The following is a 71645-nucleotide window of genomic DNA, read 5'->3' on the forward strand; positions in this document are numbered from 1 at the left end:
GGGATAAAGAAGTCCAGGGCTGTCATCTTTTGGGAACTGTTGTGCTGTGAACCGACGAGCAGTTTAGCTGTATAAGCATTGTGGTCTCAATCAAAACACCTAGTTAGGTTGTTGCTCCAAGGACTCTGTGCCTCTTAAATGTAGGGAACTATGCCTTCCACCTTGGCTTCTTACTAGGGAAAACAAAACTGTTTCAGGATTGCAAAGTAGTCCCCAGAACTTGGAAGAACACCCAAGGGATTGGAATCTGACACACAGTGAAGGCAAATATTGCTTTATTTGTAGGAACTATGACCAGAGGCCAGATGGTTGAGTGCTGTATGATCCTTGGAATGGTAGAAAGCATGGTGCATTGAAGCTTCTCAAAGGGACTCTGGTATAATGCCAAGTCAAAACAAAGCACCTGTCCTCTGTACTACAGCAGGGCAACAAATTCCCTGCAGAGTTTGGGTGTGGCCAGTGCTAAATGATTTAGCACATAAGCACTTCAGGCTCTTGCTGATGGCAGACCTCACCGAGTGTGTTCCCTGTTCAGGATGGCGACTGTTCGTCAGCCATAAGAACAGGTGCCAAAAGACACAGTGCTATCTTGATGATTACAACCTTTGGCTTCTGTATAAACAACCCAAGCTCATCCTTTCTCTTTGACCCCTCTGTCCTAAATCCCAAGGAGTCATCCCTTGGACAAGGCAACACAACCAGCTTACTCTTCATTTAGGATTATTGCTCTTGTTCCCTTAGAAGGAGGTGTCCCCTGCCTTACATGTCCTGTGCAAATGGAGCGAGTCATCTACCAATCCGGTTAAGGACTCCCGACATCACTTTATTCTCTTTCTGTTGCATCAGTCCCATTTGGATTTAGAGAATCACCCAGGCCCTGAGTCCTTGCATCTTCTCTTCCTTTCGGGCATCCAGAGACTTTCCAGGAAGGAAGAACTGGCCAACCAGATAGAAAACTCATTCAACACCCCCTCCCCACCCACACACAACACTTTTCTTTTTCTGTTCTTTACACTGAAAGGTCCAGAAATCGTCTATAGAAGGAATCCATCATACGCTTCAGGCAAAAAAAAAAAAAAGGAGTAATTCCAACCATATATACTCTACCCAGTCGCATTAGAACAGTGTTTTGTTTTTGTTTGGTTGCTTGTTTGTGTTTTAATCTTGGTTTATCACCTGAAGATACAGACTTCCTGGGCACCACCCCCCAGTTTGACACAGGTGTGGAATGCGGCCCGGGAACTTGCATTTCCTAATAAAGGTTCAGGGGATGCAGGTGCACCTGCAGTTCCTTGGAGTACACTGAAAACCCACTGCCTTCCATCACCCAAAAGTGGTGCCATATACTCTCCTTCCTAGCCTTCTTCCTGATACAACAGTCTAAATGTTTGTAAGAAACCCTTTTTCCACGCCTCACAAGGCACTTGTCCTTGACCTGTACCTAATGACAGAATATGGAAAACACAGGCTCAAGGAGGAAGTAGAGCTGACAGAAATCATAGGATGTGTCTACATTAGGAGACATGAGCATGAGAAAAAGAATTCTGTATGTAGGAGGAATTCTGGATATAGACTAAACCAAACTATTGCAAAGTTAAGACCCTGGAATTTCTTTATAACAATCAGATATTGAATGGTAAATCATTCTTTTGCTAGTGCTTGCTCGTAAGACAAACTTTTCCAATTACAGAGTTATGCAATGTCACGAAGTGACAGCTCAAACACTGAGTCTGAACACCTGTGGTACTTTTTAGGCCAATCAGAGGACTTCATCCTAGAGGAATAGGCACAAACCATGGTTAAGCTGCTTGGTTTAATTTTTTTTTTAGCACTTGGAAAAAAAAAAAGAAATGTACAGTAGTTTGAACACTTAGTCTTTGCAAACCTCCCTTGAGGTCAAAGAGTTCATTTGTACGTACAAAATTAGTTTACAAATTTTTTTTTGGCAATTTCATCTTAGTAACCCGTTTTATCCTATTGCCATTGTCCCAACCATTGAAAAAAGTTTACAATAATTTACATAGAAATAGTTTCAAAGTGCTTAAGAATAGTGATTGTTCTCTGGGGGGCGGGGGGTTGGTATTTACAAGTGACCTATACACCATATGTACAGGTGGTGTACACTATAACACAGTTTCATTGCTGGAATATGGCTTTCTAGGGAAAGTGCATATTTGGCCAGAGGTGGCAATACTGTCTTAGAAATTCATAGATTACAGATACGTGGTAACCATATCCAACGCTGAAGTCGAAAGCGGGCAAGAACATTTACAGAAGTAATACAAAAACGGTCAAGTACACAAGCTTGATCCACGCAGTGATTTCCTGGCCTCCTTCCAGATGGGAGGAAGAAAACAGACTTTAGCTGCTGGCTCGGTTACCGTTCCGAAGTTGGGGGTATTACTGGGTTAGACCTCAGAGGTCAAGCCTTGGGTCAGAGGTCAAGCTAGGTCATCGTCTGTGCTTACGACTGATATCTGTGAAAAAGAGAAAGAAGGAAGGAGTTTTAGTGACACTCATCAGTGGTGGCCCTGGTCTCTGCAGTGAACCTTGCTTTCGAGTTGGTCATTCAAAGACCCAAAATGCTCAGAAGGGGTGTCGGATCCAAGAGTTGTATCTTTTAAGCACTTAAGCTGCAATCAATCATACAGGTGAAACATCTCTAATGCAAAAAAAAAAAAAAAAATCTGAAATCCCAGATAGGGAAACTTTGGGAGCAGGATGCTGGAAGTAGAATATCTCCCATCTAACTCCACGTGATGGCTCACCATCCAAGTACAGGTGCACCAACAAGATTAGGCGAGATTCTCCCCAGGCTGTGGGTCTAAGGTCCATAGAAAAGAGAAGTGAATTTCATGGTAGACCTAGGTCCTATCTCTCGGGTCCAACTTGTGTCGACGTTAGTAGAGAAAAAAACAAAAAACTGGTATGCCCAATTCTGACTAATGTGTCTTGGAGAAAAACAGGAAAACACAAAACTAATGTCCCAGGTTTCAGAGAGCATTTGAGAGGTGAGGGCTCAGCCCTTGTCTGGTTCAGTCCATTTCCTAGTGAAGACCAAGTAGGAAAGCACTTACTGGTTCCGGCTGAGTAAACCTTAACACATAGCATGAAGTACAACTCCCCTATATATGATATGCTAATTCAATTAAAATTGAATTAGGCTACCAAAGGCAACAGATTTGACAATTCAAAGGGAAGCTTTCTTGCTTCATGTTGAAATTAACGTGTCGTTTCAACAGCTAAAACATATGTCTGATAATATAGTAAGGCCCAAGCCAGGTTTATTTATTAAGATGTATCTACTTGAAAGAGTGAAAATGGATTCATGGAAGAGTGAGGGAAATAGAGAGATATTCCATCTGCTGGTTCATTCTCCCAAATGGCCTCAATAGGCAGGGTTGGGGCAGGCCCAAGCCAGGTTCCAGGAATTCTGTCCAGGTCCCTCACGTGGAATCCAAACACTTAGGCCTTCGTCTGCTGCTTTCCCAGGCTCATTAACAGGTTGCAGCATCAGAAACCAGGTGGCTGGGACTCAAATGAGTTTTCCCATTAGGTGATGCTGGTGTCCCAGGCAGCAGCTTAACCCACTGTACCCCAGCACACCAGTCTTGACTTGACCTAATTGTCCATCTGTGCGGGGTGCATGCTTATCCGTGAACTGACCTGTGTTCTGATAGACTACACTGTCGACAATTGAGGTAGCAGATAAAGGATGTGGTAACTGCAAGATCCTATGAGCTCTTTTAGGCTCCGCTAGCCACAGCTCGAGTGAGTGATCTCCCATCTTCCCGGTCCCACTTGATGCCAAAGTGTGCAAAAAGAGAAAGGGCCCTTACCGCTGGGTACGTGTGTCCAACCGAAGCGCTGTGTCTACCGATGTCTATGGAGAGGTCCTCTTCCGTGGTCTTCAAGTACACAGGATTGTCAAAGTTCATGCTCTTCATGTTTTTGTGTTGCCAGTTCCGCCACATCAGGTAGCCACCCACGGCAGCCATTACCAAGAGCACTGCAGGAAAGTGAGAGGGGACCATGTGAGGTCTAGTGTCCGAGCATCCAGAGAAGCACACTGTTGAGGAAGCTGTGAGAGCTGACGTCAGTGTTTCCTGTTTCTAGGACATTGCGTTATAACCAGGGCGGCAGGTTGAACTGCTGTCAGCTGCGTGGTGATGTTATTCTATGCATGGTGCTGAGCTACACATTGACCTAGGCAAGCACAGAGTCCTGGGCCCCACTCCGTGGCTGAATGTGAGAGTTAGCTCCTGGTGGTGCAGCGTTAAGTAACTCCAACTGCACAGGCTAAAATAATAGCCTTAGAGGTCCTTCCTCCTGTGTTGGAAATTTGGTATTGGAGCCCAACTATCTGAGCCATCGCCCACTGTCATGTGCGCCAGGAGGTTTAGCAGGAAAAGGGATCAGAAGCAGAGCCAAGACTTGAACTAGGCACTCCGACATGGGAATGCAAGCATCCCAAACACTGCATCCGACAGCCACCATAGCATCACCTTAAAGGGAAATGGAACAAGACTCTGGTTAAAGAGACTTATGCTGAAAGGGGCTAAACCCGGACAGTCGTCCAGTAGAAAGCAAAAGGCACCACTCACATCACCAGTAAACATTCATTCCCATCAGGTCATGAAACAAAGGACAGCACTGAAGACAAAGCTGTACCATGTGGAGGTCGGAATGTGCTAGTCAGTCTAGGGGATTATCGGAGGGAAGCCTCGGAGGAATCAAAAATCCATCCAGTGTCTGAGAAGCTGACCGGGTGCAGCGGGAAGGGAATGTACTCACAGAGAGGCAGGATGGCCCAGGCAGCCGAAGTCCCCTTGGGAGGCACGCTGACCTCTGACACTGCTGTGGTCACATTGATCTCTGCAGGGAGCACACAAGGAATCAGTTTCAGGTGATGTGAATTCAGACATGCTAATCTGATCCATCCTTGTAGAACCTCGCAGCTAGGAACCCAGTCAGTGTGTGTTAAAATTGAATACCAGGCTAGAAGCACTTGAATCACGTACTAGGATAACGACTTGCTAACGGTTGTCTGACAGAAACCTTGACAAGTGAGGTCGGGCTTAACAGTGCAGGTTCTGAGTCTCTGGAGTATAAATTTAGGTTACCAGGTGGAGGGAAAGGACCAAGAGTTAAAGGCTGCATTAATGCTTTAAGCTATAGATGCAGAGTGTGGCTGTTAGTTGAGATTAACAGTTTGCAGTACTGAACCCAATACCTCCAGGGACTAGTCCACTAGTTGGTGCCATTTCTGTAGTGTTGGTATCTTTTGTCTCACTGTAAGTCACAGTAGTTGCAGTACCTGAATTATAAAAACCAAGAACCTGGTTAATGCCAAGGTTCCCGAGCGGCTAACTGTTCAGCACAGACAAGCCATGCAAAAGGTTATTTTTTACCCCAGGGGAAATAGACAAACCACAGCTGGACTAAGTTACATGGTGGGTGTGTCAACATTGAGGGAACCATCAGTCTCATGCCAAAACAAAACCCTCCAGAAATACATCAAGTCTTGGACAGAACAGTCAGCATGTGGAGTCTGAAAATTCAAAAAGATGCACGGCCATGCATGGTGATCCTTCTGCACAAAACCCCCAGGCTTCTGAGAGTTGTAAGATAGTATCTCAAGATAGTATAGTTTACCAGGCGTACCAGACTGTCTTGTAACTACCTGATCTGTCAGCTGAGCTAGTGGCTCAGAATTTAGCTAATGAAAACCTTATCATATGAATTTCTTGGTCACAAAACAAGCAGATCTATCCTGCCACTGAATCGAAAGCTAAGAAAAGAAAATTAAAATTAGGTAGTGCCATCTACTGAGGCCATGAAGTTTGCTGTCACCATGTTCTTCCTTAAGCTTGAAAATGCTAGAAATCTTTGCTTCATTACCTGAACATTAGGCAGCTCATCACTCCAATGAGACTAAACTGGTACACATTTGTAAGACGGATACTGACACTATCAACTTATCCAACATTGAGAGTTCTCCTGTTGTAGTTGGTGTGAACAGATGACATGCAATGGTAACAGGAACGTTCTCAAACGTATTCTTAAAGAGAACTGTATGCACGAAATGTGTTCTTAGTTCAGAATCTTAAACATCCCTCCTAGTCTTTCCAGCTAGTGTCTTGTATTGCCTACTCTCTACCTTGCTTGTGGTTGAAATATAAACGTCCTTACTTCGGCATTCTCGGCCATTGTCCTCTAGATGGTAGCCATCGGGACAGGAGCAGGTGTACTTTGGAGAGTGTTCATTAATCTGTGGCGCTGGCAGGCACAGGTATTCACACCCTCCATTCTCCATGTCTTCTTCACACCAGTTTTTCCCTAGTCAGAAAAAAAGAAGGCCCTTTAGGTATCCAGTGCCACTCTAGATAAAACCTCACTTTAGATATTGCAAGCCTTCATCCTTCCTTGCGCTTTCTAAGGAATCCAGACTTGTCTACTCTGTCCTACCTTAACTAAGATGGTTACTAATAAAGGGCAGGTAGCAAGTGCTCGGGACCCTAAGTTGAAGTACATTGCTTAGATATGAATGATTTAGGACAATGCATATCTGCAGGGGAGGTGAGACGGTCTCATTCCTGTTCAAGAGAGAGACTAAGTTCTCCTGACTTTGTCTCAGCTTGCTTCTAGACAATAGAAGGGGGATTTCAGTTATGGAGAAGCCTAAAGGGTTGACTTAGGCCAGTCAGACAATTTGAGCTTGAGATAGTATGACAAGATAGCTTCAAGAATCTGCGCAATCCTAAATAGGCTGTGTCATGGGGAGAAGGTGAACCTAATGGGTGAATGGTGTCTCACTCTAATGTTCATAGGTTAAAGTCCTAACATCCAGGAGACAGAGGTGATCAAGTTGAAATGAGGCCATCAGGATGTTCCCCAATCCAACAGGAGTTGTGTCTTCTCAGGAAGACAGTTGAACCCAAGCGTGTATGAAGGGAAGGCGGGGTCCACTCAAGACACAGCCATGTGCTAATAGGGAGGCCTGAGACAAACCCCAGCCTCGAAGGGAGCCAGCCCCACACCCACCACCTTGGCTGCCAGAAACTCAGTCTGTAGAGACACTTTGCTCCTGTAACTCTTAACAAACTATTAATAAGGAAAACTTGTGACACCCAAACTCTATGGGGAGGAGGGGTTGTTCATGGGATGAAGACCCAGGGGAAAATGAAAGCTATAGCACTGTGGGCTGGGAGGAAGATAGGATTTGAAGCTGTGAATCCATTTCAGGGAAGACATCAGAAATGGAAGCTACCGACCCCCAAGTGTGACGTGGCTGAGGTAGGCCACAGGAGGCAGAAGCGCCATGGTGCAGTTGAGTTGCTGGCAGCCATTCTGTGTCATGCTCTGCCCTGGGAGTGGTCATTTAAGAACGTTCCAGAAGGAAGGCATGTTACCTGATGGTTGCACGAGTTCATGATAGACGATGATGTCTTGGGCATCGTTAAGGTTGTTGACTAGAGTGGCCAGTTCTGATCCAGTGAATTTATTAGCTCCATACACTGCCTCATTTTCCCCATCTATCCAGTAGACACGATCCTAAAACAGAAGCATGCCCCCAAATTAGTTTGTCCTTCCAGAGTAAGCCATGATCTCGGATCATTGCTGTTAACTGACCATTAGTGGACCATGTGTATTGGGTGCTCGTCTGGGACATAAGACATAAAACCAAAAGAGGAACAAGTCTTGGTTTCTTCAGGTGCTTCAAGGGATTATAATCTAGTTTCTACCAGGTTTTGTATGTAAATAGTCTTTAATGTCATATTCCCTTTTCCTTCCATCCCTCCCCCACACCTGCTCTTCCTCTTCAAAAATGTGTAACACTTTGTCAAGGTCAAAGGTATAAACTAGAGGTGAAACACGCATCTTACCTCAAAAATGGTCAGTGCCAGCGGATGGGCTAGGAACTCCAGGGACTTGAGTACTATCCTACGATCTTGGCCATTTAGATCCACACTGGACAGCATATGTAACTTGGAATCCAGCCAGTAGAGGCGGCTTTTTATGAGGTCTGGGTAGGAAAAAGAGCAGGCGCTGTCTGAGAAACTGTTACAGCTCTGGCTTCTGTTGAAAATGCCTGCTGGACTTTCTGCCGTTGCCTAGGCCTGCCGTGTCATGATACACTGAACTAACAGAATGATGGACTGATCATAATAATAACAGAGTGATGTTGCTGAGAATGATGTTGCTGACGTAGTATGCTGCCGTAATGATAGAGGGGAGAAAAGGGCAAGAGTGAGAATGACACGGAGGGTGGAGTGGCAAATCCCCGAGCCGAGGGAAACCCAATAGTTCACGTCCATGTTTATGACTCCCAATCCAGCACAAGTTGTCAAATTAGCCAGGATAGCGTGAGGAGGGGGTCCCACAAATCTGGGAAACGGTCTTCAGAGTGTAAACTCCTATTCGCTTTGGGGAGGTGTCTAATGGTATCTCAGGTTCTCAAACAGGCTGTTTATTGTCCCCCCCCCAAATAAATCAGAAGAAAAGTGACAGAGGAAATGGGAAGGCACCTGGGCCAGGGGTATTCTACATGTCAGCCCCCCAAAACTCACTGGATTTGGACACGTATTAAGGCCATGTAGCCAACAAGCCAGGAACGATGACACATGCAACTTGTTAAATCTACTGTCCCGACTGAGCTATTCACTGGCTCTCAGCCACAGGGCTGCTTCCAAAAGTTTATGGGGAATGCACAGCATGAAAAAAAAATGCAAAGATTTTAGTTTTCTTTGCACCAAAGTACTTAGGTTTTCATACCATTTCTTGATCAACTTTTGGAAATACCCCTCACAGAAGGAAGCGGAAAAACCATCTGTTGTAGTCCAGAATTTTATCATGAAGATGAATAAGATGAGTACAGAGGGACTGGTGACAGGGAAGGAGGCATTACGTACCTAGTGTAATACCATTGGGCCACTGGATGTCCACTGTCACCAGTGGGCGTCTGTCAAATCCATTCATTCCTGCTTTCTCGATTTTAGCTGGTTCGCCCCAGTCTGACCAGTACACAAAGCTGGGAAGAAGCACATTGGACAGAAATAAGCCTCAGTGGTTGAGGAAGGACTCAAGTTGTGGCTTGCCAGAAAAGCTCCAAGAAGGAGCAAAGAAAGTTCTAGGCACTGTATCTCCGGGCATGAATCAGTAACACGGAAGGACCCAAGTTAGGTTCTGGATAGATACAATGTAACAATCTACAAGGCCACTCTTGACAGCACACATCCGGGGCACTCTGACGCATACATTTCAGCCCCAACTCATAAGGCATCATGTTTTTCTCCTTATTAAAAGGCCAGTTCTTTCCAAGGTGTGATAGATGAGTTTTTCACAGTAGAGGCTGCCTTCCTGTTCTTAATGAGGCTTCATGGGGGACAAATATGATGACTGCAGCCTTAAGCAACTTCCTTGGCTGCCTTTCCTCATTACTTAGTGGCTGTTTAGGGACTTAGTGAAATGTTTCTAGAAGTGTTGACTGATGTCAACTGGACTTCCAGACAATACGCATGTGTAAAATTAAATCATGCAGTTTTCAGAATCCCCACACTTCATGCTGGTATTCAGGTTTGATTGTGCAGGGTTCACCCAGCAAGACATTTGCACCCCGCACCTCCAAAAAAGTTAAAATAAAACAACAAAAAACCTCACTTGCATAGAAGCTGGGTGAGCACAAGGGTGCAGACATAACTTTTAATGCACATCAAACCAGAATTGTTTCATTAATGTCAACCAGCAGTCAGGCATACGGGAGTCGGGCCCTGCCACATAAATGAGGAAGGACATCCTGGGGTCACTCAACTGTGGCACCATTGCCATTGTCCACCAGGTAGCCCTCTGCTGCAGGGACTGAAAAGTCTTGAGATTTTAGAAATAATTTGGGTTAAAGAAAAATCCTTGCCATACACAAATCACATCAAAAGGCTAAGTGACAGAAAACAAAAACGCACACACCCAGACAATGGGTCCACGGCTATGGAGGCAGGCTCTCGCAAGTCCGAGTTAAACAGGAACTTCCTCTTGGCTCCGTCTAGGGTGGCTACTGAAATAGTCTTAGAAGCCGCATCAGTCCAGTAGATGGTCTTGTACACCCAATCAACAGCAATGGCTGCAGGATTATAGATATTGTCGATCATTTTAACATGTCTACCAACCTTGTCATCAATTGAGGCACTGAAACAGAATAGGTCACAGAAAATTTAAGAAGTTTGTCACCACTCAAGCCATGAGAATGGCTACTTTGCTTGCAAAATGGTCAAGGGTTTTGTTCCGAAAGCACTATCGAAACACCATTAGCTCATCACACTTCCTTTTTTTTTTTTTTTAACAATGCTGCTTCATGATTCTTAATAAGTAATATCCTAAGTTATCTAGTTGCCGATGAATACTATGTGTGCAGGCACAACAAAATCCCAAGAGAAGCAATTTGTTTTGGTAAGACCACTCTGGATTTTCGGTAGTTCCTATTAAGGAAAGGCATCTCCTTCCCATTTCTCTTTGTCACAACCACAGACAGTCCTTCCTTGCTTACAGAGAAATGGGGGAACATGCGAAGAATTTGGATCTGTTAAGGAGTGTCAGCAGCAGCCATATTCTGCTTTTTCTAATTAGAAAGCAATGGTCATTGGAAGTGGAAGGATCTTAAATAGATTTCATATCCCCAGGGACTTAGAGGCTAGCTTGGTGCTACAATTCAGACCTTCCCCCAGGCCAAGGGACCAAAGACTTAGGCCAAGACACCAAAGATGGAACTGCCTGTTACCTGAAGATGGCCTTCTGACTGACGTCAGCCCAGAAGAGTTTCTGCGCGGCAATGTCAGCATCGAGCGCCACGGTGTTTCTCAGCTGCTCCACGAGCTGGGTGTATTCCTTTCTCTCTAAGCCGATCTTGCGGATGTCCCTTCTGTTCGTGAAAATCAGACTTGGCTCTTTGCCTGTAAGACAAAGGGGGTCAGGTTTGCTTGGATGTCCTGTGAAAGCGGGAGAGTCCTTCCGAGTTGCTTCCTCCCCACAGAGGAGGAGCACTTCCCAGAGAAAGATAACCCACCGGCCACTCTTAGGGAGGTTGAAGTGACACTGTCCATCCACTGGGCAGTTGAGGAGCCAGTTGTGTGGTTTAAATTGCACTCAAACTTTGGAAGCAGAAAGTAGGAAAATCTCCTTAAGTATTCACAATATCTAGTGCAAAGGAAATGAGCGAAGCCCGTGTCTTGGGGAGCATCACCTGGACCAAGACACTGTGAGTTCAGCAGCATTGCTCTCACGTTCCACTTAGTTTCCTATGGAGGATGACTATGGCAGTCAGTGGCTTTTTATGAGCACTTACTCCTAAAGGTTCCCGAGTAACAGCAGTCCAAGTCCATTTACCTACTGCCTTGCACACGCCAGTGGCGAGATCCATCTGATAGCCACGGCTACATTCGCACTTGTAACCGCCCTTTAAGTTGATACAGATCTGACTGCAGATCCCCGGGTTTTGGCATTCATCAATATCTAGGAGGGACATCAGGATTAGTGTTGCTGTTCTTACACTCTACCAGATCCCAAATCGAATGCCTTTGTCCGGCACCACCCCCAGGTCCAGGTTCTCTCCTTTCTACTCACCTCCACAGGTTTTCCTGTCTATTAGTTCAAACCCAGCAGCACAGTCACATTCATAGCCAATAACGAGATCTTTGCAGATATGGGAACATCCCCCATTGTTGACTAAGCACTCGTTGACATCTGGAATACAAATGCAGTGAGGTCATGTGATAAGGCATTCCCAGTTGACAGCTTGTCTTACATTTTAAACCCATGCTATCTGGGTCAATGGATCCTTCTGAGGTCCTTAGAAGGACCCGTGGGCCTTCTAAGACTTAACCATTTCTCCTATAGATATGCATCTCAAGATTGGGGACAAAAACTCAATCTTTTTGGCAAATGAATAGTTTGTGAAGCAGTCTTTATTCAAGTTACTCTGTGGTTGACTAGTCATCTATAAAGAGGGTCAAAAATGGAACTGCCTAGGCTTCTAAATCATACAGTCGCACTCTTAAGCCTCCTGACTGTATCTTAGTTCACCAAAAGTCTGACTAGGTATCACACAGGATGCCCACGTGAGGTGTGCCATGTCTCATTACTTGTGCTCGGGCAACCCTTCACTTACGGCATTCTTTCAGGGGCTCATCGCTCCAGTCCCTGCAGTCTTGCTCCTGGTTACACACTTTGTTGATATCAATGCACTCCCCACTCCTGCACTTGAATTTCCCAGGGCCCAGGCACTGGTTGACTACAAAGACAAGTAAGGAATGTTAGTGGTTCTGTCGAGAGCTTCCACACCCCCCAACGACAAGAAGAGTGCCTCACCATTTTTGCAGTTGACTTCATCTGAGCCATCGACACAGTCTCGGATCCCGTTACACTGCCTGCTGCCGTGGATACAGCTCCCGTCTTCACATTCAAACTGGTCGGGTCGGCAGGTTCGAGAGGCTACAAAAGGAGGGAACACTGTGGCATGAAGCCAGCAAGACTGTCTCCAGTCGAACGTGGTGCCACACGGACAACAAAGCTACTTACGGCAGTTGATCTCATCACTGCCATCTTTGCAGTCGGGGTCACCATCACATCGCCACTTCTTGTGGATGCACTCGCCAGAGCCACACTGGATCTCACTGGCTGGGCACTTGGCGTGCATCACAGGCTGGCGGCCACACTGCTCGAGGGATTCATCTGACTGGTCTGAGCAGTCCGCGTCATCGTCGCACACCCAGCTGATGGGAATGCACGAGGAGGTGCTGCACTGGAATTCATTAACGCCACAGGTGGGCGGGGCACAGTCCAGTTCGTCACTGCCATCACTGCAGTCATCCTGGCCATTGCACACGAAGTTCCTGGAGATGCAGCGGCCGCTGGAACAAGTGAACTCATCAGAGCTGCACGTTACGTTGCCTAGTAGAGAGGATAATCCAGTGACAATCCATCAAAACTGTTCCTTGCAAAAGTCTTACCCCCAGTCCCAGTCTACTAATTTCTTGATCATGAAATCTTAGCTTCCTAGCTTAACTTTAAAAACTCAGATAGAAGAACAAGTTCTTGGAATATTAGGAACCAACCCTACCATGTTAAAAAAAAAAATGGAAGCAAACTCTGAATAAGTTAGCGACAGAAATATAGGACTAAGAAAATAGTTGAAGAATGACATGAGAACCATGATCGACTGAGAAAGGCAATAGTGATCGATAAGTTCAAACAGAAAAACGAGGGAGTTCATCTTAGAAGGAAGAGACTGACATTGTCCTGGTCATCAGCAACCTGCTGGTCAGGGCAGATGGTCTCAACAGCCGAGACTACCGTGCTTTAGACACACAGGTGACAACATAGGAGGACACTTCAAAAAAAGTGATATGGGACTGGAAATGAGAGACACTGACTTGCTGTGGTGTGGATTCTTTGCGAAATCCCATGGCTAGGTTTTTCATAACACACGTTGTCCATGTACTTTCTGAAGACCCCTTCCGAAACAAGCAGTGAGACACCATCACCAAGAAAGAAGGAAGCCACCTGCCACAAGACATGACTCCCTTCTTTTTGTATCTTTAACTGAGAAACAGAAATAATAAACCTTCAATGTTTGCCTTTTTTTTAAAAGTTGCTTCTAGGCCTTGTATCACAATCCAGTAACCAGGTATGCTCGATAACACTAGTTACACTAGCCGATTGGTTCTTTCAGTAACGTATTATGGTCACAGTGTGATGGCAGTTAGGATGGAGACCACGACTCTCTTGGGAAGCAAGACTAGATTTACAAGGGAAACTCTTGGCAGCTCAAGGGCTTGCCAGTGCATTAAATGCCACTCTGGGCCTGAACGCTAAAACTCATTAGACTAGGTGCAGTGATATTGACCTCAAAGGAGGTGACTCTCTCTGTCCAAGATTGGTGTTTTACCCGCCGAGCCCCTGGGCTCCCTCGTATCTTGTTGTGTTAGGAGGCCCATGGCCCTGCGGAGTCAGAGGCTCTATGTAAAAAACAAAAAACGTTGGTAACTCCAAAGAGCATTGAAAGCCGTCGTTGTTCAACCTAGAGAGTTTCTTTTTTTTTCCAGGACTTCCCTTTGATCTATCACGTCTCATGGCAGATTCGCCGAAAGGAGCAACATGAAAGAATAGGATAGGAACTGTGGACAGTAGGCAAAAGGTTAGGTAGGCTTCTCCCAGGAAGTAGTTCTGAGCAAGATGTACCAATTGCACTTTTGGAAAGGTTACCAGAGAATCCAAGAGGTTTATATTGCTGCTCAAGTTAATTTATTGCAATGAACCAATCTAGTTGACACTTGCTTATCACCTCTTAGCCGTACTGAGCCCATGGAGGAAGGTCCTAACACAGACGGAAGCCCACTCTAATTGCTGCTTCCCTGAGCTCATTCTAAATATCAATGCCTTGCCTTGATGGACTTACCTTCTTATTTTTTATGTGCCTACAAGAAACACTCAGCAATGGCCCATCACCACATGAGCATCTGTCAGAGTTTTTGAGCGGTTATAAGGACCAGTCATTGAGCAGACAGGGAAGCGAGTCAGTGGTGAATCTGTTGTCTTTATGTGTTAAAGTCCGCTCTCCCCTGCCCACCTTGCTGGGAGGAAAAGGGTCTTTGGGAAATGCCATTCAACACTGATCTTCTTACCACAGTTTTCTTCATCTTCTCCACTGTCACAATCACTTTCACCATCACATCTCCAGGACACTGGGATGCACTGGGTAGAACGGGCGCCACAGCTGATTTCATTTATGCGGCATGTTCTCATATCTGTTGATGATATACAGTCTCAAAAGAGCCTCAAAAAACAGGTGACTTCCTGTGCTCTCTGGAAGTGGTAACACCTGTCACTCAGTGTGACCTGGCACATGGATGAGGCCTGCCTCACTGGTCCTGGCCAAGGAAGATCCCTCTCCAGCTCCATTCTTTAGAAACCTTGCCAACCTACGCCACCTGGCAGGGCACCCAAGAGTCCTGACCATGTCACTCCTCAAGGTTCCATGGCGTGCTCAGTTCTGGCCTTTGTTTTACTTGGCACACTGAAGTTTGTTGGCTGACCCGCTCCAAGACCATTATCTGATGGATATAGTAAATGGTCATGTGCAGACATTATCACCTAATCCCAAATTCTGTAAAGGCCAGGTGATGTAACACGTATGAAATCTTCCACTGCCTGGCTTCCTTATTAGCCTCCCTCCTAGTCTCCTCCTGTTTTCATCTTGCAGAGCAGGGACATGCCCTGATTCTCAACTTCACCAGATCATTCTCCACTGAATCCCGGGGCCACATCTTTTACAAAATCTGTCTTGAATTCGCAGGCCTTTAATTCACCTGACTTCTCTGTTCTGACAACAGCTCCCCTCATTGCTTGCCTGGAAAGCCAAAAGCAACATCCTGACGGCCTTTCCTGCTTTGTTTTCATTTGTCATCATATTCTGTATCAAACTTTGTTCACGGTAGCCCTCCTCTTTAACCACCTCAACAAGTATCTCCTGCCTCATAAAGGACCCTAAGACTTTACATCAGCATGCAAATGACCTCAGGTTATACGATCCCAAACCATCTTCCTCAATGCTCTCATCGACTTTTTCCCTATGCATCAGCCTAGGGACAGAGACAGATTCACGTGTATTCCTATTGTTTTAGTAATTGGAGGTTACATGTGTGTTAAACCCACCAAATCACACTGTTACTAGCCATCTTACCGATTCAGTAACAGATTTTTAATAAAATGGGAAGCATTGCTGCTGGCCCTCAGGGAACCCTCCCAGTCTGACTTAGCTTCCAGGACTAGTGTTTCCATCTGCTCAGAGTCGTCATTATCCAACATTTGAAATCTATGCACCTAGTCAAGGAGTTCTTAATCAGATCTGCTGGCTGCATTCTTAAATAGCCAACGTTGAAGCTGCCCAAGAGAATGTCAGTCTTGTTAGACCAGGGAGAACGTTTCTTTGAAAGAGACTGTTGGACTGTTCATAACTTGTCTGACCTTGGAGTCAGTGGGCCTCAAAGAAAAAACAATACCGAGGAGTAAATTAAGCAATGCTCAGAGCAATGAGACACAGAACGACTCGGAAAAGTGGAATTCCAAAAGCAAGTCACACTCACGGCACTGCTCTGGGCTTTCATCAGAGCCGTCTTCGCAGTCAGGGTCTCCATCACACTGCCACCGGTTGGGAATGCACTGGCCGTTGTTGCACACGAAGTCAGACTCGGCACACGTCTTCTTCACTACAGGGGTTGAGTTACAGGATTAAACTGGAAGCCTACAACCCTACCTTCACATCAGAGCTAAAGTCGCATTTTGACACGTTGGATTATTATCCAACTGCAAAAACCCAGAACAATTTGCAGGGTTTTTTATTTTTTCATTGTTGTTGTTGTTGTTGTTGTTGTTGTTGTTGTTGTTGTTGCAGTTCCAGGGGGAGGAAACACATTTGAGAAAAGTGAAAGATACTGAAATCAAGGCAAAAGAAACGTGGCCCATGATTTCACATCCTAGGGATAGACCTGACAATCAACTTCTAATGCTGAGTTGAAGCAACACTTGAATTTTCTTTCTGAATTTCTTCCTTGTTGTTCAGGGACTTGGTAAGCGTTATACTCCACTTTCCTCAGACCAGGTGATTTATAAAGGAGAGAAGCTTAGTTTGGTTCAAAATAATGGAGGCTGGAATGTTCAAGAACATGGGACCAACATCTATGGAGCTTCTGGTGAGGGTTCTATGCTGTGCCATGCCACAGTGGGAAAATAGAATGGCAGGCAGTTGCATACAGAAGGGCTAAAACCATCTGCTCTTTTCATAACTGATCCAGTCGCTCACACACTGACACACACACACACACACACACACACACACACACACACACACACACACACAGCCTTGTTTCTGAAGAATCTCATCCCTTCTAGAATTCGCCATTGTCTCTCAGCCCTACTATATGGGGAGTCCTATTTCAATGGGAGCTTCATAGGGAACAGACCATGTTGCAACCACAGTTAAAATTGTAGCACATACAAGTTTAAGCACCAAATGTCCCAGCCCCTGGCGAGGACACAATATCCTGTTTGTTATGAACTAAATGCCTGTTCCCACTCCAAATTCACATGTGGAAGTGGTAGTCCTAGTTGCAATGGGATTTGGAGAAGTCATGATGATAGAACCCTTTTACGAATGGGATTAGAGCCTGTGTGCTTGTTTTCTGTTCTCCTACATTTGAGGCAAACTATAAAGCAGAAAGAGAAGCAATCATGAGGCATCAGATCTGCTAGCATCTCAATCTGCAGCCTCTAGAACTATGAGAAAGTTTGGGGGCTTAATGTATCTGGTTTTGTTGTTGTTGTTGTTGTTAACGAAAAGGAAAGGGACCAAAACTCTGTGTTCAGGGCAACTGAATATGCCCATTTACTACACATAGAGGCCAAGCTCCTGTACCGAGGACAGCTATCCATGGTGGTACACTAAGACCCAGGAACTCACGCAATAGGGAGTAGAGGGGACTTGGAGGCAAGTGTACTGAGGTAGGCATCTTTACAACTCAAAGCAAGTGTGCAGTTAACAGCATGTCGAGGTGCACACAGAGGACATGACGGTCAGCTCTTCAAGGACAGCACTGGACGTGAACTGCCTCATCAGAGGATGGAAAGCAGGATAGGTTGGAGGATCTGGCCAAGCTTTGCCCCATGTTTCCGGTTCTCTGGATGCACCCAAGTGGACTTTGTCAATCAGTCCATTTTGGAAACATGTTCTAAGCCCTGGAACTGCGAAGTTGACAATGTCTCAGGGCTATCAAAGCCACTCAAGTAACATCCTTGGAGTACTCTTCCCCATATCAGAGTCTGTAGGATCTCATGAAAGGACCATCTCCCATCCCCAGGAGCTGATGCTGTTTGATAGCAAGGAGCAGTCCTCTCCCCTTCCTCTCCGTGGACGCAGGAGTTAGAAATAAACTCAGACTACTGAAACATATGTCCTACCCAGCCTTCTCTATAAGCTCCTTTCCCCACCCTAATCTGAGATTCACATGGACATGGCATCGCCCTGAACTACGTAAATAATATTTAAAAAAATAAAATGAAAAGATTTCATGGCAACATGACACATTTTAGTTCTTCCCGGCAAAGGCTAGGCTAATATCAGTGAGCTAGAAGATGTTAAAGTTGCCAGTGCCAGCATCTGAAAATGACTGCTAGCATTACAGCAGCTCAAGGAAAGGTGTTACTTCTGCTGCTGCTAGTTCTTCCTTGGGCAGGTCTTTCCGCTATAAAGACGTCTGTAATACGACATATGACCTTGTCTAAACAGAGACAGTGGTGGTGCGAAGACACCATGCAGCACCTCAGGAAGGTAAGCACAGACTAGGAGTGCCTAAAGCTACCCAGGAAATCATAGCAACAGCAAGAGGAGTCTTGTTGAAGGAGCCACAGTCTTTCTTTCCCTATGTGCCCTTACTCCCCACCTCAATCACCTCTGGTGTTATCCTTCTGCAACAAACACTGTGTGAGGGAAAATTGCTTGAAAGTGTACAACTGGCAGAAAATTTGAAAAGGACTGTTGCTAGTTAGGAAATTTAACCCGGGAAGAACCCTCCGGTGTAACTTTATATACTGAAGAGAGGAGAGACTGTGACTATAGTGACATTTTTTTCACAACTCAGGGTGACATCGGCAAGCTTTGCTGATTCAGAAAGCATTCTACGTTTCCCTGAATTGTGTAGTCAAGGAAACAAGATAAGCCACAAGAGTCCTTAGATGCACACCTGTTTCTAAAATCCCCCCCAAAACGTTCAAGCCCCAGTGTTAGCAGATGAAGTGTTAAAGATCATATCCTCTCGAGAGTGGAGGGAGAGGCCAGAGGGTCTGAAAGGTTAGTTGCTTTAATTCAAATGTTTGATCTTCTGAAGTTGCAAAAGGGCGAGAGCATGGGAATGGTTATAAAAGAGACCACCTGCTTTTTCCAAAGCAGCAAATGTCGAGGATACGAAAGAAATGGTTGTAAAACAAGTGGGCAAAGGACAACTGGGGACAGACAACCGCTCTAGAGTTCATCTAGCTCTAATCTATGCATAAACTGGGAGGGTGAAGAAACGCTATTTCAGCTGCACCTAGAGATCATAAAAATGTGGATGGACCACAGAGGAAGAGGATTATCAGTGGCGTACTGAAGGCATCGAAGTTACTGATTAAACAGCTCCACCTGTCAGAAAACAATGAGTTATTGGGAGTGATGGAAGCTGTGTAGTTTATAGAATCTTAAGCCAAGTTGACTAAGTGTGCCGGTTGAGATGCTCCCAAGAAGCCTAGAGAAAATTGTAATCTCGCTGTGTATCAGCAGGTTAGGAAAAATAGGAGATGACTTTAAAAGTTTTCAATAATTGCATAGCTCTTCTGTCTCCCAAGGGCACACCTCCAAGCAGCTCGCAGAGCCACCCAGAGTGAAGCTCTCACGTCTCTTCCCAGGATGCAGAAACCAGAGCAGAAGTGTTGTTTCAAACTTCATGGCTAATATGTATCATGGAAAATGATGCATGCATTTGTGACTCTCTTGCATCAATATTAAACATGTCTTTTAGTTCCTACAAACATTCCAAAGCAGCCTTCAATACCTGATGTTTCCTACTTGACTGATTTAAGTTTTTTTTGTACACCCAACTCCTCTCTTTCAAACTCTTCTATAGCATGTGGCCAGTCCAGGGGATTTTTTGCAGAGATTGTTTCAGAAGAAGCCAGCAGTGACCACTAGGATGACCCAGGATGTTTTCTACCAACTCGAGTGGATGATAAAAGATTATCACAACATAAAGAGAATAAGTACTTTGTAGGAAAAAGAAATGCATTTTGCCCACTGCACAGATTAGAATACAGGGAAAACTCGCACTTATACCAATTTAAGAGTTAACATGAGTGAGGACCCTCTAGTGAAATATTCAGAGAACTAGATCACCTAGGTAACCCAGAAATAGCAGGGAACTCAATGTCTGCTGTGGTAGATTAAACTCTACTTTGGGTTAAAAATGCAAATGTTGGAAAAGTGTTTCACGTGGAAACTATTCTTGGTCCTTAGGCTGCAAATAAGTTTCTTGCACAGGAACGTGGAGTGGGTTTTTTCAGGAGTCCCATCTGCATATTGGCATGGAAACCAACATGATGGTCTTGCTTAGAGACATTAAGCATCGAGCCATATGTGCCGCGATGTTTGTCCTGTGACATTTCAACAACTGTGCCTGAAGAAGTCAGGAAGGGCATGACAAGATGGCTGGTGTGGAGCCCGCATTTAGTTTCTACGTGGCTCCCACACTTCTGGTTGTATCGTTTTATCTGCATTTCAAAACTTTCAAAAAATCCATGACAGTGTTAGCATCACTATTCATACAATGCATTGTGGCAGGATTTCTGCAACCAAGGACAGTAAGGCTGTGACATAAACATCAGCATGCATTCAAGATACCTGAAGGTGACCTTGACATGAGGTTGTAGGGACTGCAGACACGGGCATTTCTCCGTGTTCTTAGATGCTGATCAATGGCTATGAGGTTGGATTCCCATTCTCTTGGGAAGGGAGCGCCTTCCGCCTTGTTTAATGCTTTCGACTGAGCAATTTTAGTCTAGGCAGGGAATTGTAACAAGAACCCTTATCTGATCTTTCATCTGTGCTGGCTAGTAGTTTCCATGCCAGGGGTAGATTAACCCCTCAGAAACTTTAAGGGGACTTTGTAGCGTCCATGCATTCTTTCCTTTCTGGGTTCAGAGCCATTTGAGAATTAAAAAGAAAAAAAAATCACTTCTAAGTGGTCTTCTGTCTGCTTCTATTTTTAGTCTTCCCCTTGCTTTTCCCCCAGCTTCCTACAGCCCCATGTCTGCCTGACCTGCGATAAACCAGGTCCTGTCATTTGAAAGGAACTTCACCTTATCTCCAGCATTCTACACTTGAGATGATAACCTCGTGTCACATCTATTCAATGACCTCCCTCAAGACCAGGAAGCAGAGATTCTTTGGACTCGCAGCATTTCTTAGGAGTGGACTTTGTTTGCCGAATCTCAGAGCATTGGCAGAAGCCAAGATAACATCATCGAATTTCAACACAACATATAAGTCCAAGTCAGGTGGCAGGTGAGATTGGCACCCTCTCCACTCACCACAGTTCTTTTCATCACTGCCATCAGCACAGTCTTCGTCCCCGTCACATTTCCACAGCTGGGTAATGCAGCGGCCATTGGTACACTGGAATTGGGAGGCTTCGCACTTGGTTTTTCTCCCTAGAATCAGGAAGGCACGCTTAGCAAAGTGAGGACCAAAGGCTGACACATTTGAGAGGCAACTCCCCCAAGACCACCCACCTACAATGAGGAGTACGGAAGGGGGAATGCAGACTGGGCACGCTGGATGGGTCTCGAGACAATGACTCACTGTCCCTGAGTTCACGGCTGGACCCATGCTACATCGAGGCACTAGATTTCCCATCGTCACTTGCCATGAGGCATGACCAAGAGACTTAACGTTCTGGTCTATCGTATGTAAACAGAAAAAATGGCACTGTGCAAGCTCTAGGACATAGAGTTGCGTGCTGGGATGTGTAATCACGGCAGGCTGCATACGTGACGGTGCTGCTGTGACATCATAAAGGACCCGAGAAACCTAATGCCCAGTGAATGCACAGCTGGGAGGGAGAGGTCGTAGCAAAGGAAACTGGATGGGAATTAGAAAGAAGAAACAACAACTGCAAAGAGAACAAACAGAGAAGGGGCTCGCTGATATTTCTGCAGATTCCAACAAGTTCCTTAAAAAGTTGCAAAACGTGGACCTCAGACCCCAGATCTTTCCTTCCTAAAGAGGAAGGCTCATACTGTATTATCTGCATATAAGTAAATGTATGAAAACAAAAACAGTCACCATGGACACGGTTGTGCCACGCACCTCGCTTCCTCCAGAAGAAGGCCTTGTCATCACAGCTGACAGCTCCAAGACCTTCTCTGGGGATAAGACATGAGATGGAAGACCTCAAGGATCTTGGCTCTGTGTAGGCCCAGGCTGACTCTGTGTGTGTGTGTGTGTGAGTTTTTAAAAGTTCTAGAAAGGAAGAGTAATGTAGAAATATAAAGAGATTGATAGGCTGTACATTCAAAACTATTTTTGTGTAGCTTTAGCATGTTTTTGGTGTTTCAAGTGATGTTATTACTCAAGGGTTCGAAAAGGAAATTATGAAGTGAAAGTTTTAGTAAGTGTAGGTCCGTTTATAGAAATACTTTAAAAAAATTAATTTAAAGGATCTTAAGTGTGTAGTGTATAAAGTCTACTGTGGCATTCACTTATTACATTCATATATATGAATATATACAGTACATATAAATACTGTCACAAATATATATTCATACATATTCATATATATGTGTGATAAACAAACACACACACATACAGCATATATAAATACTGTGGCATTCACTTTCTGCTGAGTCACCCAGGGCAACTTCCAGTCCCAAGTCTCCCTTTGTGAGAAGTGCCCTTTTCAAGTGTATCTTATTTTATGTTTTGTATTGCATTTTTACTACACTCTTTATGCCTAGGTATGTTTACAAACACCACTGTTTTACAGTGGCCTACAGTGTTGAGTACAGAAGCTGTATAAGTTGGTAGCCTAGTAACAGTGGGCTGTACCCTGTAGCCAAGGTGTGGAATAAGCTATGCCATCTAAGTTCATATTAAGTATGCTCTGTGATATTCACACAATGGCAAACGCGCCGTATGACTCAATTCTCAGAACCGTATCCTCCATGACTGAGCACTGCCATGACCGTCCCCTTGCTTTGATCTTGTCTGGTTCCTGAAGTCAGGTGGCTGGATGAAGTGATTTCAGGACAGTAGAGCCAAGACAGAATGAACCCAGAATGCCCTTTGTCCAAAGGGCCATCATGTCTGCCACAGGAACTCGGTTCGCATTTGTTTAAGCCATCTGTGTTGCAACAATTACACAGCCAGTCCTTTCATGGATTTCCTGTCCACATCCACACTCTTATTCATGAATACTATTCCCAGTATGAGCAAGATAAAAAAGATGAAGAGGCTAATTGAGGTTGAAATCCGTGGTTCCACATCTTACAAATTGAGGCCGAAGTGGAAAGGGCAATGTTTATCATACAATCCCAAGTAAAATGAAAACTATCAGCTAAGTAAAGAGGGAAAGGGAGTCCATTTTTAATTTCACGGTAGAGATACAGACCTGGTTCTCTCACTCTGTGTTTGGATATTTAAGTTCTACAACGGCATGGACTAAGACTTGTTAAATAGGACACTGAGTTTCTTTCCTGGCACAGGACCCAGCCACTGTGCAGGTGTTTCTTCTCATTCACAGCAATGTCCAAAAGGAGGATGCGATGTGTGTGTGTGTGTGTGTGTGTGTGTGTGTGTGTGTGTGTGTGTATGTGTGTTTGCACGCAAGATGAGACAAATGAAGCAGGTGCAGTGGCTTGCAGCACATAGACACACATTCTCAAACAAACCAGTGAAATCCTATAGCTGGGGCTGATGGCTCAGAGGAGGTTTGTAACAGCAAGTCCTGCGATTTCCTGCCACCTTTCAGCTTCTGCAGCTGTGGCCTCTGGCCTCAGACGGGATCCCGCAGCGACTAGCACAGACTGGAACTCTTGTGCTGTGTGCACAATACTCTGGCTGGTCCCACTCGTATCAGCTCCTCCCTGCTGTCTAGAAGTATTCTGTGCTTTGTGGATAATTGTCAGGGACAGTCTGGTTTGCTCTGAATCATGGTCGCCATCCACATGTGACCATCCCCTGTTGGAAAAACACTCGTCTACCATTCTCTTCCCAAGTGACTGGCCAACCTAGGACCCAGCTACACAGCAGTAGGACTTAGCCACATTTCCTATCTCCATTCCTCAGTATGTATTCAGTCTACAAATCTCTTCCTGGATGTGCGATACCAGGAATTTGGGACAGAGAATGTTAAGAGTGCAGTGGCAGCTCTTAGGAAGCACCACTTGCTTCTCTTTATGCAAGAGGACTTTGCAAGTTTTGTCAAAAATGGAATTTTAAAATACATATTTTTTTTTTCAAAGGAAACATTTGAAATCTATGCTTACCAGGGGTCTGCAAAAGGTTGATACGGGGGTTGATGCCTTGGTGCAACAGGCTAACGCTTTTTGCCTGCCGTGCATGCATTCCATCTGTGCATCGGTTGTTCCATGTGAATCCTGGCTGTTCCACAGCTGATTCAGCTCCCTGCTAAAGGCCCGGAAAGCAGTGGAGGATGGACCAAGTGCCTTGGCACCTGCACCCATGTGAAAGATCTGGAAACAGTTCCCAGCTTCAGGCCGGCCCAACTCCAGCCATCGTGGCCATCTGGGGACTTGATGAACCAGTGGATAAAAGATTCTCATTCTCTCTTTCTCTCCCTCCCCGCCCCCCATCTCTCCTCCTCTCTTTCTCTGTCCTTCTCTTTAACTCTGTCCTGCCAATGAAGAATTTAAAAGGATTTAAAACCTTGTATTGTGTCCAACTAAGCTAAATCAACAAATGAATGTGCATATTAGAAAGATAGGAAAAAGTATTCTTGTTGGTTGATTTACCCTCCAAATGCCTGCCATGGCCAGGGCTGGGTCTGGCTCAAGCCAGGAACTCAACTGAGGTCAGCCACATGGGTGGAAGGAATGCAACGCCTTGAGCCACCACCACTGTTCCAAGCATCGGTATCAACAGGAAGCTGGAGGAGGAATTTCCCCACAGTGGCTTAACCAATACACTGAATTCCCCCCCCCCCCCCCCCCCCCGTCCTGAAGTCCTTTTGTACTACTGAACCCAGTAGGAGGGACCTGCCTTTTCTTCCCCTCCCCTGGACTGCCATTGTCTTCTCAACCTGCCAGTATTTTGACTATTCTTGATGCTTATTGAGTTCAATATCCTCATCATTCCTTACATCAGTGGAGGACCATTGGTGTAATCTGACAACATAAGTATAAATATGCTGGGAAAGAATACTGGAGCTGCGGTTGGGATACACTTGACAGGTAAACAGAGTTAGATGGTTTCGGTTATCAAAGATGACAACACAGTGAGATTAAAAACACATTCCTGGGCCTGGCACAATGGTTCAGTTGGCTAATCTTCCCCCTTGCGTGCATCAGGATAACATATGGGGCTGGTTTGTGTCCAGTTGCGCTGTTCCCACCGAGAATACTCCTTATGGCCTGAGAAAGTAGCAGAGAATGTCTCAAGTGCTTGGGACCCTGCATCCACATGGCAGACCCAGAAGAAGCTCCTGTCTCCTGGCTTCAGATCAGCTCAGTTCTGGCTGCTGTGACCATTTGGGGAGTGAACCATTGAGTGGTTGGAAGATTTTGCTGTCTCTGCTTCTCTCTATAAAACCTGCATTTCCATTAAAAATCAATAAAGCTTTAAACCTGGACCTGGCACGATAGCCTAGTGGCTAAATCCTTGCTTTGCATGCACAGGGATTCCATATGGGCATCAGTTTGTCCTGGCTGTCCCACTTCCCATCTAGTTCCCTGCTTGTGGCCTGGGAAAGCAGTAGAGCATGGCCCAAAGTCTTGGGACACTACATTCGCATGGTTGACCCGGAGGAGGCTCCTGGCTTCAGATTGGCTCGGCTCTGGCCATTGTGATCACTTGGGGAGTGACCCAGCGTATGGAAGATCATTCTGTCTGTCCTTCTCTCTGCAAATCTTACTTTGCAATAAAAATAATAAATTTTTTAAAAATAAAAATAAAAACACTATCCTATGCATACAGTCAAAAGCTAATAGTCACTTATAGAGTGACTTGAAACTACCTGAAAGAACTCCTTAAACTAGATTTTTTTGTTTGTTCATTAGTTTTGACAGACGAAAGAGGCAGGGACAGACAGCTCCCATCCTCTGGCTTATTGTTAAGATGCATGCAACACTGGGCATGGGAGTGGGCTGGGCTGAGGCTGGCAAGCTAGAATTCAGTCTAAGTCTCTTATGAAGTGGCTGGGAACCGAGTACTGGAGTCATTGCCTGCTGTTTTCCAGCGTTTGCATTTGCAGAAAGATGCATCAGGAGCCTAGACTCAAACCTAAGGACTCCAACATGGTTTGCAGGTGTCTTAGGCATCCTGGCTGACATCGTAATTGCTGGGTATACCTCTCCCCGCCTAGCAATTCAGAAAAAAAATGAATTTGGAGTTACAGATTCTAGAGACACCATAGCTTGCCTGGGATTTAAAATGCCAATATAATACCCTTTTTCCTTATTATTCGGTTATTTGTATTGGAAAAGCAGATTCGCAGAGAGAAGGAGAGACAGAAAGATTTTCCATCCACTGGTTTGCCCTTCAAATGACCACAACAGCCAGTGCTGAGCTGATCTGAAGGCAGCAGCCAGGAGTCTTCTCTGAGTTTTCTACAGGGGATGCAGCGCCCCAAGGCTGTGGGCCATCCTCGACTGCTTTCCTAGGCTGTAGGCAGGGAGCTGGGAAGTGGAGCAGCCAGGACACAGACCAGGGCCCCTATGCGATCCCAGCACTTTGCAAGGGGAGGATTAACCAGTTAGCCAATTGCGCCATTGCACCAGGCCCCCAACTTGATCTGCTAAGGCTGGGAGTCTACAATGACCTTCCACGGCATCTCCGCGGTTAGCTCCAGCATGCAAGCTAGCATTAACAATTGCAGCAACTCTGCTGCCAGCGTGTGTGATGAGCAGGCTGGTGATGGGTGAGAGCATTTTCTGACTTCTCTCTCCGCTAGCCTAAGACACAAGGAAGTTCATTTTCTACTTTTTCTCACCCCTGCAGGTGTCCATTTCCTCCTGACTTTGGCCTGATGGGCATAATGTCATTTAAATCTCAATTCAAACATACTAGTTTGTTTTGTTTTGTTTTGTTTTGGCATTCCACTGGCATCAGGAATACAATGCCCTACCGCCACACTATAACACCACTCCTAGTTTAACAGAGAACTGAATGACTGGGGAGGGGTGGGAAGCTTTGCATCTTAATGTCCGAGGCATTTTTGAGAGATGGCTGCTAGGCAGGAAGTGCTCCCCAGTTGTGCTTCGTTTTCCTGATTTCTGCCGGGCAGGGAGAATTCAAACTGCAACACTGTGGGTTTTTCTCTCCCAGGTTCTCAAATAGTCTCCCTTTGCACTGCTCGTACTCCACTGGGACCCACAGAATTTAAAGCACCAACTGCGTTAAGGAGCTTTGCGTTTCCAATGCTTTGGGGGGATTACAGGATTGTGAGCTCGTAGTCTATTTCCATCCATGAATGTTAAGTCTCAAGTTCAGTATTATACTTTCATAAAAGGGCCAGACAAAATATGAAATCGCCCTCACCCTAGGTTCTCACTTTTAGGCCGACGCCAATGATGCCTTAAAACCTAGAAGCACTAGGCACTCCCTATTCCAGGGTCTGCTCTGAAAAGTAAAAGAGCTGGAGCAAAATGCAACAGTTCCTCAAAACCATGGAGTATCACAGGAAATGCCTCATCGTCAGTGGGTGATTGAGGTAGGAGGGCCATGATATCTGGGGTCCTGGGAGGCAGGTGGGCATCCCACTTCTGTTTCCAAGAAGTGGACTTTATTTTGAAGACTGCAGTATCACATGGTGGTATGAAAATGGCTCTTTGACCTGGAGAAATTAAATGTCTAGGTTTCCCTCTAGCTCTGATGCTTGGAGCCATCCAAACATTAGCCCAAGGAAGTTTCTATACCTTCTCAAGACTACTTAAAATTGTAGTAAAGGGATTCCCCAAAGAACGGAAGCTTTGCTCACTTCCACTGTCACCGACAGGGATGAGGTCAGACTGTGCCAACTGTTCCAGGAGCCTTGCTTGCCTGAATAGTTTACGCTGCTACCCACACACACACACTGGCTCCAAGAGACTCAGGTTTTTAATAGCTGTAGAGGCCAGCCTGCTGTGATCTAATTGTCCCTGCAAGGGTTAACACGGAAGAACAACATGGAAGGTTCCGTGAAGAAAACCTGTAAAATCCTCAGAGCCCAAGGTTTCTTATCACAGACTTCTCTGAGTGGCATCCTGGCAGAAACGCTGCAATGTAGGTGATGCCCATGATCTGGGTATCAGACCCAGCATGCACTTCCGCTTGGAGAGGGAGAGGAGGGGAGTGCGCCCACTGCCACACTGCTGTGGCAACTGGGCCCAGGCCTTCCCCTCTCTCCTGACTTGAGTCTAAGGGTGTTACCATCTGGTGCGGTACCTTCAGTTCGTCTGTGTTGGCACTCCTGGGACCACTTATTTTTAGTCTTCTGTTTGCTCCTTTGAAGCCAATCCTTCTATTCATAGGCTAAAATGTCTCTCAGGACAAGGAAGATTTCTGAGTCAGCCAAGACATTTTCCCATGGGGAAGTAGGTTTATGGAAGCAAAAGGCCACGGGGAGTGGCCAAGGCAGAGGTTCTAAGTTGTCAAGAGCAAAGGCTGGGCTCTGATCTCAACGTGCGCCTCTGAAGCCTTGGGAGCCAATTAGGGAGCGACTCAGCATCATTTAGACACCTGGTCTAATGATTCAGTTCACTGAGACCAGAGAATTCAACCGAGTTCAGTGGTCAGGTGTTCATTTTAGCTCTTACTGGTCTTACAGAAATCAACTCAACTACGATGGATAAACCCATGAATGCTTTTTGTTGTTAGCCAAGGCTCTCCCTGGTTTCTGTACGCCAGCTCTTAAGGATTGCTTCTGAGCCCGGCGGCGTGCCCTAGTAGCTAAAGTCCTTGTCTTGAACATGACCCGGGATCCATATGGGCGCTGGTTCTAATCCCGGCAGCTCCAGTTCCCATCCAGCTCCCTGCTTGTGGCCTGGGAAAGCAGTCGAGGATGGGCCCAAAGCTTTGGGACCCTGCACCCATGTGGGAGACCTGGAAGAAGTTCCTGGTTCCTGGCTTTGGATCGGCATAGCACCGGCCGTTGCACTCACTTGGGGAGTGAATCATCGGACGGAAGATCTTCCCCTCTGTGTCTCCTCCTCTCTGTATATCTGACTTTCTAATAAATAAATAAGATCTAAAAAAAAAGAATTGCTTCTGACACTTACAGAGCAGATCTTTTTCTCGAAGAAGTAGAGCCTGGTTCTCTGTCCAGGACATGCTGGTCAAGTCAGAGCAAAGGCTTTAAAGTTGGTGGTTTCCAAGTTGTCCTGTACATCAGAATTTTCTAGAATGTTTAACACACACAACAGCCTCCCCACCTCCAGAGATCCTGAAGCAGTAGGCAGAGAGTGGGCCCCAGCTTGCTTCTCTAATGGGTTATTGGTGACACTGTTGGTTTCAGACTCTATGCATACTTCATAGAAAATGGAATTTAAAGGGACTTTCATTTTGGTGCCAAAAAAAAAATCATAAAAATGATATTTTTTTCCCCTGAAACTGACAGCACATTTTGACAACTGTGTACTCTGAGAACTGTCACTTTAAAAGCTATAGATTCTACTCCTAATGGAAGTAACCATTTTTCTTCTTTCTTTCTTTTTTTTGAAATTTATTTTTTATTAGAAAGGCAAACCTATAAGAGGAGAGACAAAAGGATCTTCCATCCCCTGGCTCACTTCCCCAAAGGCCACAATAGCCTAAGCTGAGCCCATGTGAAGCCAGGACTTTCCTCAGGGTCTCCCTCATGGGTGCAGGGTCCCAAGAAGAGCCATCCTCTGCTGCTTTCCCAGACCACAAGCAGGGAACTGGACTGGAAATGTAGCAGCTGGGACACACACTGGCACCTGTATGGGATGTCAGTTTTGGCAGGTGGAAGCTCAGCCTGTTGAGCCACCGTGTCAGCCCCATAACTATTTTGTTTTCAATGTTATAATACTGTATACACAGCTAACCCCTAAAAGCCCTCATGTCCATCACTGGAAGGACAGAGGATACAAATGACAGTATTTTACAACAGACACGATGGATGACAGTCCCTTGAAAGTTCTTGAGCCCTTCCTGTCAGTTAAAATTATTTGGATGTCTTAACAGAAATATTTGATAAAGACATTGTTTTTCAGTTTTTAAAAGAGATTTATGTATTTTTATTGGGAAGCAGCTGTACAGAGAGAAAGAAGGAGTTCCCTCTTTCTCAAACTAACTAACCCACCAAAGGGAAGAAAGATGCCTTTTTTTAATACTTGTTTTTTATTGGAAAGGCAGATGTACAGAGAGGAGAGACAGAAAGATCTTCATCTGCGCTTTCCCTCCCCAAATGGATGTAATGGCTAGAGCTGAGCTGATCTGAAACCAGAAGCCAGGAACTTCTGGGTCTCCCACATGGGTGCAGGGGCCCAAGAAATTGAGCCATCCTCCTCTGCTTTCCCGGGCCATAAGCAGGGCAGTGGGTGGGAAGTGGAGCAGCCTGGACACACTGGTGCCCATATGGGTTCCTGGCACTTGTAGGCTGAAGATCAGCCAGTTCATCCATCATGCTAGCCCCAAGAAGGTCTTCTCCTCTGACATTTGCCCATCAAGTTCTGGCCATGCCCAAGCCTTCGCTCTCACTTGATTGAAGTCTTTGTCTTCTGCTGCTTTACTTCCTGGCTGCTTACATATCTCTTTACAAATCAAGATGGTGACTTAAGCAACCTCAAATGGCCCAAAGTGCCAAGGACAGGATCATTTCCTGGTTCCCCACTATCTCTAGGACTGAGTTGAGTTTCTCCAGACTTTTTCCTGCTGGTTTTCCCATTTCCTCAAACTATCCCAGCTGCACTAACAGCTCCGTGGGGCTCCACTTGCTTCCCCCTGCTTTCATCTATCCTCATGACTCCTGGGTATTTTTGCCATGTCTTCCTGTTCACTTAGTCCATGTCAACAGACTCAGATAGCCCAATGCTAGCCCTCCCTGAGTTTCTTGGTAGAACAGGTGTGACCTGGCTGTGTTATCATGGTGCCCTTTGCCTGTGCCATTGCTGTTATGCAATGAGACATGAGAGCCCAGTTGCTTCCACCTTTATTCACAGAGATCCCCTCAGGCTGGGCCTGATATTTATCTTTGTAATTGAGTACCAGGGACTCTCCAGGTACTCTCTAGCACTCTTAGATGTATGGGTTGATTTATTAGTCCACTAAGAAAGCTGGTCCGTTGTCAAATACAGCCTTCACAGATTTTCTGAACTTGAGCCCATGAGTGACGAACGGTTTGACTCCTTCGAATGGTTCAAGATTCTGGGTTACAAGGTCCCTGTTCTCCATGCCTCGGGGAGTATTTTCACACCATCTAAAACCAGTGTCCTTGGACCTACACACATCTGTCGGAACAAGGTATCGGGGTGGGTGTGTGGACCCCAGTTTTCATGTGGGGAATGCGATTCTGACACACAGGTGAGGGCAGCAGTGGTTAAGTGATGAGGTTGTAAGTGCAATGCGTCAGACCCAGCGTTGGCTCCTGACATTTAAATGTTTTTTTTGGTAGCGCTGGCAGCAGTCCACGGTTGCTGGAGTCATACTACCTTTGCAAGATGGGCTGCAGTCTGGGGCAGTTTCTGGCAGTACCGTCTACATTTCTGGAGACTGGAGGAGAAAGAAGTCTATAAGACAGCAGGTATGTGGGGGCCACCAGCACTTTTCCTCTGTTGTCTGTGTCTTTTATGATTAAGCCTTAAAACAGAATCTCCTACCACCAACTCAGAGCATCCATCCCATACTGCCTATGGGAAAGAAGCACCTCTGGGGTCACAGTGCTTGTTCCCCATGCCTGGAACCCTATGTCATATGCCACAAGCTCAACAGATGGCCATCAGGTGGCTATAAGATGTACCCCAAAGACTGGCATCCATCTGCAACCTGCTTAGGGAGCCTCACAGTCAATTCATAACTCAGAAGTCGGGAAAGCTTTCTTAAGAAAACTAAAGATGAGGGACAGAGGTTGTGGACCAACAGGTTAAAGCCGCAACTTGGGTTGCCTACTTCCTGTATACTTACTTCTCTTTTGATCCAGCTCCCTGCTAATGTGCCCAAGGAACAGCAGATGCTGGTTTGAGTGTTTGAGTCCCTGCCACCCACATGGGAGACCTGGATGCAGTTCCTGGCTTCAGTTTGGCATAGTCCTAGGGGTTTTTACTTGAGCGAATAGCAGGTAAAACATTTCTGTCTCTTCTCTCCCCTTCTCCCCGCCCCCTTCTCTCTCTCTCTGCCTATCAAACACATCACTCAAAAAAAAAAAAAAAACAAAACCCTAAAACAAGCGGCGGTTTATAAAGTAGAAGTTTTATTTACAGTATTTGAGGAAAATCCTGAGTTGTGACCTGTGCAGTGAACGGCCAGTCTTGTCTACCACCAAGGAGTGGCCATCGCTCCTGCTTGGCACACGTGAAATCTGTCCCTTCCAACAGTGTATCTAGAGATCTAGGAGGGTGTCTCAGAAGGTTCATGGAAAAACAGAATTTAAAAATAGCTGCATTTTCAAGCAAAAAAAAAGAAAAAATCCATGCATATTTTTTTTTTTTAAATGTCATATATTTTCCACGAATGCTTACAAGGTCCCTGGCCCATATGACAACCCACCAATGTCAACTCAGACACCACACAGTGGCAGGAAGATCAGCCAACCTAGCCAGTGACCCCCATCTCAGAGGTTCTTTCCCCAACATTCCCGCTAAGCACAGGTGTGCTTCCAACCCAGCCCATACAACATCTCTGATACCAAGTAGGTGAAGCTTGTCTAAGTAGCCATCACAACACTTTGAGTAGAATCTGTACCCCTACCCACTCAACACCGAGCAGGCCTTCTCTTCCTGACGTTGGAAGCTCTAAGGCTAGAGGAGGACCAAGCTAGAAGCTCACACGGGGGGAGAAGTTTGCTCAGTTTAAGTTCTCTTGGGCTATCTCATTGAGTCCATGCATGGTCACCCATGCATCGACTCATGGACTTTTAACAGTGTTTCAGAATCATTTTCCCTGCAAACCAAGAGAACCTTAACAAAGAGACACTGGTTTACAGTGGAAAGGGCATGGAGCAAGATCCTTCTGGAGCCCAACAGTGTGTGTTTGTGCATTGCAGAAAAGCTGTTAGGTGAGTGCTCAGATTTCCTAGCTGGAAACTCCTCAGCTGAGGGGACAGGTGTGGCTGGACCACTTACTTCTACCCAATCATTCTATCTCACCCAGAATCCCAGCAGAAGGCATGTTTAGACTGATTGTTCACAAAAGTAATGTGTTGCACCATTACCTAAGTACTCTCTTGAGAGTCATTTAAACTATAACAGGACCTATAAAATAATTTTGCAACTGCCAGCTCACTGCATACGTGGAGGGCACTCAGAGTATTCTACCAGGAGAAGCTCTCAGAGGGCAGGTGTGTGTATGATGGACGCTGACACCATTCTCATCATAGCCCCTTGGCACTTTGACTATCTTGTCAGCTATTCTAAGTGAAGCTGGTCAGAATCCAAAGAGAAAAGAATCAGGACTTAGACTGGGTGGTTGCCTCATCTTCATCACTTTTCCCTCTAATGGGAAAAAAAAAATCTATTCATGTTTTGTGAGAAAAGAGAAACTGGCCTAGATAAGCAATATGAATTTGTGGGGGAACAAACCATGGAGCTTATCTTGTTGTTCTCTTGTTCTTATGGCCATGCTCTGTTGTAGCACTGCCTAGTTAGTCTCAACGGAAGAGACTTGTAGCTACTTTCTGTCTCTTCGAATTTTAGTAACATCATTCACAAGAAGTCAAGGTTAGGGTCAGTGCATTTTGTAAAAGGCAGAGATACTTGTGTTAGGTCTCGCTTCTTTGGGGGAGGGAGGATGCTGCCTTGGTCAACATCACTCAGTATTTCCATTGTGAAGTTTGTGATACTAAAAAAAAAAAAAAAATTTAACATATAGCAGTTCTGTTGAACTGAACCCTGCTGAACCTGATTCTGGTCCACTGAGCCATAAAACCAAAGAAGCAGAATGACCCAGGTCAGGGACTGCGGGTCAGTGCCACAGCAGGAAGGCGAGAGGTTAGTTCATAAAACAAAAGCTTCTAGAGATGTTGGGAAAATGCCATTGCCTCCTGAGGACTCGGCTGGTGACCCCTTGTTATACACCTGCTCAGTCGGGCTTCCTCTTCAAACTCCCTCCTCTTGGTGCAATCTCTAAAGGCCAGGAATATTTCCCCACCTAGCTTCTCAGTTTCCGCCTCCATGTCTAGCAGTACTGCCGTGACACCAGCCCCATGCCCACGGTGAAACAAAGTTGTTCCGACTCTAGTGGGCTGGTAGTCACATCCAAATAGCGTCCACACCATGACCTTGGAGAATGGGTGGTACTCTAGCTCTTTGCCTTGATGACAAAGCTTGGAAGAAACTATCTTAGACCACCTCCCCTGCCTCCATCCAGCCCCCTCCCCCAGGACTTTGCAACTGGGCATGCAAACTTCTCCAGCAAGCCCTGCTTAGGTTCCTCAGCAGCCTGCCCTGTCCTAGAGCATTCTGGACCAGCACCATGAGTGTGATGGTATAGAGATAGGATAGGTGCAAAAGACCAGGACAGAAACATCAGTCCCGAGGAGACTCTGAACTTGACACAGGGACCAGAGGGTTGGCATCATGGCGTAGCTGGTAAAGCCACCGTTGGCAACTAATCCCATACGGGTGCCAGTTCATGTCTCAACTGCTCCACTCCTCATGCACTTCCCTGCTAATGTGCCTGGGAAAGGGCAGCAAAAGAATGGCTCAGGTTCCTGGGCCCCTGCCACCCGCATGTGGTGTGGACCTGGAGGAAGTTCCTGGTTGTGGCTGGCCCAGTTCTGCCCGTTGTGACCAGCTGGGGAATACACTGGCATATAGAAGACCTCTCCATTTCTCTCTAATAGTGACTTTCAAATAAATGCACACATACACACACACACAGACACACACTGGAATGCCTTTAGGCCACTCTCTGCCTCCAGCAACTCTGAATTCCCTCCAGTTGGGAAAAATCTGCCGGCAACACTTTGAAGAAGTTAGGTTTGCACAGGTGTCTGATTGCCAGTGTTCAGGACACGTCCTGTAGTTGTCACGTGACCGGGGAAGCACCAGGGATCCTCCCCTGCCCCATACAAGGTGCACAGAGAACCTGGACTAACTCCCTTCAATGGCGAGGTGCATTCCTTGCATTCTGTTGGGTGAAGGTAGCCTGGAAGGGAGAGTGGCTCCATCTTTAAAATCCCAAGAATGGGAAGAAACATGCAGTGCATGGGAAATCGTCTCCCAACTGCCCAGGTAACCACCCACAGTTCCTGCCTCACCCGAGTTGTTTTTGAAATGTCCAGGGGGTGGAGGGGATGCAGTGCGAGTCATGGCACTGTGTAATAAGTTAGCATCAGTCAGTCATTAATGATTAATGCTAACCTTTGCAGAGTCTCCTTAACAGGTCTCTGCCAGGATCTGGGCTGGGTTACACGCCGAGTTCATCTTTCTCCTCCTCTGAGACCATTTTCAGAGTCCCCAGCAGGCATTTGGGTGCGCTGGCCAACACGGCCCCCGTTGGAGCCCGTGGGAGCTTTACTTTTCCTTACACATAACATTTCACAGGCTGCTAAATTACAAGTTCAAAAGCCATGTGATCAAGTTTGGTGCGACCAACCAATCGCAGTGGGCAGGCAAGTCCGTCCCAGCTTTACACGCCCTCACTGGACAGGACACTGGGGGCACACAGCCCCAAGGAGTGCCCCTGGGGGAGAGTCTCCCTGCCCACTCGCTGGAAAGTTCTCTTGCCCTCTGGACACGTGACCGGCCGGCCACTGGACCTCCCCAGCGGCGGGTGTCCCCTCCCGGGCCATTGGGAGCTGTCCCATCTCCCCTAGAGCTGCCAGGTTCCCAGCTCCTGGGTGTCATGTCTTTGGGTCACTGCCTAACTTCTTTGGTAGGGCTCCCAGTGGCCTGCCCAGAAAAAGTTTAAGGCCCCCAAGTGGGAGAGCGCCCCCAGGCCCCATTTGGGGTGGCCCCAGGGGACCCAGGATCCCGACACTGGTCACACTACCCTGGTCCCACAAGCCCCAGCCACACACCAGCTCTGGTGCTACTCTTTGATCTATTGTTGGAAAAGGAGGTTAACTGCCACCGCTAGATTCACACTCCAGTCCTCCGGAGGAAGCGTCACTGGGAGGGAAGGCGGCTCTGCAAACTAACCTGATTAAGTCTAGGCTCTCCCCCGCCCCCTCGCCCCCCCCCCCCAATGCCGCTGGAGAGGCTTCCAAACACAGCCCTGGTGGGGGAGAAGTCCCCAGCCCCGAGAGGGAGGTTGTGATGGGAAGCCACACACTCCTCCACCCTGATCCCCAGCCGGACGGGCCTGGGGCCTCGGGATGTCCCAGTCCCAGCGCACAGACTGCGCACTTCTCGCGGCTCAGCAGAGCCTCTCCCGGCTGCCTCCCACCGAACGTGCGCCTGCTCACGGCCACAGGAGGCCTCCCTGCTCCATCCGGCACCTGGCACCCTGCGCCCCTCCAGGTACCCCTCTCCTTCCTCCACCTGCGCCCCCAGGCAGTTCAAGTCCCGGGGGCGCACCCCCGGCCGCCACGTGCCTCTCCAGCAAGCCCTCCGCCTCCTTCCTAACACCCCGCCTTGGCAGGGCAAGACAGAACCATTGTTCAATGGCTCCGAAGCTCCTGTTCCCCAGCCCTTGTCACAGGGGCTGCGGGGTGGAAAAAAAAAAAAAAAAAGATGCCAAAGTATGGCCTTAGGGGTGACGGCGGCGCAGGCAGGAGAGACTACTGCAGGTGACGCTTCGGGACGGCCCAAACCCGCCTGTTCCCTCCCTGCTGCCCAAACCGGGCCCCCTAGCCGGTGACAGCTCGGAGGCGCCTCCACTGTGCCGAGCGAAACAAGACAAGAAGAGGCGAGAAAGCACTGACGAGAAAGAGAGGGGTGGGCCAATGGAGCCGGGTGCCCCCTCCCTGGTCCCCCCCACACCCTCCCCCTAGGTGCTGCACCCCCCCAACCCTGCAGGACCAGGCCTCCTGCGGAGGGGCTGTCCCCACTCACCCGTGGCGGTGGCGCCGCTCTCCTGGAGCGCCCAGCACAGCGCGAGCAGCAGCAGCCAGAGCAGCCGGCGCGCGGACGTGCCCATAGTGCCCGCCTGGATGGTGGTGCCGCCGCTGGCTCGCTCGCTCTCTCGCTCGCTCCGCACAACAAGTTACCAGCCTTACGGAGAGGAGGCAGGCGTGGGGGCGGGGAGGGGCAGGGGAGGAAGGGGAAGGAGTTAGCAGGGGAGAGGGCGCAGGGCAGACCTCCTCTACAACTTGCACGATTCGCCTGCCCACCACCAACCCACCCACCCACCTCCCCGGGCTGCGGCGGCAGTGCACGCCGAGCCTGCGGGCAGCAAATAATGCAGGCGCTGCAGAGGAGGGGAGGGCAAGGGAGGGAGGGAGAGAGGAAGGGGGTGGGGAGCCGAGAGCAAAGGAGCTGGCTGGAAAGCGAGGAGCCGGCGGTGCAGCACCCACACTGGTGGCGGCTGGAGCGCAGGGGTGAGCGGCAGGGAGGGGGCGGGAGGGGGAGTGGTCAGCGCGGGGCGGGGGCCGGCGGTGGCTCCGGCCCCTCCCTCTCCTCGACGTGCTGGTCTTTACACACGCCCGGGGCAGCCGGTGCCTGCGTCTAGGGTGTCTGCAAGGGTGCGCTGGCTTGCTTCCTTGCGTGCGTGCCTGAGTGGCCGTGACCGTGGCCGCCACCGCCGCCGCCTCCGGGACTGCTCCGGCGGCCCGGCTGCTCGGGCGCGCGTCTGACTGGGGCTCACTGAGGGCCCAGGGCGGCCGCTGGTTGGTTCGCGCGCCGCCCTCGCCTCCAATCCCTGGTGCCTGTCCTAATTTCCTGATCTAGGGAACCCGCCGCAGCAGCTGTGCGCTTCCCTACAGTCGTTACCGTACGCTCCAGGCAGCGACCGACAGTCCAGGCAGCCAGGCGGTGGCTAGTACTTAGCGCGGATGCAACTATTACCGCCTGCGGGGGCTTTGCAGCTCTGGGACCTTGGGCATCTTCCCCATCCCTCTAACGCCTAGAGTGGGCAGGTGGGGGGAGGAGAGGAGGAAAGAGAGAGAGAGAGAGAGAGAGAGAGAGAGAGAGAAGCTCTCACTCTGGGCGGCTATCCTGGGGCCTCCTCCCTCTACGAAAAGTGATGAAGACCTGGGGTGTTGACAGTGGTGTTCCAGAGGCCTGACTCGAGTGCACGCTAACCATGCTAACCATGCAGTGTATCTTTAAGTGAGAGAATAGCAAAAGAGCCGGAGAGCAGGCGAGGGAAGCAGTTGTGGTTTGTCCTCTAGAATAGAACAGGACTGAAATAACCCAGTCTGGGACGGGGGGGAGGCGGGAATTGCTAAGCAGGGCTCTGCATTCTCTCATCAACGATTATGGTTAATTGCTAATTGCACAAAATGATAGTTGGCGGGCCTGTAATTAAAAGCTTAACCTTTTCTTGCTTGGAGGAGGGACCCCCGTGGGTTGATTCTTCTGGGTATACTTTGTAACACCCAGGGAAAAAGGTTTCAGAAAAGAAAGAAGAGGCAGGACTCCGCTGAGCAAGGCGCGATTCTGTCTGGTCCCTGGCAGGACCTGAGCCCGCGGTTTGCTGTTTGCTTTGGGTAGCCCTGGGAATTCTTCCACACTCCCCACCCCACCACCCCACCTCCCCGTTGAGACGTGTTTTCCGCTGTGATCGGTTAAACTTATAAAGGGAGTGGGAAGGCCACCCAAGCCATCTTAATTTTGTACACAAAAGGGGTTTGTACATATGTATATGAAATCGCTTTAGTTTTTGAGCGACTCCAACTTGGCAAGTTTCAGGAAGATCTTACTGTGTCTCCGCGCTCTTTGCCATCTGAGAAGGGATGGACCTTGGCCGGCCGTGGACTCTGCTTGGGCTTCTGTCGTGGCCAGCTCTCAGATGGGACCCTCACAGGAACTTACTGAACGCTGGAGACTGAGAAGGGAGGAAATTTCAAGTCAGGGAGGCTTGGCTGGGGGAGGGATGGAGGTTGAACAAGAAGGACCATTCCTCTGTGCATGGCTGGACTCCGGTACCATGGCCCCAGTGAAGGCTGGCTTGTCCACTTCTGTACTTACATGGCTCGTAGAAACTGCAGCACCGCGTACATGTTGCATGGAAGGCTGAATGGAAATGTTTGATGCCATTTCCTAGTCAAGATGCATGTGGGTGTTGTTTTGGCTCTCACGCACTGAGTTGCATGGGGAAGGTCCCAGCAAAGGCCTGTGAGCTGAAGGCACTCACGACTTTCCCTGAGTTACTTTGAATTCGGCTTACCTCACCTAGCCGGATTTGGACATCTTGGTCCTCTTGGCATGGCGTGGGTTGGAAGGCTAAGTCCATTTGTCCACGTGGGGAGCAGAAGTTACAGGGTGCTGTTTCCATTCTGGAGTGTTCCGTTGCTGTCTAAGACCTTCTTGTTTGGTCTGTGCTAAGAAACCCCACCAGCTGACTAGACAGATGAGCCAAGTTTTACAACTGCCTAAATCCTTTGAGACACCTGACTATGGCAATGCTTGTTGGCAGCGGACATCAGCAGAATGGGCGGGCCACCCCAGTCTAGCCTGTCCTGTGTGTAGCACCCTCAAATATGAATTGTTTCTAAGTTTTCCAGTGTTACAGCAAAATGAATGGGGGGACAGAAGGACCTGCAACTGGATGATGCACACGGAGTCTAAACACAATTATCATCTGGCCCTTCACAGGCAGAACTAGTCAACCATTCACACAGGAGGAGTGACAACTAATTTTTTTTAAATAAGGATTTAGTCACTTTAGAGTTGGAGCTAGAGAGACAGAGAGCGAGACACAAAGATCTTCCATTTGCTGGTTCATTCCCCACATGGCTGCAAGCGCCACAGCTGGGTCACTCTGAACCTAGGAGCCTGAAGTTTTCTTTTAAGCATCCCATGTGGGTGCAGCAGACAAAGGATTTAGTCCATCTTCCCCTGCTTTCCCAGGCCACTAGCAGAGAGCTGGACCAGAAGTGGAGCAGCCAGGACATGAACTGGTGCCCGTATGGGATACCAGGCACTATACCATTTCCTGAGAACTAAATCTTCGTTGTTTTCATCTGCTGAGATGTGGTTACCTTACAATGTTCAAGCATGACTCCTAAGGATGTACTGGGTAGAAAATGAAGGCGTTCCAGGGTGAGTGGAGGGGACAGGTGCAAAAGAATACCAAGTATGTCTTAGCGTTGTTGTTGGTGCTCTGATGAAGCACCTCGAGGCTGGGTGTTTGATAAAGAAACCAAGTTTATAGAGTTTACAGCTTTGGAGAGCGAATGTTTAAGGTTAGTGGTCCCGTCTCTTTGACCTGCACATAGTAGAGAAACTGACAGGAAACTAACCACGTGCAGAAGGCAGGAAAAATGACAAAGCAAGGAAGAGTGAGACGGAAAGGATGTGAGAATGAATTAGGATGCCCAAAGAACTGCATTAATTCCTTCTGTCCTAACCTCCTTCCACCACACTCCATCTCCTCCTCACGCCTCTACACTGGGGCGGGGGGCCGGGGAAGTGTCATGCGTCCTCCGTGGTGAGGACTTTAGCAACCCCTAGGCTGCTGTACCAGGCCCCTCTGGTTGCTTCTTGGCATGAGTCCTGAGTCAAACATTATAACAGGGAATGACTTCTTCCTTGCAGGCTGTCATTGCAAAGTAGCTTCACTCCTGTCGAATATGTGTGCGTTCCTTTGTCCAGCATCTCTGAAGGGAGGGGCTCAGGAACCCGTAAGAAATGCTACAGCTGACGTCTCGATGAAGACCCATGGGCTGATAGATATGGACCTCAGAAATGAATCTTCAGATCGCTTGGCTGCTGTGGCAGCGAACAGGCATTACCTTAGTCTAACAATAAGGCATTCAGCCCTCTCTGGATGCCAGTGGTGGAACAAGAAGGTACAAACACAGCCTCTACTTTCCATTAGAACCTCCTGGAGGAGAAATTCCTTGGTGAAAGTAGTGATTCAGTCGGTCTAGGGTGGTCGGTGAGAATTTTCTTCTTTTACACACATGGAATTGAATATAGGACATTATTAGATCAAGTGGCTAAATGGTTTTCCATCAAATCAATCATTAAAAAGATGATCTATAGAGGAAGAAATGATATGGGCTGCTTACTGTAAAGAAATGCAAGTTTCTTTTCTGAAGTAATAATTTATTTGTAGCAAGGGACATGGGGACACACAAAGAAAGGGAGGGGAGCCTATTTGCTGGTTCAGTCCGCAAAGGGCTACAACAGCTAGGACAGGACCAAGCTGAGCGAGGAGCCAGGAACTTTATCTGTGTCTTCCACATGGGTGACAGGTGCTTGGGCTGTCTTCTGCTCCCTTACTCAGGCCATCAGCAAGGGATTGGACCCGAAGTAGAGTAGCTGGGATAGGAACAAGGACCCATATGAGATGCCAGCAGCAAAGGCAGCGTTTTTGTTAGCTAGACTACCTTGCCAGCCTCAGAATTATTGATGTCTAGCCGATGAAGATCTAAATGTGAAAAGAAAAAAGCGCCCACATTTCTTTGACAAGTGCTCATGTTTGATACCTTTGAGACCTCTGAAAATGGAAAAGGTTATTGGACAAGAGAGAAAGTATCAACCAAGAGGTAAGGGATGATAAATCTGGCTGTCCCTGAAGCATGTCAACCCAAAACAAACTAACAATGACAAAGACCTCTCGTTCATAAAGCATCACGGTGGCCGTGAAGGCAGCCTGGAGACAGAGTGCAAACAGACAGCTCATATAACCCCTCCCCCCATTAATATTTTATATGAAATATATGAGTGTGTGCAGGGAAGTAAGTGGGGAAAAAATGTGATCCTAATAAGTTCCCAGGGGATTCTGAGGCCTCCAATCAGAGACGCACTGAGAAGTATGCTTCTAAACCCATCAGCATGGCTTCTGTCCCCAGCCACTCGCTGCACAGACAATTGCCAGGAGCTTCCAGTAGATTGTATAGGACACAACCCAGGATCCATCGTGAAGTCGTCATTCTCCTTGCTCTTAAACCAAGTGCCAACGTTGGCTTGCTTTTCCGTTCCGAATCGAGAGGCTGGGACATTTAAATTTCTGAGAACTATGATCATGAATTGAAGTGTCTCTGGTCCTATGTGTGATCGTCCTTGTGTAACATAAATGTGCTTCACACGAGTGTTTGGAATGCAGTGCTCACGGCATGTCAAGTACTGTTAGATCAGGGGCTACTAGAGGAATGGGGATTTGGTGGCCTCCGCCGCCGAGCCGACTAGGCATGCCTGGCTTATGAAGACATTAACCTTGTAATCAATGGATTGTGGTGATCACAGCATGTGCAAGTTTGTTGTAAGAATTCCATTAAAAAGTATTCAGAGGCAGAGAGAGAGGAGGGAGAAAGAGAGAGAGAGAGAGAGACCTCCATGATGAGGAACTCACTTCTTGTCTCTCTGGTGTTCCCATGTGGTTTTGGAGACCCTACTACGTAAACCGTGACCTGGGCACTCAGAAGGTTTGCATTAACAAGAGGCAGAACTCCAGCCTCAAATCCGGGCATCTGGATACTGCAGAGTTAAACACCTCGAGTGGTGACAATTATGCCAGTTTTGAACTTGTAGGAGTTTTCGAGAAGTGTATAATTGCTGCATGCCCATCTGGACCTTGCTTACTTATGCTGTGGTTTCTTCTGACAGCACAGCCTGAACTCCACAAATGTTTGAGTGGATGACTACGTTTTTCCTGCACAGGCTGCTTGGGGAGAGTTTTTGTCCAAACATCTCTCTCTCTTGTTTCAGGAACACTCATAGGAGGATCTCTAAGGGCTGCTGGTCTCGACCTTCCTTGGAAACTGAAAAGGAGAGTCTGGTTTTTGTACCTGTTTCTACTGGGATGGGGTGGCATTGTGTCGTTGAGGAAGATAGGCGGGCAGCCCAGGAACTTCCTGAAAAATAGCTTTGAAAGTGCGAGTTTATTTTGATGCAAACTGCTTTGGAAATCTATGCACAGCCTTTTGCTGTTTCGAAAAAATATTTGTTTGCTTGAAATATCATCCCGCTGGATTTTGGAGATCTCCTCTTCTTTATATATTTTCGCCCCCAAAGCAATGCGTACGCCATGAGAGGTCCTTGACACTGGGGTCAAACATATATATTTAGAAATAGGCGACTTGAGTCCGTCCAGGGTCAGGAGGAGGGTTTGCTGTGTGAATATGTGACACCATGTAGGTGGGTGTTTCTGAGCATGAGTGCTGGAGCTGGGCATCCTGGGATTGAAAGCTGACTCTGATGCTTTATTGTCAAGTCTTCAACAAATTATTTAGCCTCTCTCTGCCTCGGGGTTTTTTTTCTCCACCTGGAAATTGGGAGTACTAGGGATACCTGTGTCCTAGGAAAAGTCAGTGTCTAACATGTAAAAAAAAAAACGCTCAGTAAGTCTTAGCCACTGTTATAATGGCGTCTTCAAATTATCGTAGTGATGGTGATGATGACGATGAAGATGAGAAGCACAGGGACAGGCCTGGGAGTTGACCTTGCGGAAGCGATGGTTCTCGATTCTGACTGCAAGGAGGTTTTAAATATCCCGAGAGAGCTTGTGCATCTATCCACACTGGAACTGCACTCTTGATCATTTCAAGAGTGAAGGGAGGGAAGCCAGGGCCTGGTGTGTTTCGAGGCTACCCAGCTGAGTCTCTGTGCACTCGAATGATGGGCCATTTACTTGGTATTCATCTGGAAACTGTGGCCCAGAGTTGTGTCTGAGTAAGCTTTCACTCTCAGAGATCCAGGAATGTTACAGTGACTGCGGCAGAACAGGCAAAAGCAGGTCTGCTTGTTATGTTCCAGAATAGTCCCTGGGGCCTCTGTGCATCCTGCTCCTGGCTCTGATACTCGGCTCAATTTGTCAGCTTGTAAGAGAGCCAGGGATCCTGGGAGGTCAGAAACTGGGCACTAGTTAGACTGGTAGGAACCCAGCTGGAGTCCATCTGTCAGGTGATGAATTGAATATACCACTCTCTTGCTACCGTGGGACCAGTAGCATGCCAGGTGGCTGGAGGACAGCAGCCCCATCACGGGGGAGGAGGGGCCGCTGTTGGGAAGCGAGTTGTTAGGGTTTTGTTTGCTTTTTCTGTGAAGCCAGCTCAGACTCAGTAAGTGGTAACGCACAGCCCTTTCTTCTTAGGAAGTTTCTCTTGGGTTTGCTGCCAACAGGAAGCAAGCTATTTCTCAGAGCACTAGAACATTCATTTATCGAATGCCCAGTTGATGATGAGGAGTGACAGAGTTTGCTATCAAAGAGAGCGAAGACCACTTAATGATTCCTAGAGTCAGAAGTCTGGGATAAATGGATAGGAAGATGAAAGAGTTTTAAGGGGTTTCTATTGTAATCGGAGTAGTTCATTTAGCTGGCTAGCGCTTCCCCTGAAATGTTAAAGTAGGCCTCAAGTGACTTGTATCCTCATAGGAAAGTGTATTTGTGTACCTAAAGGAATTGTGATCTGAGCTGGTAGGATGACAAGGCCCAAGGCTGTGGGTTGTTGCTGCTGAGCCAAGGGGGAACAGATCAAAGACCTGGTGGAAATTGGAATGTTATTTGGGGATCTTAAAATTTCTCCCATCCTTGGAGACAACGTTGAACTTTTTCAGAAAGTATGTTTTTTTTTTTTGTTTTTTGCGTGGGCATTCCATACATGCAAGGAAAGTAAAAAGAGTTACCCTTGGTGGGGAGTTTCCTTGTGGAGCTGAAGACTTCATGGTTATTCGCCCAACTTGGAGAACCGTGGATGATTCATGACCCAAATCAGAGCTCCTTCCTGAATTTGACTTGGATTGACCTTGGGAAGAATAGAACGAGAGGCCATTTGGAACCTCAGGTCCGAAGGCCTCACTGTGCACGGTGCACGGATTTGGGGTTTGAGATGGAAAAGCTTGGGAAATGAGACCTCCCTGAGGTTGCTAATTGTGCTTCATTTTCTTCACCATAGCGTCCCCTACTGTCGCCGGTACCTTTCCTCGCAAGCAAGGCACACCATGCTGCTGCTGTGATCAGTAAGAATCTGGAAGGCACAAGTTATGACTCAATCCTTGCAGAGTCTCTTGTAATTTATGGAATGAAATTAGCATATGGGGAAAAAATATCTTTCCATCAGGTTCTCTTGGTGCAGTCCAGAAAGATACTTGCCCGGGGACTAACAGACTATGAGAAGGATCGATCGTTCTGTGTCTGTACTCTTTTGTTTGCCGGAGAACTCAAGAAACACAAACAGGAAAGGGAGAGGTGGTTGGCTGCCATTAAAAAAAAATAAGTATTTAAAATGTCCAGTGGAAAAGCCATTAGGGTCACGAGCTATCTTTTCTTCCCCTGTGTAGTGACTAAAAGGGCTTATCTCCTGCCATAAGGAGTGATTAAAAAAAAAAAAGATTTATTTATTGTTATTGCAAAGTCAGATATACAGAAAGGAGGAGAGACAGGAAGATCTTCTGTCCGATGATTCACTCCCCAAGTGACCACAACAGCCGGAGCTGTGCCAATGCAAAGCCAGGAGCCAGGAATTTGCTCAAGGTCTCCCACACGGGTGCAGGATCTCAAGGTTTTGGGCCATCCTGGACTGCTTTCCCAGGCCACAGGCAGGGAGCTGGATGGGAAGTGGGGCTGCCGGGATTAGAACCAGCACTCATAGTGGATCCTGGTGCTTTCAAGGTAAGGACTTTTAGCCACTAGACCACTACGTTGGGTCCATCAGGAGCGATTTTCTTAAGTGGGAAGCACAGATGAGAGCAATGGCTTCCTTTAGGTGAGAAAATTGTCTTGAATTGACACGTTGCGTTTCTTCCCGGTAAGTTCAAAGTGCTCTGTACACAGGAAGCCATTCCTCGCTGGGTGGAGACGGTGGCCTGAGTTTCAGGAGGGTGATTTCTTTGCAGCCATTTGGAGGAACTCAAACCCAGCTCAGTGTCCTCATGGAATTGATGCGACATCCCCCTGCACATCTGTGTGCTAAACCACATGCACAGAGGAATGGCCGTTGATATGTATATATTATATTGATACATCTATATCATTGATATATATTTTTATATACAAACATATATTTGATATATAGTATATATATATATATTAAAGATTTGCTCATTTTTATTTGAAAGGCAAAATTGTATAGGCAGAGGAGAAACAGAGAGAGGGATTCTTCATCTGCTGGTTCACTCCCAAAAGGCCACCTTGGCCAGAGCTGGACAAAAGCCAGCAGCTTCCTCTGTTTCTCCCCTGTGGGTGCAGGGCCCAAGGAATTGAGCCATCCTCTGCTGCTTTCCCAGACCACAAGCTGGGAGCTGGATGGGAAGTGGAGCAGCTGGGACCAGAGCAGGTGCCCGTGTGGAGAGCTTAGCTTGCTGTGCCACCATGCTGGCCCCCCACCATTACTATTCAATCTGATTAGAGAGAGTCACAGGAAGATATTTTTGTAAACTGTGACTCATGCTTTAAAGAAACACATGATATATATATATATTTTTATGGTTTCTTATTCTTTTCTTCCAAATGGGCCTTCATCTTACGTGCTTTTTGAAACAAAACAAAAATGACATAAAGATGATGCAAGAAATCTCAGAGTATTTGGGTTATCAAGACTTGGCACTGGAATCACCTCAATTAAAACCTGCTGTCCGTACCCCTGAACAGGAGTACAAATCACCCTTCGGAGGACAGCGCTGTGGTGCAGTAGGGAAAGCTGCTGGCTGAGTTATCAGCGTCCCATACGGGTGCCGGTTCAAGTCCTGGCTGCTCCACTTACAAACCAGCTCCCTGCTAATGTGCCTGGGATAACAGCAGAGGATGGTCCAAGTGTGTGGGCTCCTGCCACACATGTGGGAGACCCAAAAAAGCTCCTGGCTTGGGGAAGGCCCATCCCTGGCCACTGTGTTCATCTGGGGAGTGAACTAGCAGAAAATGAACTAGCACATCTCTCTCTCTCGTCTCGTATGCTTTAAGTTCAATAAGTCTTTTCAAACAGCATCTGTCTTCCCTGTGGTTGGTTGGTTGGTTGCTGTGCTTTTCTATCCGCTGGCTTCTTTCCAAATGCCTACATTCCCTGGAGCTTGGCCAGGCTGAAGCCAGGACCCAGGAACTCAGCTTGGACTTCACCCATCTCCACCTGCTGCTTCCCAGGATTCATGTTGGTAGGAAGGTGGAGACTAGAAGACATCCAGTCCTGATATGGGGATGCTGCTAACCCAACACACGCCACTCCCTCTGTTATTTGGATTATGGTTTGTTGCAAAACTTGGTGGTGACAAAAAAGAAAAATCTAATAACTTGACAGGGAATGGAAAGAGCAGTAGTTATAATTTACAGTAATTGTGCTTTTTATCTGTACATTTGCAAGAAAACATTCATCTCATCCAATAAAGCTGTATATTTTCTCATTTTTAAGCCCTTTCACCAACTCCTGCTCTGCCTTCTGCTTGACTCCCTTAAGAAATCTCAGGAAGGGGCCAGCATTGTGACACAGAAGGTCAAGGCTCCACCTGTGATTTGGGTATCCCACGAGTGCCAGTTAAAGTCCCAACTACTGACCCAGTTCCCTTCTCACGCACCTGGGAGAGCAACAGAAGGTGACTCAGTGCCTAGATCCCTGCAACCATGTGGGAGCCTGGATGGAGTCACAATGGCTTCCGCTATCGGGTCCAGTGGGGAGCAAACCAACAGATGGACAATTTTTCCCTCTCTCTGCAAATTATGTCTTTCCAACATGTAAGTTAATCTTCAAAGGGATTTTTCTTTAATGAGATCTCAGCAGGCTTGCCCATGGAAGGAGGGTCATAGGTTATGGAGTAAAGTGGAGTTTTTTTGCCTTGCAGGTGTAATGTCATTTCCTCCAACCAGGGTCACTTGAGGAGAGAGTTCACTGGAGAAATTATCAGAAGTATTGCGACAGGGATTATTTGGAAACCGAAGGACGAGGAGGAACTCCTAGTTCGGGTTCTCTTCCGGTTTTCCCTTGTGTCCAATATGCCCTGACAAGTTGTTCTGCTTCTACTGACAAGTCTAGCCGTCAGCCATCTAGACAAGGTATTTTACTAAAGTCTTTCTGTGTATGTATTTTAAAATTTGTATTTCACACCACAGTATGTTATTTTGTGAATGGTGTACAATATCGTGTTTTGACACATGCACATATGCAATATGCGTAAGCACATCGCCTTGACTTATCTGTCACCAGGGTTACTTACCTATCATTTTTTCCAGTGAGACATTGAAATGGAGTCTCAGTTATTTTGAAATCTACATTTTTATGACCATCATCCTGTTACATAAGAGATTTCAAAACTATTCTCTTCACCTGTGGGAAATATTGTTCCCTTTGAGCGCAGAATTTCTTCCAACCTCTATCAGAATCTGAATTTTTTTTTTTTTTATAATTACCAAAGTGTCTCTGGTAGGCAACGGTACTGGCCATTTAAATTGTGCTCCACTGTAAATATGTTTCCTAATTTTAAACTTGATGGTGTGCTCACTGAGTTTGCAACCAAAGCAGCAAGTCGGTGGTTAACTGATTGAGGATGGGGTGTTGTTTTTCCTTCCACTCCCAATTTTCCCTTTATATATATGTATATATATGTATATATAAATATATATGTCTTATATATAATATTATATATTATATATTTATATGTATATAAATATATATATATGTCTCTTCTTGGTAGATGTGGTGGGAACCAGTGATATAGTTGAACTGAATAGTAGACTGGTGTTTTGTAGCACACGTTTGGAATCACAGGGCCAACACCATCTGCTTTCTTGCTGCATACCTCATCCTTGCTGAGAAGTGTTCAGTGTGTTTCCTCCCAAGGGCTCCTAAGCCCCTCAGCCCAGGCTCCTGAATCCTGCTAGGGTCATGTGTTAACACCGACCTCTCACTTGCATCCCTTGGTGTCGTAGGTACATGGTCCCATAGCCAGTCAAACTGGAATCACAAAAGCGCTGCTGTTGCTTTGCCGTGTGCTTTTGCCTTCCTCACGTTCTTTTTAATGTTCTTCTGCTGTGCGGACATCCCTGTCGTGTTTGGGGCCACAACCAAGCAGCCCTCACTAGGAGACTCCCAGCTGGCACACATTCACAAGGGTCCCGGGGTGAAACCTGTATCCAGGCTTCCCGTACAGTGCCTTCTGGAATCTGCTGGATTCCCACATGTTGAAAGACTGGATGACGTTCTGTGCTCTGTGGCCCATAGCATGAAATTCACATGGAAGGGGCACTTCATGCTGGAGTCCTATGTAATGCAAAAGTCAAGAATTTTGGCCTGGGTCCTAGAGATATCTTGTTTGTCCTTAAGTTGTTTCATGGAAAGAAATGAACAGTTAAATCCGCTCCCCCCCCCCACCGTGTGTGATTTGAACCCTGGAATGTGATTCTGTGGTCTGTCCATGAACACAGTTGAGTGTGCCTTATCTGAAATTCTTGGAATCAGAAGTGTTTTTAGGCCTCAGATACTTCCCTGAGTTTGGGAATATTTGCATTTACTGAATGTAGAGGACTTGGGGGTGAGACCCTGGTCTAAACAAGAGATTTGTATGTTTGGGATAATGCATCTTATACATAGCATAGTTATTTTACTTTTAATACGTTTATGGTACTATGTTCTGACTGTGACCTGTTGCAAGAGTTCTGGTGCAGAATTTGCTGGTACCCACAGAATTTCTGATTTGGATTTTCACATCAAGGACTCCTCCCGGCCTGCACAGACAGTACGGGGCAAGTCCTTGTGGTAACTCGTAAATTCGAATGCATCTTCAGTAGGGGTGTCCACGTGAGTCCTGTGTGGGCCTCCTGGAAAGGCTCTCCTTGGTGACCTTAAGCACTGGTCTCCCAATGCCTCGGGAGCCCTCAGCCACTCTCTGCTCGTAGCTCTCAAGTCTGGTTTTGCTCTAAGAGGCTCTTGGCACCCCTTCATTGTGGGAGACTGAAGACTGACGTGACCTCAGGACTCCAGATTGGCCTTCGAGGACAGTGGAGTTTGTCCAGAGTTTGCAGAGGGAAGGGGAGAATGGTCCTTGTCAAAGCAGTGAGGGGTTTTAAGAGGTCAAGGAAACTCTATCTCTATGACCACTATGAGAAAATCACTCAAAGGGGGCAACGCTGGAAACTTCGGGCTGTTTCCCAGGCTGGGAAGGAAGGGCTAACTAATAATCCAGTAGTATTTGATGGTTTTAATCTGGAGTGTGCAGCCCCTAGATGAGATCTGAAGTGGCCCAGCTTGTTTCGTTAGACAGCTGTGCAGTACAGTAGGCTGACATTTGCGTGTGTACGTTAGAAGGATTTCCTTCCTATGTGGGTTACAGAAATGCTAAGTTTTCAATGAAATGCTGTCCACTCCCCTGGATAATTTAGAAAAAAAAGAGAGACTAAGTAAATGACCAAAAAAAAAAAAAAGGCATTAAGAGAAGCAAATTTATTTATTTAGTCTGAGAAGACTTTGCAACATTTTCCATTTTCACCATTTTGATAAGGTAATATCTGTACTGATATTTGGATTCCAAACCTGGGATTTCAGTCCAGGTTCTGCTACTCATGCACTCTGCATCTTTGCGAAAGTTCTCTTAATCTGGAACCTCGCTTTTATCGACGGGGATAAGTAGTATTTGCCCTACCTGCCACCTGTCACAGTGCTTCATCTGGCTCCAGCAAAACTAAGTTTGTACTTGTGTGAGTGTCGTCGGTTCTGATGGAGTAGCCAGCAAGCTCTTCCTGGTGACAGTGTGTTAACATTTGGAGTAGAAAACTATAGAAGAGGGAAAAGAGAGGTGAGTAAAGTTGCCTAAGAATACAGGTGCCCCTCTTGGGGAGGAAGAACCCAAAATTTTGATCACTTTTCTTGTGCTTTCAGGTTTTAGAAACCTTCAGAGTGGTCTGGGTGATATAGATAAGGCCATAAAAATGGCCTTCTGTTCAAATGCTAAGAGGAACAACAGAAAGACTTGTGCCAGCACCACATGTTGCCTTATTCATGAAAGTGTTGGATCCTTCCTTGAGCAAATGACTGCAGTGTGTGCATGTAAAGAGATGGCTGATGGGAGGCCAAGGCACGCTTATTTGTTTATTTTTTTATTGGAAAGGCAAAGTTACACGGAAAGAAGGAGAGATATAGAGAAAGAGATATCTCCCATTGATTGGTTCACTACCTATAAGATGCAACAGGCAGACCTGGGCTGGTACAAACCTGGATTCAGATGCTTCTTCCAGGTGTCTTACATGGATGCAGGGCCCCAAGGACTTGAACCATCCTCTGCTACTTTCCCAGGCATGGTGGCAAGGAGCTAGATCAGAAGTGGCGCAGCTGGGACTAGAACCAGAACCCTTATGATATGCCATCACTGCAGGTTGGGGCTTAGCATGCTATGCCATGGCACCAGCCCCAAGTCCAAGTCACCTCTGACGTGGGAGACACTCAGCTGAGATAACACAGAGAAAAGGACCCTGGGATCTTTTTATCTGAAGGTCCATATTGTGTAGGTAAATAGATACACTGTATTTGGTAAGGGAATTGTGTGGTTCACAAAAATTGCATGGCTCCTAAGATGAGAATATACATGTCATTTACAAAAATAATATCCTGAGCAAAGCATAAAAGAAAAAAGTGAATGAAAATGATTAATAGTAAAAACACTATGATCTGGCTCCATCAGAAGGTGATCAAAAGTGGTGAGATATTACACAGTCAGAAGCTCTGTGACCTGTTGTCGCCAGGAAGTAGGTTAGGCCACTGCTTGCGGTGCCTTGAGTCCTAACTACTCCCCTTATGAACCAGGTCCCTGCTAATGCACTCAGGAATACAGAGAATAATGGCCCAAGTAGCTGAGGCTCTGTTACCCCTATGGGAGGTTAGGGTGGAATTCTAGGCTCTTGTGTTTGGTCTCATTCGACCCAGGTCACCGACCATTTGGAGAATGAACCAGAGGTTCAATATGCCCTCTCTCTTTCTCCATCCCTTTTAAATGACAAAATCAATCCTTAAAAAATATTTTTTTTTTTGTAAGCATGGTCATTCCACACGCCAAGTGGTACAGGCAGAGCAAAATTTTCTCTGGTATATCACACATGATATAATGTTAGTGTTATGATTTACTGAAATGGTGAGACGTATTTTATGATGTTCCAAATGCAATAAATACTGCTGATCCATTTCTTGCACATAGAGATTCTATTTCTGAAATATTCAGTTCTGTTAGAGCGATGACAAATAGTTTGCGCATATATTAAAAGGATGACCTTTGGGGTCATAAGTGTGTGGGAAATTCTTAATACGTAGTTGAACATCTTTGGATATTTGACTCAGTGGATGACTTTCGTTATTGTGTAGAAACTCTTGCCTGCTTTGCACAAGGTCTGCTATTTTTGGGCTTTATCTACTAAAAGCTAGAAGCACACCTCTAGTCATTGTGACGATCAAAATGTGCCCCCCTATTCCGCCTACATGCTGTCCAGGAGTGTGGCATTGCCATGGAGGCCATTGACATGGATGGAGACAATCATACCTTCCAGCAAAGACAGAAAATGACACTCGAATTTCATGAAAGGCCAGGGTCTAGTTTTGTCTGCTAAACAAGTCATCATCTCTTAGGAGCTAATATGCTTCAGAGATTATGACAGTTGCATCTTAGTCCCAGACTAGGAGCCAACTAGGATAAAACATTGGCTCATAAAGAAGTTTCTGGGACTTCATAGATCTATTGGTGTGAGCAGGCCATGGAAAAAGAGTTTAAACTTTCTGCTTTTCTGGACAAGAGGGTACCTGTCATACCATGTTTCAGCACAAACTCCGGGGAGTTGGACATACTTGAGTGTCTAACCTGTTTCTGTTTGATCATGGCTGCAGGAAATTGGAAAAAAATGGCTAACATTTTGAGCCCATGCCCTTCCTCGGGGCTGGAGCTGGTTTAGCTGTTTTCATCCATTCTTCTAGCTGAAGCGAGAGACCTGCATTGGCATGGGTAATGAGCAGCAATTTCTGGCTCGCCGTTCTGGGGTCCAGCAGGTACAGGACTAAGGTGTCAGAATATTGTGGTCATCAGGGGCAGGCCTGTTCTTCATGCATGTCGCTGTCTGTGTGTCCTCACATGACCCAAAAAGCAAACCAGCTCCACCATGCCTCTTTCAGAAAGGACTAATCCCACTCTGGAGGACTCTTCTCACATGCCCACATGATCTCCCAAGAGTTCTTGGAGATGAACACCTGAGTGTTCAGATACAGACTTTGAGCAGAGCCTCTGGTCATGATGTTGAATGAGATCTTGAGAGCTTTGCATGGTTCCAGGTGCAACGTTAGAACCTACTCCATTGGCCTATCGTTGCTTAGGCTAACTCTTCAAGCTTGTGGAAGCTGACTTTAGTAGAATAGAGCATTGACCATAGCCCAGGCTGCACAGAACAGCCATGTAACAAGGGGTGGCTCCATGTCAGTAAAAAGGAGTTTCTCCAGGAAGTGACTGAAGGAGAAGCCAGCCAGCTATGGGTCATAAGGCATGGGATGTCTTGTACATGAAGGAAAATAGCACTGTGATCTTGACATCTGTGGAGTATTTATCCTTGCCATTCCATTGCTGACCACCAAGGGGGCTCTGAATCACCCAGGCAGTAGGAACATCGCGAATAGCATTGACACAAAAGGACACAGACACAGCATCTGCCAGAGAGCCACCTAAGCTCACCCTGGCTTATCCCCAGCTAAGCAGAGGGAGGAGCCAGTCCAAGTCTCAGTCGTGGAGGGAGTGGAAATTCATGGAATGCTTTCTTGTCACTGACTGTTTTCCCAGCAAGTGAACACTCAGGTGTGCTGAATCTGTGGCAAGGCAGCTACTCTCATGCCTGCATTCTTTTCCAGGACACTGCACGGGCAAAAACTGTTTGATGGGATTCAACAAAAATATTGAGCTAGCTGAGAACTTAGAGAAAACAGCCAGGATACTTAGACCAAATATGTGTGGTTGAAGAACAAGGTTTTTTTTTTTTTTTAATTCTTTTTATTTTGAGTTTTATGGTACAATTCCATAGGATCTGGGATTTCCCTACTCCCTCCCCCCGTTGCCTCCCTCTGCCTGATTTTCCACATATTATTACAGTAGTATAGCCCTTCAAAAGCAGTCGTAAGTCCATCAGTCCACTATTTAAATGCATCTTGACATTGCTGGTACAGACAATGGCAGACAGTCCAACATCCTATTGTCAAGATATAGCCAACAGTTTCATCGGGAGTCCATCTTTGATTTGGAAGTAAAGATGCATCCTGCGCTGTATCCTCACATCTGGAGATGACAGTCTCTCTCATCCCATCACTGCACGTTCCCTTAAGTCTTTCTGTGGTTCGCCAAAGAAGACTCTGGCTGTAGTCTTCGGTGAAGAGGGAAGTGATGTTCTGATCTTAGGCCTCCCTCCTCCCATAGGAAGCTTTTCAGATTTGTTCACCTGTTGAATAGCAAACCAAGTTCCTTCCTCTGTCTTCACTCATCAAGACTTTAAGACCATTACAAAGTAAATTGGAACCAAAAATAAATGAGGACAAAAGGGGCAGAGGAATAAGACACATGTAGGTATAGAGAATGCATGCCTCTGGGGTAAGACTTGGCTCCGGGCCCTCTTCCCAGTGGGCAGGAGGAAGAGGGACATCTTGGTGGGTTACCTGATGTGCCAACATGAAATTTCACGGGAGATCCCAGGTGTCGCTAGAACAGAAATAGATTGTCTCAGCCACTCAGAGAAAGTATGTGTGGAATACCCACGACCAAGTTCCTTCAAAGCTCTGCGGCCGCTGTCCTGTATAAGACAGTAAACTGAACTGAACTGTACAGGACTTCTCCGTTTGACATTCCTCGTTGTTGACCTTGTGCCAAGGTGTAATTCTGTAAAGGAAAAGAAGCAACCTCCAGGCAATCTTCCATTTATTCACTGTGAAATATTAAGAAAGGATGCAGAATTAGAGCATCTCACAGCTCTTGCCAGCCGTGGGCTTGAGACAGGTCACTCAGCTGGACAGAGGGGACAGACCCGCATGAATATGAAAAGGGAGCTGGAAGGGCAGGCCGCACAGCTCTGCTTATCTATGGACAGGTGCCTCAGAGGAAATGTAGACAAAAGAAATAATTATAACTTTATTACTTAAGAGAGTCACTATGCATACTTTCGCTTCCTTCTTTTTTTGTTGTTCTTATGAGTGATATTAATATGATCAGACAGTGCATACCTTTTTCACTTAACTAAGCAGGGTAAAATAAGTTAAAATGATGTATGTTCTTGGCTGTGTGGGCTGCTGAGATTTTTTATTTGCACCATAGCTTCAGAGCTCCCTTTGCTAAAGTGTGTTCGATACCCACCTGCCCTGAATCATTGATGCCTTAGGAAGGTCTGGGAGAGAGACTGCCTATATGAATTGGGGATCAATAATGCAGAGCAGAGGGGTCATTGGGGGTGGTCAGACGTGACCCCAGAGTGTAGAGGAGTTGAGCAGAAACAAGAAGCCCAAGGGGAAGCCACTCAGTGTGAGGACACAAGCCTGGGGCGGGAGGGAAGGTGGGGTTAACAACCTTAAGGCTGTCTATTGAACGCGGCAATGGAGATTCCATTGTTATTTATGCCTGAAGATGGAACAAGTGCACCCCTCCCATAGGAGCTTCTTTCCAAAAGTTCATAGCAGTGGAATGAAAAGATACTTTTATTTCGATGCAAAAAACTTTTGTAATCGATGCTTACAAGGAATGGCAACATGTTCCTGACAGTGATCTTGAAAAAAAAAAAAAAAGCATGGATCGCAAACTAATGTTTTGCACCAAAAAATCAACTGATGGCTTAATTCCATTTCCAACAAACTTTGTGAAATACACCTTCCTCTTTTAATTAGCATGTCTAACAGCTGTGCTTTTATAAAAAGAAATACAAATTGAATATTAAAAGGACCATGATAATGATACGACTGGGCAAGTTTTTAATTTTTCTTTTAAAAGCGCTCTTCCCAGAAGTCATTTTTCTGCCCCGATCAATAGTTTCTTTGTGTGTGTGTATGTGGGGGGTAAAATTAATCTATTAATCACAGAAAGAGACACTGTTATTTACATTCAGATAAAACCCCATCTGTACACTTCCTCGTGATTTACTGCTCACTTTGTTTAACTTCATATTTCTGTCTCCCAGAAGTGAAGCATTTCCGATGCTTGGACACAGCTACAAGCTGGACAAAGGCAATCTCCAATGACTTGTAGGATCTGACACTCCCCTGTGAACCTGGTGCTGATTTCTTTGCGAGTTGGTTGGTTCTCCTGCTTTGCAAATGTGTCACTTTGCTACTATGACCTTCTGAGAAGGGCTGGGCAAGTGTATTTTCTTCAGCTGTGGTCATCTTAGGCCTGGCAGACATGGTGCTCAAATTCCACCTTCCACATGGCCAGAAGCGTGACTCTCACCAAGTAAGGAGGTTCGTCCTTTCTCCTTTTTGTCATTGGTGGTGTATGGAAATCAGACCCATAAGTACGATTACTTTGTCCTCTTTCAGGGGATGTGTCAGGAAATTGTTTCAGACAATCCCTTTGGCATCAAGAGACTGATTCTTTTGTTTTCTAAGATGTATTTATTTTTATTGAAAAGACAGATTGCAGAGAGAAATATCTTCTGTCCACTGGTTCGCTTCCCAGATGGCCGCAACACTCCTAGAGCTGAGCTGATTTGAAGCCAGGAACCAGGGGCTTCTCCCAGGTCTCCGTTTGGGTGCAGGGTCCCAAGACTTTCGGCCATTTTCCACTCCTTTGCTAGGCCCTAAGCAGGGAGCTGGATGGGGAACGGGAGTTACTCAGGAATCATATGGGTTCCTGGTGCTTAAAAGGGGAGGTTTAGCCGACTGAGCCGTTGTGCCGGGCCCTCAAGAGGCCAATTCTTCTGCAGATATTCAGCCAAATGCAACTAGAACTATCCCAACTGTACCTTTTCCAACAAATGAATGTTCGAGTAATGAAATTAGAAAATTGTAATGGATTTAATTAAGCAGCTGCAATTAATGAGGGGAAGTCTTCTTCCTGCCCATATGGAGTCCCCGCTTCTGTAGCTAGAATTCAGCTAGCGAAAAGGAAGTTATCTGTGTGTTTGAAAATGTTTTTTCTTCTCTTCAACACTACAGTGTGTATCAGTAGCCAGTTTTACTATTGGGTACCCAAGTCTCGTAGGGTAAAAGAAAAACCTTTTTATATGAAGAAGGAGTGAATATATGTTTCTAGCACACCAGGTAGACCAGCACAAGGTGGTTGAGCAGTTTGCAGCCTATACAAATGTTACAGAAATGCAAATATGTTATAGGCACCCATTGAACAGAAGATCAGTTCCCTAACAGAACCCTTCAGAATGTAGCTTTCCAGTATATTCTCCTGTCTCATTGTCTGCGGCTTAAAGCCAGAGAATTCTGGGCAAGCGGAATGAACCGAAAGTATGTGATGGGAGATTCTGCCAATGTTGGTGGAATCAACTGCTTACCCCAGTTCTGAGTCTTGCTTTGAACCCTAATAATTTCCGTCTCTGTATTCTCCATGTCAAATAAATTTGCCCTCATTTTTCCTTCAGTTTGGGTGCTTACAACCTGTGATAGCAGTGGGCTCGGTCCCTTGACCGAGAGGAGTCCAAAACCCACAGACTTTTTTCTTAGCATGAGATTTCCCTTTTCAGCTGCCTCACTTTGTCCCAACTACCCCAGCCCTCCTTCCGTCACAAATCCCTCTCAAGTCCTCACCCTCCCTTCCCACCTTTCATCACTTTTTTTCTTGTAAATTTGATTTATTAAAAAAGAAACAGACATGCTAGAAAATGCATCATTAACCTTTAAATGCCAAGTTTTTTTTTTCAATAAAACAAACTATTTCAGATACAATGAAATAGTATTTTGGATGCTGGGCCCCCTTCTCCACCTCTTGTTCTTCCTTGGAGGTACCGATCCCAAAGAAGTGGCTCATGCAGCTCAGATGTGATCCAACGGCCTTTCCTGGGTTGCACAGCTGTGACCCAGAGAGCCTTGCAGAAGGTGGTCCCCTTGCTGTGGGGTTACTAGCTCATCCTTTGTTGATGGATACTGCGGGCAAGATGGCAGCTCTGGGGCATCTCCAAGAAGCAGCCTTAATAACCATTGATTCATTTCCAAATTGTGTGCGAGTTCAGCAAGCTGAGCTAAATCTACAGTACTGGGCTTTAGCAGGTGCCATTGGGCCACTCCAGCCTCCAGAAGCCCGTTGACTCTTTCTGGTCTCTCAGCTGTGTAAGCAAGCTAGCTCTTTAGGGCTGCCTCTAATTCTCTCTTCCATTGACATCTGCCTTGGATCTTCAGCATTCCTATTCTCGTTCTCTTTTGTTCTCTATTGAATTTTTTTAAAAAAATTATTGTTAAATTTTTATTGGAAAGTCAAATATACAGACAGGAGAGAGACAAAGTGGAAGATCTTCTGTCTGGTGATTCACTCCCCAAATGACTGCAATGGCCAGAGCTGAGCCAATCTAAAGCCAGGAGCCTGGTACCTCTTCCAGGTCTCCCACACAGGTACAGGGTCTCAAGGCTTTGGGCTGTCCTTGACTGCTCTCCCAGGCCACAAACAGGGAGCTGGATGAGAAGCAGGGCTGCCAGGAATAGAACTGGTACCCAAATGGGATCCTGGCAAGTGTGAAGTGAGGACTTTAGCCACTAGGCCATCATTGCCAGGCCCTCTGTATTGATTTTATTAGACTTTTATGGTGACTGTTCTAGCATTAGTGTCATGGCTGGTTCTCGGTTCCCTGGCTCTGTGATATTTTGGCTTTCATATTCTTAAACAGCCACATCATCCCCAAGTTCTGCTTCATTTTCCTCATCCCTAATCCATCAGGGTGAACTCAGAAGGTAGGTAGGGCCTTGTGATCTACATACCTAAAATTGAACTCTGCCTCTTGCTCTTTATTTTTTCATATTTTTTTAAGTTGTTATTATTGTCACTGTACGATGCAGTTCCATATCCCCGGGATTTCCCTTACTCCCTCTATAAACCCCCTCCGACACCCCACCCAAGTTCTTCTATATCATTACTACAGTGTAGTTCTTCATAAACATTCATGTGCCCATCATTGCGGGCATGGACCATGGCAGAGAGTCCAGCATCCTATTGTCAAGATATATCCAACAGTTTCATTGGGAGTCCATTTTTGATCTGGAAATAGAGATGCAAACTGCATTGTATCCTCATATCTAGATATGATAGTCTCTATTACACAGTTGCTATATATCCACTTAAATGAAAAGCCACAAACCAAAATCAACAACAGGAAGAAAAATAGGAATTTAAAATGCCATGAAGTTAAATAACACGCTACTGAATCACTAATGTGTTGCTGAAGAAATGAAAACGAAAATAATCTTCTTGAAGAAAATGATGCTGTTATATGATCTATGAGTCAGTGAAGAATTTAACGAGAAAAGTGTTTTGAAGAGATGAAACTAAAAAAAAAAAAATCCCTGGGATACAGTTTTTGCTGATCTTTGTTTGTTGACATATAGAGGAATGTCTATCAGACTTACAGCAGACCTCTCACAGGAAACTACAGGCCAGAAGAGAATGGAGCAATGTGTTGCAGATTCTAAAAGCAAAAAAATTGTCAGTCCAGGATAATGTACCCAGCAAAGCTTCCCTTTGTCTTTGAAAATGAAATAAAGTTCTTCCACAGTAAAGAAAAGTTAAAAGAATTTGCCTCTTCGAGACCAGCCCCACAAAGGATACTTAAAGATGTTCTCTTGACAGAGAAAAGGAATAGCACCCACCAAAACCAAAGGCAAATGTGGAGAATGTTTCAACAAAACAAGAAGACTAAATCAAGGTACAACCCATTGCTAAATGACAGACCAAAGTACCACCTATTTCTATTAACCTTGAATGTAAATGTGTTAAACTCATCGATGAAGCATCGTAGATTAATAAGGGTGAGGATATTAAGGGCTGGGGTAGAGCAAATCTCAGGGCCTAGGAGCTGTAGCATAAAATGATAATACTAAAAAATGAAAATAAACATGGCATCACTGTGTGTTAGATTGTGATACAATTGACCAGGCTGTTGCTTAAAACGCCTACATCCCATGTGGGGATGCTAGTTCAAGTCCCGGCTACTCCTCTTCCTATCCAGCTCCCTGCCAACACACCCGGATAGACAGTGTTTTATGGTCTAAGTGTTGGAATGTTTGCCTCCATGGAAGGGAGCCAGGTGGAGTTCTGGCTTCTTACTTTGGCCTGGCCTTGGCTGCTGCAGCCCTTTGAAACATGAATCAGTGCATGTAAGAGTTCTTTCTTCTTCTTTTTTTTTCTTTCACTTTCTCCCTGTGTCTTTCAAATAAATAGGTAGATGAATAAATTTCCTAGGAAAGTTTCTGGGTGAATGTCCCTAAGTTAACACTGGTAGTAATAGTAGTGTGGAGAACCAGACTCTTCTTGTGAAACATACAACAACTCTTTGGTTGCTGGCATTGTAGTGTGGGGAAAGCTTTGACCTTCTATGCCAGCATTCCATGGAGGTGCCAGTCCTAGTCCCGCCTGCTCCACTTGGCATTCAGCCCATGGCCTGGGAAAGCAGCAGAGGATGGCACAAGTGTCTGTACTCCGACCATCCACGTGGGAGACCCAAAGGATGCTCCTGTCTTTTGGCTTTGGCTCGGTTCAGCCCCAGCTGTTACAGCCATTTCAAGAGTTAACCAATGGGCATAATATTCTCCTGTATTCTCTTTCTCTCTCCCTTCTTCCTTCTCTGTGACTTTCAAATATCTTCTTAAATGATCAAACTTCTGAGGTAATATTTTACAGAACATAAAAAGATTTCATGAGACAGTTACACAACTTTAAAAAAGCTAAGTACGCCCTCCTTAATCTTTTGCCCTGATCATTTAATGACAAAAATCTACATTTTCCTTAAAACGAAAAGTCCCCATACTTGCTTAAGCACTATAGCAAATCAATTTAGGGTTTTCAATCAAATGGGGGGGGTGTCTCACAAATGTTTGGAAAAAATATTTGATTTCCTGTTCATAAAATTATCATTTGTAGATAAGTGATTTGAAACATACATAAAAGTATGAACAAAAACATGCTCAGTTCAATTTCACATGAGACTGCTGTTAATGGGTTGCTGTTACTTCAGTAATTTATTACTGTATAGTATTTGATTTCCCTTTTTGTATGTGTGTGTTTCCCACATAAGCTGAGTTGCATGACAATCTAGATCTTTGTAAGCCCCTTCTGTAAGAACTTCATTTATTGTTTGAATGTTTAACATCAAATATGTTTTAATGCAAAACTAAACCAGGCTATTTAGATTTATTCTGATTATTGAACATTTTCACTGGGCATGAATCTTTCAGTGAGCATTTCAGATCATTAATCTTTGATTTTGCACCGTTTCTTTAGACATGTACTTAAAGGAGGAAGCAATTTGTTGACACATCTGAAATATTGCTAATTTGCATTTTAGTCAGATGATACTTTCACTCAAGACTGGTTAAGTACACTCCAAATTCACTACATCTCCAATGGCATTGAGTATTATTTTCTTCACCCAATCATCATTCTTTTTAAGAATATTTATTTTTATTGGAAAGGCAGACTTACAGAGAGAGGGAGAGACAGAGAAAGATCCGTCTGTTGGTTCATTCCCCAAATGGCTGCAGTGGTTGGAGCTGAGTCCATTTGAAGCCAGGGGCCAAGTGCTTCTTTCTGGGTGTCCCATGTGGGTGCATTAGCCCAATGACCTGAGTCATACTCTGCTACTTCCCCAGGCTGCAAACAGGCAGCTGGGTTGAAATTGGAGCAGCTGGGGCACATGTTGATGCCTATATTGGAAGCCAGCACTTGCGGGTGGAAGCTTAACCCATTGAGTCACCACACTCGTCCCACACTCAGTTATTCTTAACTCCAATACTGAAATCAACCCATGAGCAACATATAAGCATATAAATAAGCCCATGGACAGATTTTACCTGGTGAGGTGGTTGATGGGGGCGGTGGGGTGGGGATGGGGGTGAAAGGGATCCGGCCATGAGACCATTTTGCTAACTGGAGGAATGAAAAATTATTCTCCATGGAAGCTCTCCCGGCAACCAAGCACTTTAGGATGGAAGTTGCCCACATTTGTCTCATTCATTTGAAATTATGCCTCAGCTGGGTTTTCATATACTGGGGAAAAGATAAGGCCATGCCTGCCTCATGGGAGCATCCCTTCCCTTTTAGGGTCTCACCCATCTGTTTTTAGAAAAAGACTTGCACAGTCTCTTCTACTTTGCCTCTTGGTACCTTTATGCTTTCTATCTGAAATTCTCCCATAAACAGTCAATGTCAACTACTTTGTCGTATCACTGTTCAGCTGATGAGCAACTACTTTTCAACCCCAGAGTGTGACTGGCCAGGGTTGAAAGTTTCTTCTGTATCTTTGTGTGACATGATTTGCCTCCCTATCTTAGTTGTGAGGTAGATAAAAAATAGTCGAGGGCTTTGTGCAGCCTGCAAACTTTGACCGGTTTTGATGAAGGTTCAGTAAGGGAAGCCCCAGACGTGTTCGGAGTCCTGGTTTTGACCTAATTCATCCAGAGAAACCTTTTTAGCTCACTGTGATGAAAACTGATGTGCCATGGTCTGCATGCCAGTAAGGAAAGGGACTGTCTTCCTTAGCAATCCTAACAGGAACCTGATCACCCACCTCAAAGTGGTTGTGTTTCCATGGTGTCATTTCCCGGATTCTGTCTTGTCCCCTCACCCGTCCCTTGATATTCCCTCCAAAATTCTTTACATGGCTATGCAGCCAAGAGGAGTCATGTGACATGCCTCTGTCCAATTACCTACAAACCAAATTCTGCACAGGGCTTTGGGGTGACACTCGTTTTCTGGATAAAAATGTACCCTGGTACTGAAGCTCCGTATGCAACTCCTGAGCCTCGGATTTAGATGTGGTGCCTGAATTTGGTGATCTCCTTGCGATGCGAGGTAATAGACCTGAGAGAAAGATACAGGAAGTTGCAGAGACAGATCTGGCCAACGTTGAGTTGCTGAACTGATGCCTACCTATTGCCCAAATGTAGGTTATTTTTTTTTCTCCTGAAGAAAAAGCAGTTCAATGTCAGATGCATTTTTGCTACTTTAAACTGTGGGCATTCCTGTTTCACTCAGGCATTAGTCAGTACCATGTTCGGCCATTGATTTGAGCTTGCTGTTTCCTGTTGATTCCTTGAATGGCTGAACTAGAAAGGCCAAGAATGTTTCCAAATGGAATGGAATGTGGTTGCCTTACGTGTGTGTGTGTGTGTGTGTGTGTGTGTGTGTGTGTGTGTGTGTGTGTGTGTTCTTCCTTATGGTATTGGTCTGACCTGCACTTGACTTGGGCTAAATACTGGAAGAGTCATTGCTTTGTGATATCTGTCTCTGAGAATATTTTACCTTTTGAGCTGAATTCAAATAGAAATAAATGTGGGGCCTAGCAGCTAACATCCTCATCTTGCATGCATAGGGATCCCATACAGGCGCTGGTTCTAATTCCACCAGCCCCTACTTCCCATCAAGCTGCCTGCTTGTGGCCTGGGGAAATAGTCGAGGATGTTCTAAAGCCTTGGGACCCTGCACCTGCGTGGGAGACCTGGAAGAAGCTCCTGGCTCCTGACTTTGGATTGGCGCAGCTCCGGCCATTGTAACCGCTTGGGGAGTGAATCAACAGATGGAAGATCTTTCTCTCTGTCTCTCCTTCTCTCTGCATATATGACTTCCCAATAAAAATAAATAAATTGTTCTTTAAAAAATGAAATAAATGTAGATGTTGGGCAGGGAGCGACAGTCATTATCTATTCCAACTTCTCCAAACTTTGGGCTTTGCAATGTGGGGATCCCCATCACACACCCCAGTAATTGATTCTCCCTGATTGCTGTTGCCCTGTGTGAATTTCTCTTCTTGACGAGCCTTTCCAGGTGGGGAGATTGGCATCTCAAGTAGGATATCGATATCTCTTGCTAACTAAGCACCATTATGCTCCTCCAATTTGGACACAATTTGTTCTCACCCTTAATGATCAAACCAGTTTGGCAACAGATATAATTTGAAGTTACTTATATTTATTCCGTGCTGCCAAATGTTGTGCCAGTGCCTTAATTGGTTTCGTTAGAGTGAACTTGAAGCCTTGGGTATACAAAGCAATTAAAACCACTTGGCATTTCGAAGCACCATCAATTTTTGATTGGCTATGCGATGCACATATTTACTGAACACAAGTAGTGACGAATTATGGGCATTCAACTGGGAGAAGGCCAAGAAAATGCAAATACACATGAGACTAAAGAGAACTCTGTGAAACGTTCCCATCATTGCCATAATAGCTAACTGTTGGATCAAGTTGGAAGCTAAAGAGAATCTAATATCTTACATGTGTATAATAACCACAAGCCCTACCTAGGCTAGATTTCCAGGTGAGAGATCTTTAGATAGATGTGTTATATTGTTTTTCAGCTGTTCACTCTTTGCTTCTCTTAAGACATGTAGGAATCTTTGGAACTGGTCAGTGTTTTGTCATTATATGTTGCTTGAGTCATTATGGGTCATTGGAAGTTTAATGGGAGTAAGAGGATTATAATTCTAAATCAAACACTTCGGTTTATTTGTAATCAAAAATCATCCAGCTCATCTCCCTTTGCAGATAGAACATGTGCTGGATCGAGAAAGCTGCTTTGAAAACAAACAGCTTTCTTGGAGCCCAACTCCTGTCGCCTGCTCACTGGAGCATGCTCTCTCCACTGTCTTGTCCTTAACGATTCTAGCTTCATCTGAGAGGCCCAGAGCTTGGTCGTGGGAAGGGAACCTTGTAGGATGCCGGTTCCTAGTGCAGTAGCCAGGAAGAGTCTTTGAAGGAAAGCATACATCCTTCTGCAGACCGGGGGTGAGTTTTTCCAGGAAGGCTCCTCCTCAGAAGGACCTTCACTTTCAGTTCACTCGTTTATCTTCAGCCTCTTTGACAACTGGGTGTCAGACACAAGTTTCAGTCTGACACTGAGTTTTAAACACAGGAGCAGATTTTGTGAACTGTTCTTGTACTGCGGACTTGGGAGTATGTTCTAGGTATGTGTCCAGGTGAGAACTAACTGGGTCAGGACTGAACAGTCAGTGGCTGAAGAGTATCAATGGAGTTTGAAATTTGGTTTATTTTGATTCCCCCAAAGTTGAAGTCCATGCACACTCTTTTTCCGTGTGTTTCCCACACATTTCCTATTTACATGTCCATGCATCTCAGGATGCCTGAATGGAAGCATCATTTGTTCTTTTAATTCCATTTTCCATGGCCTTTTAAAGCGCCCACTTATTTCCCTCTCTGGAGTCCTCATGTCTTTTAAATAATGTTTTGGCCCCTTTGTATCACTCAGAGGTGGAGCCTGACCCCTACCCTTGAAGAAAAATTAAAAAAATTAGACCTTACTGTTGAAAGCAGTTGCCAAAGTTTGAACACCCCCCTGCGCCCCTGCAAACTCAAGCCGGCCACAAGCGTTGCTCAAGCTGCAAAGAGCCAGTATTCTTTGCTGCTGACACCATAGTCATTGAAAAATCTGCGTATTTTGGGAAAATAGGCAAGCAGTAGTTATTTTATTTCTTTACGGATAGGAGAATTAACAAGGGTAACCAGTATGCGGGGCCCAGCAGTTCTGGGTTCCCCTTCTGGTCTGGGTCTCACTCTCCTCATGGCTGGCCCTATAAGCAGGTGACCAAGCTCCATTCCCTGCTAGGGTTATGAGTTCAATCCTTCTCTCTCCTTTTCTCTCCTTGTTAACTGTCAGCGCAGACAACATGCGGTGTGGTAAGACTCAGCACAAATCTCACAGGCCTTAAGCAAGGAGGAAAAGAAAGTTGGTTTTTTTTTTTTTTTAACTCTGCCATCGAAGCTAATTGTAAGCTTTTAATTAATTGCTCCAATTAGTCCCACTCTCTTCATTTGAGCTGCTCTCTAACAGTGTCAGCTGGGATGCTGCTGGATATTACTGGGAAATTACTGTGATAGTCAGGTACATGTCAATTAAAACTCTTACTATGTGCAATTAGCTTCTCTTTCCATTTCCATGGCAACTTGGGGGCGTGTGACAAGTGGCATGGATAAGGCGGATGGCTAAGGCCTTGCCACCGATGTGGTAAATCCCGCCAGCCTGTCTCCATTCTCATCGCTCTGACAGCCATCAAGTTTACCAGAGAGCTAAATAAATTATGCAAGATAGTACAACTAATGAGAGTCTACATTTGGGATATCTTAAAAACCCTAGTCTTTCCCTTCTTTGTCAGATTTTGACACAGTGCCCAAAGCAGTGGATGGTGGATAGCTAAGGGCTTGGGGGAAAATGGCCTTCAGACAGCTAAGCATTTTGCGAGCATCTGTAACTAGCTGTAGATGGAAATATTTGAGGTGGGCATATGCATTTGTTAGAGTCTAATTTCCTTAGGACCACAAATAAGAAAGATGAAGTAGCCTGACTTAGTTATAAACATAGGACTCAAAAAACAATTTTTTTTTTTTGCCAAATATTCAGCCTCTGCCTTTGGTAAACTAAAATTTTTATATTACATTTTGTTCCAAATAGTGCTAAGACAATGTAACAGTTATTGTATGATGATAGCTAAATTTCTTTGTGCATAAATCTGTTTTATCTGATATCTGTTTATGCAAGTATATAAAAGTATTATCATAGATGACCTGTCTAATGGAGACTAGCATATTGGGAAGTGAGAATGTGATAGTCTGCGTCTCCACTCCCAAATAAAAGCAGGATTCCCAGTGAAACAGTGAGCACGCCGTAGCACTATGATCCTAGATTTTCTGCCTTTAGCTATGCCTATCATGCCATGATACAAATAAATAGAATAATGTTAATCTTGCAGTTGTTTCTAAAGGACTATACCGCAGTAATGGTATGGGGAAAAAAAGGAGGGAAGAGGAAAAAGAGGTGAGGAGTCCCTATACCTACAGAACTGTATCATGGAATATAGTCGTAACCATTTCAAAAAGAAATGTGTGGTTCAGCTTACTGTGAACCCTTGCAAGCACAAAGACGTACAAAGCAGAGGGGAAAGGTTCTCCCAAAGTTCATGGAAGATACAAATGCACCCTCAAGTTCCTGTACCACCCTGAGCTTATCTTTTTCACTCTGTTTTCTCATGAACTTCCTGACGTGCCCTCAGAAATACAGTTACCAGGGTCAGTTCTCACAGGGTCAATTGCAGTTCAAGAATTACAACACGGAGAGGAGGAGCCCAGGGATTCTCTCCTTCCCATCCTGCCAAGGATGCCTTCATCGCGTTCAAGGGCAGCCCCGTCGAAGGGATCCTTCCGCTCACATCTGCCTTTCATTTGTCTTTTGAAAGGCTGCCTGTTGTTCTAGCTGCATCCCCAAAGGCGACTGTCTTTTGATTTCTAGCTACACGTTCCATTTCGTCCTTGTGTCTGGTTCTTAGCAGTCCTATCACGATTTGCTTAGGTAAGAATGCCTCTCTTTTTATAATTTTTGTATTGTTTTCCACAATGCATTTTTGCAGGTAGAGGCTTGCCCATGTAAGTATTCCTTCATTTTCTTTGGAATTGGTCAAACTCATTGTCTCTTTAGGTTTTAGCATGGGTTGCATTTCTTAGCTGCTACTTCTAGTATGTTCAAGTGTGTCTTCAGGGGTGTTTAAATTACTCTACCTCCGATCCATGAAAGTTTTAATTTTGGTTATTATATTCTTTATATATAGAATTTTCACTTAGCCCTTTCACAGTCAGTCTGATAATTCCTTTAAAAATGATATTTGAGCTGAACTCATGTACGGGTCTTTCATTTCTGTGGAGGAGTGATCTGGCACTGAGTTTTGCTTTCATGTTATCCGTGTTTCTTCGCTGTGGATGTATCTCAGAACCAGAGAACCATGGCATTGCCAGGCGTCGTGCCTTCTCGACGTGATAGTAATAAAAGAGCCAAGTAATTTTCTCTATAGATTCTTTGGAAACTTTTTTTAAAAAAAATAAAACACAAGACATATGCTGAAGTCAAAAGAGGTGCTTTGCACTCACAGGATCCATTTGGCAACCACTGTTTTACATTTTTTTTGAAGATTTATTTGTTTTTATTTGAAAGGCAGATTTTATAGTGAGAAAGAGAGAGAGAGATCTTCTAACGCCTGTTCACTTCCCAAATGTCTGCAAAGTTCGGAGCTGACCCAATCTGAAACCAAGAGCCAGGAGATTGTTCTGGGTCTCCCACTTGGATGCAGGTGTCCAAGGACATAGCCATCCTCAACTACTTTTGCAGGCCATAATCAGAGTTCTGGATTGAAAGTTGAGCAGTCAGGACCTGAACGGGCACTCCTAAAGGATACTGGTATCAGCGGTTGGAGGATTAGCCTGTTGAGCCAACACGCCAGCACATATTATTTAAGATATATTTACTTTCAATTTTATTATTTCATGACACAGTTCCATAGGCTCTGGGATTTCCCCTCCTCTCCTCAAGTCCCCACACCCCCCAACTCATTTCCTGTATATTACAGTAGTATAGTAATCAACAGTCATAAGTCCATCATTCTTCTATTTAATTGTATCCTGACATTGTAGATATGGACAATGGCAGAGAGTCCAGCATCCTATTGTCAAGATATATTAAGTATTTCGTTAGGAGTCCACCTTTGATTGGGAAGTAGAGATGCATACTGCATTGTATCCTCACTTCTGGATATGATAGTCTCTACTAGAAAGTTACGGTACATCCCCTTAAGTGAAAAGCCATAAAACAGAATCAAAAAGAGGACGAAAAATAAAAACTTTGCAACAATGTGAAGTTAAATAATGTGCTACTGGATGACCAATGTGTTGCTAAACAAATGAAAAAGAAAGGTAAAAACCTTCTTGAAGCAAATGATGCTGCCGTATGACCTGTGTGTCGCTGAAGAAATTAACAAAGAAAAAAAGACATTTTAAAGAAATGAAAATAGAAACAAAAATATCAAAACCCTTGAGATGTAGAAAAAACAGTATTGAAAGGGCATTTGTAACATCAGATGCTAACAAAAATTGAAACTCTCAAATAAATTATCTAATAATGCATATCAGGGATTACTAAAAAAAATAAAGAATATTGAACAGGAAGCAAGAAATGACCACAACAGAAATCAATTGAATTGCAATAAGAAAGAGCTATTTTTGAGGAATATGAGGGCCTGGCGTGGTGGCCTAACAGCTGAATTCTCACCTTAAACACATCAGAATGCCGTATGGGTGTTGATTCTAATCCCGGCAGCTCTGCTTCCCATCCAGCTCCCTGCTTGTATCCTGGGAAAGCAGCAGAGGATGGCCCAAAGCCTTGGGACCCTGCACCCATGCGGGAGACCTGGAAGAGGCTCCTGGCTTCAGATTGACTCAGCTCCAGCCATTACAGTCACTTGGGGAGTGAATCAGCCGACAGAAGTTCTTCCTCTCTGTCTCTCTTCCTCTCTGTATGTCTGAATTTCCAATAAAAAATAAATCAATCTTGAAAAAGGAATGTGGTTAAAACTAACCTTTACCCAGACGAGCAAAGACAAGCAAAAATGAAAAACCAAGTGAAATTAGAGATGAAAAAGAAAAAATCCTAAGAATCTAGTCAGGTGATCTCTTCTTGCCGAATGGATCTTTTGATGATTATGTGGTGTCCTTCTTCATCTAATATTTTTCACATCAAAATCTGTATTTTCTAATAATATAAGAATGGCTCATTTTTTCCCCGTTATTCTGGAATATCTGTTTTCTATCTTTTTACTTTCAGTTTCTACATATCTTTGTTGGTGAGATATGTCTCCTGTGGGCAACAGATAGATTTTTTTTTTTTGTATCCAGTCTACTAATCTAGCACCATTGGTTGATGAGTTTAACGCATTTACATTCAGGGTTAATATAAATAAGTGGTAATTTGTTCCAGTCATTTCAGCAATTGGCTGTACATTGATTTAATTTTCTCTTCTTGTTTTATTGAAACATGCTCCTCATTTGCCTTTGGTTTTGGCGGGTGCTATTCCTTTTCTCTGTCAAGAGAACATCTTAAGTAACCTTTATAGGGCTGGTCTCGAAGAGGCAAATTCTTTTAATTTTTCTTTCCTGTGGAAGAACTTCTTTGAGCTTTTCTTTCCTATGGACAAGTTTATTTCATTTTCAAAGACAAAGGGAAGCTTTGCTGGGTACATTATCCTGGACCGACAATTGTTTTTGCTTTTAGAAGCTGGAATATGTTGCTCCACTCTCTTCTGGCCTGTAGAGTTTTTTGTGAGAAGTCAGCTGTGAGTCTGATTGGCATTCCTTTATATGTCAATTGATTTTTTTTTTCATGTGCACATTTTATATTTTCCTTATGTTTGATTGAAGAGAACTTGATTATCATGTGTTGTGGTGAAGATCACTTTTGATTAATCCTATTGGGAGTTCTGTGTCCCTCCTGAATGTTGTTTCCAAATCAGGAAAACTTTCTTTATTATTTCCTTAAATATATTTTTTTGTAATCCAGCTTCCCTTCCTGTGCCTTCTGGAACTTCCATAACTCTTATATATGGGCTTTAATAGTGTCTCTTAATTCCTGAATACTTTTCTTAGGCTGACTCAGTTCCTTTTCCAGCGTTTTGATTGGTTCCCTGCTGTTGCAGGAAATATCTTCCAATTCTGAGATTCTTTCTTCTGCCTGCTTCATTCTAGTTTTGAGTCTTTCCTCTGAACTTTTTACTTGCTCCATTGCGTCCTTCATTTGTAATAATTTTGCTTGCTTTTGTTTCAGTGTTGCTACCTTCTGTGTGGCATATTCCTTGAAGTCCTTGAATTCCTGAATGTACTTTTCATTGTTGGTAAGAATCTTATAAGAAGTTTCTCAAATTCTTTATTCCCCATTTCTTTGACGTATCCCTCAATTGACTCTGAGGTTGGCAAAGGTTTTTGCTCCTTTACAGGGTGTCTTCAGCAATATGCATTGTGCCTCTATTTCTTGTTTTTCTCCTGTGCATTATTATTCTGGTTAGCAAATTCCTCTCCTTAGGATAAGTTTCTAAGCTGTGTTGCCCACCGGTCTACAAGTCAGTTTGGTTTATTGTGTTCTGTACCCGGTTCTCTGTTTTCAGTTACTTGTGCCACTCCCTTCTGTGAGTTTCAGTCTCCACCTCTTGTGTTAGACTTCCACCGTGGTACCATATCCTCGGATCCTGGCTCACACCACTTTCCATCTTCTATGATCATGTTCTATGGCTGCACCCTTGCTATAGAACAAGGTTTGAACAATGGTTTAGGACTATAGAGATGCCAGCTGTCTTAAATCACTAGGTTTTCAGCAGTGCTGGTTTTGCCAGAACTTGCTGGCCTTTAGGTCTGGAGTTTGCCTGGACTGTTTTTTTTTTGTGTGTGTGTGTGAAATCGTCAGAATGCCAAATTGGTACTATTTTCCTTGTGAGACCAGTGCAATGTGTTGCTCTTTCAGCCCCCACAGTCTTTTCCTCAGTGCACAAAATGGAGCCTGATGTGACACTGATGGAGGTATGGGCCTGCTGTTCATTAGATCTGGGGCTACCTGGACCTATCTTGGGTGGAACCTGTAGGATGCTAAGTCGGTACTGTTTTCTGTGGGACAGGTGTAATGTGTCGAGTTAGACATGAACTTGCTCCTGGCTTGGTGCATGCACAGTTCACTGTTGTTCCTTTAGCCCC

General features: G+C 45.5%; 1 protein-coding gene across 2 annotated transcripts; it reads right to left on the reverse strand.

Annotated features, from left to right (window-relative positions):
* Positions 1-1111: 1111 nt before the first annotated feature.
* VLDLR (very low density lipoprotein receptor) lies at positions 1112-37380 on the reverse strand. Of its 2 annotated transcripts, XM_040988905.1 has the most exons (19): positions 36958-37380; positions 21163-21282; positions 16134-16256; positions 14673-14795; positions 12568-12939; positions 12358-12480; positions 12158-12280; positions 11614-11733; positions 11377-11502; positions 10772-10943; positions 9964-10182; positions 8913-9031; positions 7887-8026; positions 7413-7554; positions 6193-6339; positions 5234-5317; positions 4795-4875; positions 3840-4009; positions 1112-2477 (listed from the first exon to the last, which is right to left on the reverse strand). In XM_040988905.1, exons 1-19 carry the CDS (start codon positions 37040-37042, stop codon positions 2442-2444), a joined length of 2625 nt encoding a protein of 874 aa, XP_040844839.1. In that variant the 5' UTR covers positions 37043-37380; the 3' UTR covers positions 1112-2441. The 2 variants fall into 2 exon arrangements, with proteins under 2 accessions (XP_040844839.1, XP_040844840.1); XM_040988906.1 differs by lacking the exon at positions 5234-5317 and having other exon boundaries at positions 36958-37174.
* Positions 37381-71645: the final 34265 nt, after the last annotated feature.

The sequence above is a fragment of the Ochotona curzoniae genome, unplaced genomic scaffold (genome assembly GCF_017591425.1).
Source record: "Ochotona curzoniae isolate NIBS_2020 unplaced genomic scaffold, NIBS_Ocur_1.0 contig_50, whole genome shotgun sequence".
NCBI classification, from domain to species: Eukaryota; Metazoa; Chordata; class Mammalia; order Lagomorpha; family Ochotonidae; genus Ochotona; species Ochotona curzoniae.

Coding starts and splice junctions, on each gene's coding strand:
- VLDLR (XM_040988905.1), bottom strand. CDS start 37,042: ATGGGCACGTCCGCGCGCCGGCTGCTCTGGCTGCTGCTGCTCGCGCTG. Junction 11,734..12,157: donor TGAGCCCCTGAAAGAATGCC/GTAAGTGAAGGG, acceptor TTTGTATTCCAG/ATGTCAACGAGTGCTTAGTC. Junction 4,010..4,794: donor CTGGGCCATCCTGCCTCTCT/GTGAGTACATTC, acceptor ACTTTCCTGCAG/TGCTCTTGGTAATGGCTGCC.